The 71288-nt window shown below is 42.1% G+C and overlaps 5 protein-coding genes and 3 pseudogenes across 6 annotated transcripts in view; 4 read left to right on the top strand and 4 right to left on the bottom strand.

Annotated features, from left to right (window-relative positions):
- Window positions 1–1653: 1653 nt before the first annotated feature.
- Window positions 1654–3424, bottom strand: LOC130702724 (uncharacterized). Of its 2 annotated transcripts, none has more exons than XM_057524339.2 (5): window positions 3132–3424; window positions 3009–3071; window positions 2363–2929; window positions 2119–2304; window positions 1654–2038 (listed from the first exon to the last, which is right to left on the bottom strand). In XM_057524339.2, exons 1-5 carry the CDS (start codon window positions 3286–3288, stop codon window positions 1677–1679), a joined length of 1335 nt encoding a protein of 444 aa, XP_057380322.1. In that variant the 5' UTR covers window positions 3289–3424; the 3' UTR covers window positions 1654–1676. The 2 variants fall into 2 exon arrangements, with proteins under 2 accessions (XP_057380322.1, XP_057380320.1); XM_057524337.2 differs by having other exon boundaries at window positions 1654–2059; window positions 2119–2301.
- Window positions 3425–7139: 3715 nt separating this feature from the next.
- LOC130702711 (uncharacterized) lies at window positions 7140–8548 on the bottom strand. Its single transcript, XM_057524325.1, has 3 exons — window positions 7546–8548; window positions 7307–7482; window positions 7140–7265 (listed from the first exon to the last, which is right to left on the bottom strand). Exons 1-3 carry the CDS (start codon window positions 8546–8548, stop codon window positions 7140–7142), a joined length of 1305 nt encoding a protein of 434 aa, XP_057380308.1.
- Window positions 8549–27479: 18931 nt separating this feature from the next.
- LOC130702713 (trichoplein keratin filament-binding protein-like) lies at window positions 27480–28903 on the bottom strand (annotated as a pseudogene).
- Window positions 28904–29065: 162 nt separating this feature from the next.
- Window positions 29066–36001, top strand: LOC130702714 (protein ROP-like; annotated as a pseudogene).
- A 5183-nt stretch (window positions 36002–41184) lies between these two features.
- LOC130702717 (voltage-dependent anion-selective channel-like) lies at window positions 41185–41756 on the top strand (the record flags this gene model as incomplete). Its single annotated transcript, XM_057524329.2, has 2 exons — window positions 41185–41374; window positions 41430–41756. Coding segments are annotated over 2 exons (282 nt in total), but the record flags the coding sequence as incomplete, so codon positions are not given.
- Window positions 41757–54852: 13096 nt separating this feature from the next.
- Window positions 54853–56083, top strand: LOC130702718 (uncharacterized). Its single transcript, XM_057524331.2, has 4 exons — window positions 54853–54967; window positions 55024–55199; window positions 55264–55580; window positions 55644–56083. Exons 1-4 carry the CDS (start codon window positions 54909–54911, stop codon window positions 55728–55730), a joined length of 639 nt encoding a protein of 212 aa, XP_057380314.2. The 5' UTR covers window positions 54853–54908; the 3' UTR covers window positions 55731–56083.
- Window positions 56084–64247: 8164 nt separating this feature from the next.
- Window positions 64248–71288, top strand: part of LOC130702719 (adhesive plaque matrix protein-like) — an 82146-nt pseudogene continuing 75105 nt past the window's right edge.
- Window positions 68685–71288, bottom strand: part of LOC130702735 (uncharacterized) — a 3680-nt gene continuing 1076 nt past the window's right edge. The window contains exons 3-8 of the mRNA XM_057524359.1: window positions 71270–71288; window positions 70796–71193; window positions 70419–70740; window positions 70233–70344; window positions 69704–70159; window positions 68685–69630 (exon numbers count right to left, since the gene is read on the bottom strand). The exon at window positions 71270–71288 is cut by the window's right edge and continues 90 nt beyond it. Of these exons, the coding sequence (XP_057380342.1) occupies window positions 69093–69630; window positions 69704–70159; window positions 70233–70344; window positions 70419–70740; window positions 70796–71193; window positions 71270–71288 (1845 nt within the window). The 3' untranslated portion in view covers window positions 68685–69092. The remainder of the gene's footprint in view (window positions 69631–69703; window positions 70160–70232; window positions 70345–70418; window positions 70741–70795; window positions 71194–71269) is intronic.

Here is a 71288-nt window from a genome sequence, read left to right as displayed (position 1 = left end):
AACTCTCCACAAATTGTGTGTGTCAGGCAATAAGTCCAACGTTTGGTGCCGAGTATCGATACAAATTTCAGAAGCAACCGTTACTTACCGTCATCTGCTTTATGAACGATGCTAAACAGAATACTATTTTGCTATGAAAATCTGTTACATTTATAAATTACAAATCTTATTTTATTAGTATCGTACACGCCTCAGTTAACAGAGAGCGATTATCCTAACTTTTTATAACTGAGATACGTTTAAAATTTAATGTCTAACAGATTGTAAAAAAAAAATACCCCAAAAACAGATTTGAACTCGAGAACTCCGAATCCCAGTCGCAGTACTTATCCACAGCGCTACTCCCTCATGACAACTCTCAGAAAAGCAATACATAATAATAATGTTAACGAGTATCGATACAAATTGCAGACGAAAATCTAACATTACTGTCGTCTGCAACGATTTAGAGTGAAGATTTGTTTACTATTGATATCAGGGTTGCCACCGCAAATTAATAGTATTCTTATACAGCAAATTAAGTTTAAAAACGGCACAATATTTATATAGGACTGTAATGCAAGATATTTGTGAATTCCCGTTAAAAACCATCTACAACATATTTTTGCAATAAATAAAAATAGTGAAATACTATGTCTCCTTTGAGGGTTGAACTCCGTACCTAAATGTCGTGAACCACATCTTCTTCCACATAGCCATGACGTATTTATAAAATCTATAACCAGCAAGGTGGTATTAGTGTGGGATAGTATCGATACAAATTGCAGACGAATATCTAATTTTATCGTCGTCTGCTCAATTTTACGAAGCTGCGCAGTGAAATTTTTCAATGTTAGGGGGTGTTGCCATAAATTTATCAGTGCTTTAAGTTTCGTAATATAATATTATAAATATTTTAAAAAAGGACAAATGCTACCGCTGCTAAAAAAACCTTCTTGTAGAAACATATATGCAATTTTTCTCACAAAACCAAAAATTGTGTAAAATTCGCCGATTGGGCTTGAACCTAAGGACTTTGTGTCATGAACCTCGCCTTATAGCTCTACGCCAGCACACTTCATAAAATTCGAATCATAATCCAAATGCATTGTTGTCGAATAGTATCGATACAAATCGACAACGGAATTCTAATATTTCATTCGTCTGCTTGCTTTTCAAAGCATAAAACACATTATTTGCAACCAAAAAAATCGATAAAAACATACATCCGTACCTAGCGTTGAACTCGGAACCATTGGGCCACATGCGCTGACTATAACCACAGCGCTGTGACATTTGTTATTGCAGACGATGGTTGTAGCATAAAGTTATTGTTTAGAATTATCGATACAAACCTGATAAACTAACCCCTATCATTTCTGCAGTGCTATTTTTGGCCGGTAGATGGGGGTTATTAGATATTTTATCGATAATCGTATCGTTATCTAAAAGGGGCGTAGATAATTTTTATCTAGCAGAACTTAGATAATCGCCAACACTAATACGGGGTATGCTGGGACTCGTGGTTGAATTCTGTCCTTTAAAATGCGCCCCTAGCGGCTTTTGTGGAGCACTACATGGAAACAACCAATGAGATAATTTCTGTAAAAATTTCGACAGCCAATCATAGGAGACCCACAAAACGAGGGAAATTTGAGATAGAACAGCTGTTCGTCACGTACCTATTCTTTGTTTATTTAATGAAACCGGGTTTTTACGACAAGTACATTTAAAATAATTTTAGAAAGCTCTTCTATTGATGAAAAAGTCTCCACAAGATCGTTGAGCGAGATATTCTTGCCATTGAAGTAGTACAATACTTTTTGGCCGTTCAGAACTTGCACGGTTCTCACTAACATATTCCCATGTGGTAACATATCCGGATTGGTGCAAAAAATTGTTTGATTGTGGCTATTATACGACCACATCCATCCATGCCCATCATCTGGTAATTTCACCATAAGTGAAAGCGATTGATAAGTAGCAAAGTTTGTTTGAAACTCAGCATTTGTAGATTTTTCGGTAATAGGAATGGTTGCTTCATTAACTTCCATCACACCTTGATTGATATAACGTACAACTGAAAGTAGCATGAAATATTAATGATAATTGGAATTTTGTTAACACTAAAAGATTTACCATTGGCTGCTGTTGAGTTGTAATGTAATTTTTCTTCTACACTTGGATGACTCTCTTGTTCATTGCAAGGTTCTTGTAAAATAGCAACGATGTTTTCTACTGGTTTCTGGCTATGTTGGGCTGATATTCCATCATTGGTTTGAGAGCCTTCATAGACTTCCATGCCATATCTGTTCAATGTATCTACTAAACGAAAAAATATAATTTAAAAAGACAATTTATTGATTAGGCCTAATCAAATTACCAGTGGTCAATTCTGATTGTTCTTCGGTGGCAGTGACATTTTCTAGTTGTTCCATCTGTGGTAGACTCAACATTTCAACTTCGCCATTACCAGTGGTCAATTCTGATTGTTCTTCGGTGGCAGTGACATTTTCTAGTTGTTCCATCTGTGGTAGACTCAACATTTCAACTTCGCTATTACCAGTGGTCAGTTCTGATTGTTCTTCAGTGGCAGTGACATTTTCTAGTTGTTCCATCTGTGGTAGACTCAACATTTCAACTTCGCTATTACCAGTGATCAGTTCTGATTGTTCTTCAGTGGCAGTGACATTTTCTAGTTGTTCCATCTGTGGTAGACTCAACATTTCAACTTCGCTATTACCAGTGGTCAGTTCTGATTGTTCTTCAGTGGCAGTCACATTTTCTAATTGATCTATCTGTGGTAAATTCAACGTTTCCATTTCGCTATCAGCTGTACTTGCTCTCTGGTTATGCTGTAGTTTACTGGTTTTTGTTTTCTTCTTGTTTGTTCCACCTATTTGTGCACCTTTACGTTTCAACGTACCCCCATTTGGTTCACAATGTAGCCCTGGAAATATAAATTGTGGTTTATCATAATATTAGTATACAATCTTCAAATTCGATAACACCATAAAATGAACATATACCTTTCCTCAGATTATTACACGTTTCTTGTAGGATATTTTGTAGTGGTGGTCTACTCGTCACATCTAATACAACAAAATAAGTTAGAAAATCTTTTAACATTACGAAATGTAGAGCTAGATTACCTAGAATTAAGAAATGTTTTGGAACTGCACCATCTCTAAGTCTCCAATATTTATAGGGATGGAATACATTTAATATAGTGACTCCTTTTACTACGTCGTTGGCATCAAAATGACGACTACATATTCGAGACGTTTCTGTCAATAGACTTGTTGGCATTATGCCTTGCCACTTGGTCAACGACAACTTTGGAATTTTGAAGAAAGTTACTCCATTTTCCTTCGTATTTCCTTTTGAATTAATTTCACGACAACCACTTACGTTACAACGATTCCCCGTTGCAGCCAGTATCACGTTTCTAAATGGTGGACGACATCATTGTCGAGATATCTCTAAATCTACTCAACAGATGGCTCTTTAGAAAGGACAGCTCCGCCCACAAAATCGCTAAAATTTCAACCACGAGTCCCAGCAAACCCGTATAGCATTTACCCTTAAGCGTGAAGGAACCAGGTTTCTATGACTCTGGTTTAATGGTACGGGCAAATCTAAAATAATGACGACGTTTTCCAAAATCCTCCCCCGTCGAGTCTGCTAGATGCGATGGAGAATCGATTCCTGATATTCCGTCGCCAGTCATTGGTTGTTACGATTCGTTAACTGCAAGCTCCGACCCGATATCCCTAGTTGACGGTTGGGGCGCTTATATTAAATCAGCTTCCAGCGTTCGAATTCCTAGGTCTGATGTTTAGTTCCGTCGGGTATAAGCGTTGAACCGGGCGCTTGATGACATGTTTTGCTTTTTTCAGCCTAATGATACGGACGTGTCCATCTCTACCAGGTACTGTTTCCAATACAATGCCCGACTTCCACATTTGTTGATGAGTATTGTCATCGTGTACGAGAACCAAGCCCCCTGCCTTCACTTTATTTTTCGATTTTCAGTTGTTATGGCGGACGAGCTCATACAGATACTCCACGTGCCACCGACTTCACCAGTTTTTACTAGCGCTAATCGATGTATTTCGCGCCGCAAAAGGGCTTTACGGTTAGACGAGCGATCAAAATCTTGCTGTGTGACGAAAGGAAGCTCAGTAAGCCTTCTACCAATCGGGAGTTGAATTGGGGTTAACGGGCCTTCCAACCCCACATCCTCTGAGGTGTAGGTCAGCGGCTGGGATTTGTTGACGGCTTGAACGGACCAGCAACGAAACGGCGCAATGCTCGTAAAAATGAAGGTGTTAAAAAGTTGTGCACTAATTCCAAATGCGGGGCTCTGATAACAGCACACGTAAAGATGGCAAAGTAAGCCTTTGTGGTAGATTTTGATTTAGCACTCTTCTTCACGTAGATTGTTTCTGCGAAGTCTACACCAGTTGTCTCAAACGATGGCTCTTGCGGATCCGGTCAAGTGGCAGAGGCGCAATAACTTCCATAATGCTCTTGATTGTTGTTTGCGGTAATGACGCAAGATCTTAGAATTTGTTTATAATTGTTCCCGTCCGTGGATGATCCAAAATTTTTCTCTTAGCTGCATCATAGTCGTCTTAACTCCTGAATGAAATAGACGTAGATGCGTTTGCATAATTAGCTTGTTCGCAAACCTTCTGTTGACTGGGAGAAGGCTCGGAGGACTCTTTACTTTAAATCGATATAGTTCCTCGATCCTGCCGACTGTTTTTATGATTTTCAATCCTTGATCCATACTTGGCTTTATCGGAAACAGGGAGCTCTGCTGTGTTACTATACCGTATCGTTCCTTTCATGAGCTAAACAGAGCTATAAGACAATTCTAAAATTTGATTTGCAATTTCTGGCAATTTGATATAAAAGTTAATGTTTCTTATCCAACAAGCGACCCATGTACGAAACTGTTTTTGGTTTTCTTTCCAAGCTAGTAACAGTAGTCAGGACAGATATTGGAGCGTAACCCATCCAAACGAATTCCAATCACACGCAACCTTTATTAAAATTTCTGACTAGGCCTACAGCTCTTAGACCTTCTTTTTCGAGACCAGCCAATGATTCTACTACAGGACTACTCAACTGAGGCTGATTTGTAATTTTTGGGGATATCGTAGTCGTTCTCAGGCTGATTGTCGCCTATTTCAACGTCAGTACTTGGAATAAGCTCAACCACCAGTTTGCTATTGTTGACGGGTAATTTACCATAGGTCAAACAATTGCCCTAGGTCGAAAAATCCGAAAAGGCCTATCATCCCAGGTCCTCCTCAGCGTCAGAGAAACCAATAGGTATCAACTGTAACTTTGGGTCAGTTGATAGGGAGCCTCAGCTTAAATCCCGACAAGTCGCTAAGCTAAGAACGAATACGAATGAATTAACACCGAGAATTCCATTTACAAATTTTCAGATCCCGTTACAAGCAGTATTCGATTCAGGCGCGTCTAAGATTATTTAAAAGGTTGCACCCTAAGGGGCCAAGTGATTTGCAGTCAGCTTGATTTCGATTTGTATGATGTAGGGGAGAAGAAGTTACATACGCTGGGAAGGGTTACTTTATCCGTGAGATTCGGAAATCAGTTTTCGCGGAAATTGGTAAAATAGTAAACTATACGATATAGAAGATTTATAAAAATTATTTATTCAATTGCCGTTAACTTATCACCCGTTAACTCAATTAACACATAAGGATCTTAGCAGAAAACCTAGTGTAGGGGGTACTGAGGAACAAGCAGGTTAGAGCAACAAGAGGAAAACTTACGCTTCAGCTGGAGAGGATGAGGTAGCGGCTCGGAAGGGTGCTGAAGGTCTACACGAGATAGTTCTTCAAGGGGTCGACTAACTACTGTGAGTTGTCGATGGCTTCTTATATGTTAGCCTTCGACCGTGAGTGCCTTGCGGGACAGTGTTAAAGGATAGGCGGCAATATCAGGCGGTATCGAGCGATTTTGGGCGCAATGGAGAGGTATAGGCGGGCAAATTCGGGCGGTATCGAACGAATTTGGACGATAGCTAGAAATCGGTCGGGCGGTTTTAGGCCATTTCGGGTAATCTCGGACCAACCGAAATAAATCTTTTTTTAGCCAGCGTGCCCAGACATGTCTTCATTATTTTTATATTCTTAAGGGAGTTTTACAACTAGGTTAGTAAATGAAGGCTCTGAGTAACAAGGGGCTACAGGTATGAGGTTCTAGTCTATTTGAGAAAGAAGGTAAGAAGGGGCTTCGCTAGACGATTCGTTACAATAGGAGTGGCATTTTCGCAAATAAAAAATGGCCATGAACATCCGATCGCATACTTTATATTCTATATATTATTATTATATTATATTATTATATTCTAGTAGACAATTAAAAAAAGCTGAGACAAAATACGGTACCAAAGAAAACGAAGCTTTAGCAGTAGGGGGAGACCGGGGCTAATTGGGACGCGTTTCTTTTTCGTCAAAAAACTCTTGACTAATGATAGATTTTAAAAAAATCTCTTTTCCATAAAAACCACACTTTCTTAATTTATATACTGAATTTTTTTCTGGAAAATATTTTAAATTTTAGTGGCAAGAAAAAAATAAGAAATTGGCTTAAAATTGTTTGACTTACTCGATCACCGGGGTAACTTGGGACGGACCTGGGGTAACTTAGGACAGAGCCAATATCGTGTTACTGGTTGGTCCTAAAATTTTTGAAACAATGTTTTCAATTACGTTGTCTTATTACAAACCAGCCAGTATATAGTTTGGCATGGTTTGCTAAACCGATCGGCGAGAATATTTTTAAGTTGCTGTAGACTAGAAAATTGCCCAGAGGAAACGACAAAAAGGGAGGTCAGTGTTAAAAAACATTTAAATACCAAAATAGGAATGATGAAAACTCATAATATAAAATCACAGCTGAGTTGTAATATGTTTTGTACAAAATTAACATAGTAACAATAATTAAATTTGTATATCCGGTCGCGGATTAGCTTTAGTCTGGCGACTGGAACGTGTTCTTGTTGGCGCGGGTGCGATATAGACTGGGCGATATAGGGGATCAGAGTCAATGTTCAATGTTCCTCTTCTTCTTTACGCAAGTTGTTTTCATCATTGACTATTGGCTGCCTAAGTTTTTTACCCAATTGACGAGCGGGAGGCTTGCGTGTTTTTCTGTTGGTAGCCTCTTCGATCTTCGCATTTTTCTCCGGTGTGGTCGTAAGTATCCTCGTCCGGCCCTGTGTCCTCTGCCTTCCACTCACACTAGAGATTGAGCTAACCCTAGGAAACGGTATCACATTTACCGGGAGCACAATCGGACTAGAAACACCATTAGATCCGGTCCGAGCGGGCGTTGACAGAACTTGAAAGACGATCAGATCGTTTGGTAGCGCTTCTTCAGGAGAATGCGGAACCGATAAATCTGTCTCAGGCGCCGCTGGAGGAAACAACGGTTCCGACGGATCGGTCGACAGCGACTCTATAATAAATAAATTGATTTTCAGAATAATATAAATCAAAATAACTTAAGATTTAATCTTACCAATCGGGCGATCAGTGGCAAACGACGGCGTATAGAGCGAAGCAGGGAAAATGCCTCTATTGAAAGGGGAAATGCCGCTGTTCTTAAAACCCGATATGATGTTCTCTGGAGTAAATGACAACAAATAAGGATCCCGAGTCAACTCCGCAACATCGTGAATGCTGATTCTTTTGCCGGGATTAAGATTCAGCCAATCTTGAAACCTGTTTCTTAAAGCAGATTTAAATGGACCGAAGACGGCGATGTCCAACGGCTGCAGCCGATGAGAGCAGTGTGGCGGAAACGTCAACATATGAATTCCGCTTTCCTTTGCGAAACATATAACTTTGTAGTCCATGTGGCTGCTGTGGTTGTCAAGTAGAAGGAGAATAGGATTGTCGACGGAACAATCAACAAACTTCTTGAAGTGCTGAAGTGCCATCAAAAAAGTGTCGGCGTTGATCCAACCACTAGGATGGGCAATACCAAGACAACCAGGTGATCCATGAGAAGACATTGACGAAAGGAAGTTTTTACGGGGGAATACGTAGACGGGTGGACAATGAGTTCCAGCATCACAGATGAAGCCAACTATTGTAGTGGTTACTCCACGCTCAGCCGAAACCGTTTGTTGGACTTGCTTTAATTCCTTTGTAGCGACAACATTCGGTGGTGACAAGACAGTTGGAATGCCCGTCTCATCCGTGTTCCAGATCCGGCCGGGTCGGATGCGATATTTGGTCATGACTTCAATTAAATTATCGAAAAACTTGTCTACAACGAGTGCGTTAAATGCACTGGCACGTACCTGACTTGTCGCCTCGGGTGCGCGGATAGACAAAGACGGGTTGCGTTTTAAAAAATACGCAAACCAATCTTCGGATGCCTTTTCTTTCTCTATCCAATTTGTTGGCACGGTTAAACCGTTAGCGATGTCAAATTTAAAGGCTAAGCACCAGGATTCTCTTGGAGTTAGGCCGTGGCTCATCAAACAGCAAGTCTTCAAATAATTGGCCAATTCCATCTCGAACCCAATCGGAATAATTTGACGAGCATGTTCCAGTCGCATACCACGTTGTGTTGAAAGCGGAGGACCACTTTCGCGAAATGTCTTCAAATACCTGCCCAAAGTGGAATTCTTAACATTGAAAAATGAACTGGCATGCCGTATCGAATGTCCTCCCGCTAACACAGAAGTTACAGCGCGATGCATTATCTCTTCTTTTGGCGGAGAATGTGACCGTTTTCGCTTATAATTACGAACCATCTAGATTAAAGGAACCAAATAGAGCTGCGGTCATAAATAATACAACACAACCACAATAATAACAGACGAAAACTATTAATTGTCAGTGATTGCACGACTGATAGCTTACCGTTTTCCAGATACGAATCAGAATAGAGGTGATGTCAAGTGGACCGATGACAGATGACTTATGATGACCACGGTGTAAGAATTTCTTTGTATACCAAGCCATCTGTTCTTCAGATTCTTTTTTCTTTGAAATTACGTAGCCATTTTGCTTGTTTACGGTTAACGAGAGAGAATTGATGCAACACCGAGCTCCACTTTCCACTGTTTGGTACTACGACAGTAGTACCTCTCCACCATTGCCAATCAGTGGGAAAAGTAAAAGAAATTGGAATGGGTGGGATGAAGCTGTAGAAAGTGGACTTCGATTTGGGGTATTAGGCCCCTCTGGCAATTCAGTTTTAGGCGCAGGGGGTATTGCGCGCTTGCTGGCCGTTATTATAGTAGGCCATGACCAGTGCCAAGCGTGGGTTGTTCCTCGCTTATCGTTGTGGTCATTGTTGTTACAATGATAAGTGTTCAGTCGTTCTAACTTAAATCTTGTGATATTGCAGAGATTTCATGTAAATCTAGCCAGTGCTTGAAAATGGTGGGTGCTAGTATGCTAGTACGTGTAACTCACATTGATGATTCCCCCCGAGGTCGTCAAGGACCATGTGTCTATTTCTGGGGGATGACCCACGACCGAAGCCTGTATTTGTTAATGGAAAAATATCTCGAATCTGTCCGACATTTTCTGGAAATAATGCCTCCCCCGTTGAATCTAAATATGTTGGATCAAGTTTGTTGTTTGCTGATGAATCACCAGTGGCACAGGGCAAGAGTGCGCGAACTCAAACTCAGTCATTCAGGCACAATTGAAGTTTTTTGCATTGATTCTGGAGATACTCACTCTGTTCCTTTAGCCTTTGTTCGAACATTAGATATTCCTGGGCATGAGGCTAAACACATTATAGAGTGGCCTCCTTTGGCAAGTAAATTCATCCTTGTTGATATGGTAGCCCCACGTGGACCTGGAGATCATTCTCAGTGGAGTGAGCCTGCCATGATGTTCTTAAAAATTAATGTGGAAAACAGAACATGGAAAGCTGCACCAATGGGGATGTATGGTGAACACCAAGGTGTGCGGCTCTTTGACTCTAACAATCAACTTTTGGCATCCTTGATGATTCAACAAGGATTGGGTGTAGCCGCACAGACATACCATGAAGCATTAAACATGTGTGATGTGCTCGAAAGACAACCTGCCTTCATGACGGCTGCTGCCAACATTGGCCAAATAGGAGGCAACAGTTCGGCCGCCAACAACACACTACCACCTGCGCTCGCCATCCCATCTACTTATCGTGACCAACACCCTGCTTTTACGGTGACGACAAGCTACTCCTCGAAACAATCGCCAATCCCTCCCAGAGCGTTCGTAACAAACGATATACCTCACTGCGGAAGGCACGATGTCATCGTAACACACATTCCCAACGGACCTCTAAAATTCTATGTCCAACTGAAAAGTGAAGTCAAAGATCTTATGAGCTTACGCAAAAAACTCAACACTGTAGTTAGCCGTCCGATGCATGGAAAACCGAAGCTGGGTACCCTATGTATTGCAGTTTCTCCTACCGATAAGCTTTTCCATCGCGGATTGATCGCAGGCGTCAACGAGTGTGGTAACCTATGCAGTTGTACTGTTTATTTCGTCGATATTGGAACGCAAGAGCCGGTTAGCCTTTCTTTGATTTGCCACATCCCGGATGAATTGCTGATGCCCCGCTTGTTTGCTTATCGAGTGTCTTTATTTGGTGTGGAAGAAGTTTTGAAACTCACTGGCCTGAAAGAAATATTCACTGCATTAGTGAACTCAGCCGACTATCTGCAAGTCGAAGTTGTGGAAGATGATGAGGGGAAACAGAAAGTAAATCTCTACGGCCCCAACGGCCATAGTTTACAGGAAGTTCTTGTTTCGATTCAGTCGAACCTTCTCGCAACAAAATTTCAAACCGTCGCCTCAAGCCCATCAACACCACCGAAGAGCAATGTGGTCCCTACGTGCGTTACGGATGTAAGTATAATCAGAATTTGCATGCTTTCAAACAGTTGTGTAACTTTCGAATTTGTTTACATCCATCAACAGATTTCTCCAGTTCAATTAGATTTGGAAGAAAGCCTTTGCGTGATCCATCCAGAGAACCCCGGCTGTTTTTTTGGACAGTTTGAGAACATCCCCGTCGACAGTCTGAATGATATGGTTTCGGAGCTCACGGCAGTGTATGCTTCTAATCCCAATTCCCCACTTCTGTATGCAGATGTTAGAAGCCATCTTGGCCATTACGGCGTAGTTTTGTGGGAAGAAGACAACAATTTCTATCGCATTCAGATAACCAAGGAGATGGTGAATGACGCAGAAATTCACTTCATCGATTACGGAAATCTTCTTGAGGTGCCCCGATGCCAAATCCTTGCTCCCCTTGAAGGTTTGACGCGCTTCCGCCATCCTCCTTTCGGCATACATTGCAGGCTAGAGGGTGATGTGGCCTTGTCCGTCTCGGAATGGAAAGAGGCCATCTTGGATAAGTCGGTTGTGGTTACTATGGGAAAGTGTGAAAATGGAATTTATTCCGTCACATTGACAAATGATCCCTGCAATTATGAAATTGCCAAAATGGTTTCAAAAAAGGTTATCCCGACATGGAAGGTGTCAAACAATAGTGAGTTCTTCGTTTTTTTTATTGATTCACCGACTGTTGTTTATTTCATTATGTCCTTTTCAGCACCAGCGGTCAGTGTACGCAGCGATTCGTCGCCAGCTGCTCCTCAAGTAGTGCCCCCAGCGGAGCCGAGCGAAGATCGACGAAGGAGAAACAAAGATACTAAGGCCTCGGGAATCGGAGATAGGCTGATATCGTAGGGGAAAGCTACGGGCTCTTCCACGGCAATCAAATCGAGAACGTTGGTGTCCCCGATGAAAAGCGATTCCACAAATTCCACGCCGTTATTATCCGTTCCCAATGATGCCCAGAGCATTTGCTCCAACTGGGAACAAATGTCGTTGAATTTTTCTGCAGTCGCTTCCGAACATTCCACAGACAAATCTCCCTGGATAGCCATGACCGGAATGTTTAAGAATTTCTCAGGTAAATTGAGTATATCTTCCTGTGAGACGCGGAGAGTATCACCGTAATCGATGAACCGAACTTCTGTAAAGTCTTTGAAAATGCTGATGATCTCGGCGCGGTACCATGCGCCGTACATGTAGTGATGCACTCCATAAATCTGATGGATAAAACGTTGCCCTATATACCACATGTAATTCTTCGATGGATGGTCGATGCAAGTACGAGTTACACAACTGTTCAATCAAGTCGACGCCATCGGTGGAGAAGAGGCGAACGTTCAGGGTTCCATCGATCACGTTCGCGCAGTGTACGGTGAAGGCTTCCGATTCGACAATGACAGTTTCAAAAGCCAGTGAAACTTCTTCTGTGAAAGCTTCTGCTCCAACTACACTGCATTTATAAGCAGCGGCAGGTTGGTGAGACACATCCACTGGTAGCCGTCGCAAATCGCTGATGTTTACTGCGCAACTGTTGCCGTAATCCACGTAATGAACAGTGGCAGTGTCCCCGTCAACAGATTCGACAGTAGCGCGATACCAGCAACCATCGTCGGCGAAGAACGCCAGGCAAGGCTTACCGACGGAGGCCGTATAATCTTTGCAGTTGGTGAACTCGGGATCAAGAACCAAAACGTCAATACGTTCCGAGATGCCAAAGATCGATTTCGGTTCTAATTGAACCCAGAACTCAGCTTCTCTGCTTATAAATGCAGTGTAGTTGGAGCAGAAGCTTTCACAGAAGAAGTTTCACTGGCTTTTGAAACTGTCATTGTCGAATCGGAAGCCTTCACCGTACACTGCGCGAACGTGATCGATGGAACCCTGAACGTTCGCCTCTTCTCCACCGATGGCGTCGACTTGATTGAACAGCTATGTAACTCGTACTTGCATCGACCATCCATCGAAGAATTACATGTGGTATATAGGGCAACGTTACGTTACGTAACGAAAATGCTGATGATCTCGGCGCGGTACCATGCGCCGTACATGTAGTGATGCACTCCATAAATCTGATGGATAAAACGTTGCCCTTTGATTCGGAATGATTCTTTATCCGCCTCGTAAGTATCGGCTATTTCGTCCAACATTCCAATGAGCACGTCATTGTTATGTTGCAGTTGAAGCCAGAACTCATTTGGAGATACGGAATAAGTGACGTACACTTTCACACAATAAACGCGCGGCTGACCCTCCGTAACCGACTCCGACGTCGATGGCTCTGGCATCACAGGTGTAAGTTTCTACGTTCGTCTCATTGAAACCAGTTTGCTGCTGGCCGACATGGTTCGCATGCTGAACACGTTGTACTCCGGTAAATTGCGATGTAGCGTTACCTTATGTCACTTGTTTAATCTGTGGTTCTTTTTATTTGTTCAAAGACGAAACTCAAGGATTCATCCTGAATGCCAAAGTAGGTTCTGCTTGTGCAGTGCAGTATGAAACAGACAACCAATGGTACCGCGGAAAGATAACTGAAATGAAGGAATCTTCTTTAACACCTCAGTTCACCGTGCTATTTGTTGATTGCGGCAATACCCAGCTGGGTTCCCCGAAACAAGTAACGTATATTGACGAGTCCTTTGTTCAACTACCACCGTTAGCTTACCATTGCAAGCTGGAAGGAATAGAAGGCTCCCGGACTTGGACGATTGAAGGAGAGAACAAATTCAAAGAATACAGTATGGACAAAACTTTTACCGCCACTTTCGCTGCCTGCGATTCTGAAGGCAAATAGCCTACCCCATACAACTGGTCGATGAAAATGGAGGTGTTAAAATCATCATCAATGACTTGTTTATGACAAAATCAACATGCCTTTCACCACCCAGTGAAGGGTATACCTATCTTCCGGTACCAGAAACGCCAATCGATGTGGACATTGCATGGTATCATAACCCAGGTAGGATCTTCACTAGCCCAGTGGATCTCTCAGCGTATCAGGTAAAGCATATCTTTTGTTCAAAGAACTTCAGGCTATTTTGATTCATGGTTAACATGTTTTCCTTCAAATGCTAGAGTGAATTGGATGAACTTGAAAAGTTTTATTCACCCTTATCTCATGATGAACTGGTAGAGGACCAACCCAGAGTTGGATTGCCTTGCGTGGCTCGCTTTGCCGGAGACGAACGTTACTACCGATCACGAATTCTAGCTATTCAAGATAGCGTAGCCAAAGTGCTTTTTGTTGACTACCGAAATGACCAGGACACTCCATTGTCGCAGTTGAAACGGATTGTTCCGCGCTTCATGAAATTTCCACAGCTGGTAACTTTGAATATTACGTTTTTACCACGTAATGTAACAACCAATCAAGTCTCGAATTCGTGTTTTAGACATGGCATTCGAAATTGAAGGGAGTGAAGAAAATGGTTACCGGCCCACTCAATCCCAATCCACAAAAACACATAGTCGCCTGCTTTTTAACTGAACAGACGATCTCCGCATCGTTCCATCCCGTTGGTCCAGGTAAACGTTACTTTACTAATCATAAAGTGATCATATCAAACGAATATCATCAATTGTTAGATAACAACGGAATATTCGAAGTGGATCCGGTAGTTCCCGGGATTGGCGATGTGGCGCAATACTTGATTCAACAAAAAATCTTGGACAGCATCCCAATGGAAACTGAAACAAAATTTGCGGCCCAGAATTTAAATTTCGATCCAGGGGAAATCATTTCCACTCATGCCGTAGCTCCTTACGTCAAATCAGCCACTGAGTTCTGGGTTTAATTAGAACCGAAATCGATCTTTGGCATCTCGGAACGTATTGACGTTTTGGTTCTTGATCCCGAGTTCACCAACTGCAAAGATTATACGGCCTCCGTCGGTAAGCCTTGCCTGGCGTTCTTCGCCGACGATGGTTGCTGGTATCGCGCTACTGTCGAATCTGTTGACGGGGACACTGCCACTGTTCATTACGTGGATTACGGCAACAGTTGCGCAGTAAACATCAGCGATTTGCGACGGCTACCAGTGGATGTGTCTCACCAACCTGCCGCTGCTTATAAATGCAGTGTAGTTGGAGCAGAAGCTTTCACAGAAGAAGTTTCACTGGCTTTTGAAACTGTCATTGTCGAATCGGAAGCCTTCACCGTACACTGCGCGAACGTGATCGATGGAACCCTGAACGTTCGCCTCTTCTCCACCGATGGCGTCGACTTCATTGAACAGCTGTGTAACTCGTACTTGCATCGACCATCCATCGAAGAATTACATGTAGTATATAGGGCAACGTTTTATCCATCAGATTTATGGAGTGCATCACTACATGTACGGCGCATGGTACCGCGCCGAGATCATCATCAGACTATAGTTCTTTTTCCATTCATATTGTTGCAGGATAAAGGCCCACAAGCCTTTTTTTATTCAGACACACGATGGAGCCTAGCACGGCACCCGTATTACAAAAAATATCTCAGCAACAAGAGCGATGTTCCCAGTTTCACAGTCTTAACCAGAGTGTCCGCTCGAGAGATGGTGAGGGTAAGAGAAAAAGGGTGTCATCAGACGTGACATCTAGAGAGGGGGAGAAAAGGGACTTGTCGTAATGTCAGCGGGGTATCTGGGGTACCCCGCTACATTCGGCCTTTCCTGGCCTGTGACTTTTTCACGATTCACATACATAATAAACAATACATAACACCACAATAATTTCACCCGTGCTAAAAGGCACTGAACAATCATAACAAATTCCACACAAAATAAAGGTTCCTGCCACAATCTTACTCGCTCAAACGAAAAAAAAAAAAAAAATCTGATAAACTAAACTAAACTTATACCTAAGCTATACCCAACCCGTTCAACACATAAACCTTACCATTCCCTTCTCATGCATTCGATTCCTACATCTGGGTGTGAGTTCAAAATCAAGATCAACACAACTAAACAAAATAGCTCACGGATGGGGGAAACTATGGGTGGTTGGAGCAAAGCGCTATTTAAATTAGCGGAAAACAAAACAAAACAAAAAAAAAAAAAAAAAAAAAAAAAAAACAACAAAAAAAAAAATAAATAAATAAATGAAAAAACAAAACAATCGAATAGTGAATTCCGAAAACAGATGACGCAAAATCAATATCAACCATCAAAACTATTAATTCAGATCAAAACCTTCGAGGATAATGGGGAGACGGGAAATTCGTCCGCTTCTTGTCTTCACTGGCGGCCGATTTGGGAATTCAGGGACAGGTACATGCTGGGCCGGAATTTCTTCTATGACTGGATCAACGGCAACTTGAGTCATTTCAGTTTCACCTCTATTTTCATTGTCGTTTTCACTTTCGGTTGGTTCGTCGAGTTCGCTCACATGCCACTCGTCACTTCTCGCTCGAAATGGCTTTAATTGCACAACATGAGCGTTAAACCTTCGTACCACTTTCCTCCTCCTTCTAGATGGCAACTCTTCCACTAGATATGTGGTTTCTGCAACTTTCTTTACGATCTGGAATGGCCCAATATATTTTGGCAAGAACTTCTTTGTCAAACCTTTTTTTTTTAACATCCGACGCACTAGCACAAGGTCACCTTGATAATACGGCTTCGATGCCTTTCTGCGGGCGTCGCAAAGCAATTTTGTCCTGTCCTGACGACGGATAATGTTAAATCTGGCCGCCTTCCTCAATTGTTCCACACGTTTGATGAACTTTCTCCTTGACACTGGTCTATCTTCTGGCCACTCAAACAGATTGTTATCCGGTCTATTGGGGAGTCGTCCATAGACAAGCTGAAACGGCGAATGCTTCGTCGTTGACTGTTTAGCAGAGTTAATGGCGAATACAGCATCCGACAGCCGCTCGTCCCAATCTCGATGGGTAGGAGAAATAAACCCAGAAATGGCTCTGGAGGCTGTGCGGTTCAGCCTCTCCACCAATCCATTCGTCTGGGGATGCTCTGCAGTAGCGATGACGTGGCGAATCTTCCATTTGTCCAGCTCCGTGGCTAGCTCACTGCTAGTAAACGCTGATCCAGGGTCAGAAATAATTCTGCTCGGCACCCCATGTCGATTTATGATCTGCTCCCTAAGTAGCTTTATCACGTGACACGTTGCTGTACTTGGCACAGCAACCGCCTCCACCCATTTGGTGAGATAGTCAATCGCGAATAGAATATGACGATTCCCAGATGGAGTCTCCAGCAGCGGGCCTTGATGATCGATGCCGATGAGGTCGAATGGTCTAGCCGGCGGGGGGATGGGATTCAAAAAGCCGACAGGGACACCGGGGGGAACATTATGAAATTGACAATGCATACACGACAATACATACGCTCGCACACTAGATTCCATCCGCGGCCACCAATAATTCTCTACTACACGACCTAATGTTTTTTCTATTCCAAGATGACCGGCACTAGGCTCGTCATGACATTTACTTATTAGATCTCTACGCAAAATGGAGGGAACCATCAAAAGCAACTTTCTTCCTACTTTACTTTTACTTTTCTTATAAACTACCCCTTTTCTTATGGCAAAGTCGGGATCTTTTTTGTTAGCAAGGATTCTGTTAGTAAGGGGGCGTAACTCTCTGTCCACTTGCTGTAAAAATGCAAGCTCTTTAGCTGTGTATCCATCAGATTTTAACACACAGCTTATGCGATGTTCTGTCGAGGATGTCCCTTGGCATTCTTCCGGCCCACCAAGATTCCTCGAGAGAACATCAGCAACCACATTATTTTTACCTTTTACGTGCTCAATTTTAAAGTCATATTCTTGTAAACTTAATATCCATCTAGAAAATTTTCCCGACAATTCCTTCTTGTCCCACAACCATTTTACGGCGGAATTGTCTGTGCGGACTGTAAAAGGCCGCCCATACAAATAACACCTGAATTTCTTTAAAGCCCACACTAGAGCCAAACACTCAAGCTCATTCGAATGATACTTGGCTTCCGCGTCAGAAAGCGCTCTACTGAGAAAAGCAACAGGTTTTACCTCACCGTCCGCTTTTTGAGCAAGGACGGCCCCTAATCCGAAATTACTTGCGTCCGTATGGATCTCAGTTGGAAGGTTTTCGTCGAAATGCACCAACACCGGTTCTGCCGACAATAGTCGGACAAGGGTACGAACGGCCTTTTTCTGCCTCTCCTCCCAATTCCACTTGGCGTTCTTTTTGAGCAGAGTCACAAGCGGAGCAGTCAGATGTGAAAATTCTGGGATAAATTTTCGATAGTATGATGCAAGGCCCAGGAATGCCCTTAGTGACTTCACCGAATTCACTTCCATCCTCTCCAAGGCACTTACTTTCTCCGGATCTGGCCTTATTCCATCCGCTTTGACGATGTGACCTAAATGATTTACCTCATCTGCTGCAAAAAGACACTTTTTCATATTAAGGACCAAGTTGGCCTCGCCCAGGGCTGTCAAAACCAAATTTAACCTAATCTGATGCTCTTCAAAATTTTTACCAAAAACAAGAATGTCATCTAGATAGACGAGGCATGCCGTCCATTTGAGCCTGTTTAACACCTGATCCATTAATCTCTGAAATGTGGCTGGCGCATTTGCCAAGCCAAACGGCATTCTCTTAAACTCAAATAGGCCATCGGGCGTTACGAAAGCTGTTTTTGGACGATCTCTTTCCGCGACTGGTACCTGCCAGTATCCGTTAGCTAGGTCTAAAGTGGAGAAATACTTGGCTCCGGCGAGCCTGTCGAATACATCATCCATCCGTGGCAGCGGATAAACGTCCCTTTTTGTGACAGAATTTAAACGTCTATAGTCTATACAAAATCTATGGTCGCCGGATTTCTTTTTTACAAGTACTACAGGGGACGACCACGGGCTATTAGACGGCTGGATCACACCGTCCTTTAGCATTTCGTTCACCTTTTCGGAGATTACCTTTCTTTCAAACTGTGAAATCCTATACGGACGGCTAGTGATTGGACGAGAGTTACCGGTATCGATGTTGTGCTGAATCTTCATCGCTCTGCCTAGCTGGGTCTTTTCAGTAGGGAGACAGCGACGATGCTGGTCCAGCAATGCGAAGACTTTTTCCTTCTCGGCTCCCGATAGATTAGGTCCCGTGTTGACGTCCTCACGAATGGCCGCTCGTAAATATCCGCTAACCGCAGCGCAACTCATTCGCACTGGCCTTGCTACTCCGTCATTTGAATCCTTTTCCTCTTTCTGTTCCGTTGGAACGACGGCAATTTGAGCGTCTAAATCGAGATCAATGGACATTACACAATTTCTCCGCTTTATTATTACCGGCTTTGATTCCAAATTCATCAACGGGACTCTGGCCCTCCTATTCTTGAACGAAACTAAGGCGGAAGGCACCACCCAGGTTTTCGAGGGCTCTGCTGAAAATCCGAACCGCACCATGCCCGTTCCGGTGAAATTAATTGGGACTGATCCTTTTAACATCTGGAGCGATTCACCCGGAACTTCAACGGCTTTATTGATCCTAAATCTAACGGATCCTTTCCGTCGCACCACCGGCAAATCTCTAGCCAAATCCTGAAAAAATTCTTCTGATGGCAATGATCTTTTTACTTCATCCGGAATCGATGTGTTGGTCTTGTCAGTATCAGCTTCCTCTTCTAGATCTTTTATAAACACTGGAACAATTTGGTTATCCTTACAGACTAAATTTATATTGGCTTTCACCAGCCAATCTACGCCCAAAATCAAAGGAAAGGGGGCCATTTCGACAACTGCGACATTTTCAAGCAACACTGTAGTGTCTTTAAAACGAATTTGTAAAGGGATCTCATCTACAACTCTTACAACCTTATTATCTATTCTCCTTATCCCTGGAAGAATACGAATACCTTTATTCTTGACAATTCGTCTAACTACCGCTAATCTTACTGTTGTTATGCTGGAGCCAGTGTCCAGCAAGGCTTCTGTCTCACCAACTCCTTGAATGTAAACGCGGATGACAGGCAGTTGAGTTGGTCTGGACGACTCATCAATGTGTTTCCCCGTCAACGCTGGCCTTGGCCAGCCGACGGGGCCTGGCCGTTTCCCGCCTCGCGAGGACAATTTCTCTTGATGTGTCCGAACGCTCCACACTGAAAGCAGCTGCGATTATCCGGCTGGCGTTGCATTTGGCGCTGGCCTCCTCCCAGCGTCAATCCATTCAGTCGTTCCGTCAATCCAGCGATCTGGTTTCCCATTGACAGCAGTGCCGATCCGACATCAACTTGTGGTGCTGCAGGAGGAAGGGGTGTCGGAACCGGTGGTGGATGCATCGGCACTGGTGGCAACGTATACGTCTGAAAAAACGGATTATTTGGGGGAATGGGGGACACATTTGGCCGCAATGTAGAGAACAATGTCTCGAGGTCTCTCAACCTAGTCATAAAATCGTCAACATCGGCAGGTATGTCATTCATCATTGCGGCTACGTGTTGCCAATTGGCAAGTCCGCCGATCAGATACGATACCTTTTGAGCATTCGTCAATACGTGAGGGGAGAGGTCAAGCAAACGAGATTTTTCTACAGCATACACAACCCCGGGTTCTCCCGGTTTCTGAACCCTTTCCTCGATCAGCTTATACCACTCCGATGGTGATAGACGTTGTGTAAAGTTAGTCCCCAGCGCATTGGACCAGTTTTGCCAATTCGGATTATTGGCGCCCGATTGCAAATGCCACTGAAGGGCAATTCCTCCTAGACGCCTGACGGCGACTTGTCTCTTCTGAGCATTTGTCCACCCTTCCACATCGCCGGCCTGATTTATGATACGGACCCAATGTCTACCGGACTCTCCCAATTTACCCTCAAACATGGGGATTGACTCTACAACTGCATTATTTACATGTGCAAGCGCTGCACCTGCTTGTTGCTGCTGAGCAGTTACCAGTGCTCGCAAAGCTGCACTTTCTTGCTGCTGGGCCACTAGAAGATTCATTAATGCATCGTGACGCCCCTGATACTGTGCTCGATCCTGAGCAGCGCCATTCGCAAAATTTGCGAGAGCTTGGGCTAGGTCAGGATCCATGTTTAACTGTTCCGGTTCTTCTCTAACAGGCGAGATATCAAAATTCAATCGACGTGAAGGCCTCTCTTCACTTTCTGAATCGCTATCGGGGATCAATGCAACGACTCGAGGGGTGTCGACCACTGGGATCAAATTTCTTGAGGCACTTCGCGTCCTAATATGATAATCTACTGGGGCAACTACAGCAACCCGTTTCGGCGGCATAAAATAAAATTTAAAAAAAAAAATTGCTTAAGTGTCTGGGCGACCACGCTATACCCACCGGCAACGAGAGAAGTTACGTAAGACCACGTTAATCCAAGGCGATGGTTCTGCTAGCAGTTCACGAGTGTGAATCTTTTCTGAGGCCTGTATCCCTCTTCTGACACCAATTGTTGCAGGATAAAGGCCCACAAGCCTCTTTTATTCAGACTATAGTTCTTTTTCACACGATGGAGCCTAGCACGGCACCCGTATTACAAAAAATATCTCAGCAACAAGAGCGATGTTCCCAGTTTCACAGTCTTAACCAGAGTGTCCGCTCGAGAGATGGTGAGGGTAGGAGAAAAGGGGTGTCACCAGACGTGACATCTAGCAGGGGGAAAAGGGACTTGTCGTAATGTCAGCGGGGTATCTGGGGTATCCCCGCCACAATACAGAAGTGGGGAATTGGGATTAGAAGCATACACTGCCGTGAGCTCCGAAACCATATCATTCAGACTGTCGACGGGGATGTTCTCAAACTGTCCAAAAAAACAGCCGGGGTTCTCTGGATGGATCACGCAAAGGCTTTCTTCCAAATCTAATTGAACTGGAGAAATCTGTTGATGGATGTAAACAAATTCGAAAGGTGTTGATGGGCTTGAGGCGACGGTTTGAAATTTTGTTGCGAGAAGGTTCGACTGAATCGAAACAAGAACTTCCTGTAAACTATGGCCGTTGGGGCCGTAGAGATTTACTTTCTGTTTCCCCTCATCATCTTCCACAACTTCGACTTGCAGATAGTCGGCTGAGTTCACTAATGCAGTGAATATTTCTTTCAGGCCAGTGAGTTTCAAAACTTCTTCCACACCAAATAAAGACACTCGATAAGCAAACAAGCGGGGCATCAGCAATTCATCCGGGATGTGGCAAATCAAAGAAAGGCTAACCGGCTCTTGCGTTCCAATATCGACGAAATAAACAGTACAACTGCATAGGTTACCACACTCGTTGACGCCTGCGATCAATCCGCGATGGAAAAGCTTATCGGTAGGAGAAACTGCAATACATAGGGTACCCAGCTTCGGTTTTCCATGCATCGGACGGCTAACTACAGTGTTGAGTTTTTTGCGTAAGCTCATAAGATCTTTGACTTCACTTTTCAGTTGGACATAGAATTTTAGAGGTCCGTTGGGAATGTGTGTTACGATGACATCGTGCCTTCCGCAGTGAGGTATATCGTTTGTTACGAACGCTCTGGGAGGGATTGGCGATTGTTTCGAGGAGTAGCTTGTCGTCACCGTAAAAGCAGGGTGTTGGTCACGATAAGTAGATGGGATGGCGAGCGCAGGTGGTAGTGTGTTGTTGGCGGCCGAACTGTTGCCTCCTATTTGGCCAATGTTGGCAGCAGCCGTCATGAAGGCAGGTTGTCTTTCGAGCACATCACACATGTTTAATGCTTCATGGTATGTCTGTGCGGCTACACCCAATCCTTGTTGAATCATCAAGGATGCCAAAAGTTGATTGTTAGAGTCAAAGAGCCGCACACCTTGGTGTTCACCATACATCCCCATTGGTGCAGCTTTCCATGTTCTGTTTTCCACATTAATTTTTAAGAACATCATGGCAGGCTCACTCCACTGAGAATGAGATCCAGGTCCACGGGGGGCTACCATATCAACAAGGATGAATTTACTTGCCAAAGGAGGCCACTCTATTATGTGTTTAGCCTCATGCCCAGGAATATCTAATGTTCGAACAAAGGCTAAAGGAACAGAGTGAGTATCTCCAGAATCAATGCAAAAAACTTCAATTGTGCCTGAATGACTGAGTTTGAGTTCGCGCACTCTTGCCCTGTGCCACTGGTGATTTATCAGCACACAACAAACTTGATCCAACATATTTAGATTCAACGGGGGAGGCATTATTTCCAGAAAATGTCGGACAGATTCGAGATATTTTTCCATTAACAAATACAGGCTTCGGTCGTGGGTCATCCCCCAGAAATAGACACATGGTCCTTGACGACCTCGGAGGAATCATCAATGTGAGTTACATGTACTAGCATACTAGCACCCACCATTTTCAAGCACTGGCTAGATTTACATGAAATCTCTGCAATATCACAAGATTTAAGTTAGAACGACTGAACACTTATCATTGTAACAACAATGACCACAACGATGAGCGAGGAACAACCCACGCTTGGCACTGGTCATGGCCTACTATAATAACGGCCAGCAAGCGCGCAATACCCCCTGCGCCTAAAACTGAATTGCCAGAGGGGCCTAATACCCCAAATCGAAGTCCACTTTCTACAGCTTCATCCCACCCATTCCAATTTCTTTTACTTTTCCCACTGATTGGCAATGGTGGAGAGGTACTACTGTCGTAGTACCAAACAGTGGAAAGTGGAGCTCGGTTTGGGGTATTAGGCCCCTCTGGCAATTTAGTTTTAGGCGCAGTTGGCATTGCGCGCTTGCTGGCCGTCAAGACGGCCAACTTTTCCCTCTTTATATCTTTGAGGTCTCCTTCTTTTCATCAGATCTATGGATCTCTTGGTATCGTGCGCTTTGAAAAAAAAAGAAGTAGATCGAAGACAGGCAAAGATGACTTTGAGCTGAATTAAGAGAACGACAGCAAAAAAGAGAGAAAAAGAGACAAAGAAAGAAGAGCTATGTATGGGGAGCAGCTGTAGCATAAGGATAATGCACGTTCAGAATAACAATGGGCATAGATGACTCCATTGCGACTTAATCAATCCTCCAAGTCGGGAGTAGGGGGAAAAGCTTAAATCAAACCACTCCTGCCTCTCTCTACACGAATAACCAGCCAAGCGGCACGGTCTCGAATTCTCAAATTCGGTAGTCACTCGATAAAAGGAAGTCAGCGCCTTGAGGCTATATCAACCATTTCCCTTGGATCAATCACGGCCAAACGTGATCAAACGTAAGTGTACTTTGGCCGTAAATATGCAAGAGCGACTTCTTCTATCGGTGACAAACACGCACGGCGAACGGTAGACAGATGGGGCCCACAGTCACGACCGCCATATTTTCTAATTGATTGTGTTTGCACACGGTGAAATAGTGCGCGCATTTCGCCCTTGAATTGCTTTTGCTCAACGTCTCCTACGTCTTTTCCTTCCGGTACACGAACGAGAGGCGGGTACCGGTATCTTACTATGTACAATCGTAAGAGCGAACGGCACTAGACGAGGTCCTTATAGTTTTTGAATTAAACAAAAACCAAAATATCGGGCTTATTTTGTCGGGCTTAAAATTATTTTCCTATAAAAATAGTATCATTAAATCTAGATAACGATATATGAATAAGATTCAAAATTTGTCAACGAACACGAAAATGAACTTTGTTTTTACGTAGAGGCTATGGTTTGGTAAAAAACTTTGATATACGCTAGCGCTGTAGCGTACTGGCGCGCTATAAGTTCTTCAATTCAGTGTATTGTTACATGCCAAAACATCACATTTTTTAAGTTTATTTTGAAAATGGCTGGTTCAACGAGAAAACCACTAACATAATCGAACTCAGCGTTGAATTTTGGCTATTCCAACATTATTAGTAGCTACTATACCGAAGCTAAAATTATTATAAGAATCCATAAGAGTATGTAATTGTCGTCTTGAAAATGCAATTAGAAATTCATGCTCAGGTGCCGCGATCGAAGGAACCAACGAAAATGTTTACATAGACGTGTTGCTTTGCGCAACTATGTTCGCGTGAACGAATTAGCCGTCCTCTGCGAAGAAACATATGGAACCTCTCTCGCTGCCGTTGTTACCACCGAATTTGACGAAAAAGACTTGGGAAATGCGCTTACGTCCATACGTACGATTTAAAGTTCCCATTGCATTTGAAGTAAGATTGAATTGTTCGAACAGAGTAATTTTATACAGTGAACGATAGGCGCGACATTGCAAAATACTTTGCCTCCCGGTTCCATGCGTCTATTGCTGGAGCTGGAAAGGCAAACCGAGACCTGATGCGATTTATCATCACTCGTTGCGAAATCGATCTCAGTAACATCAAAACTGCCTATCAAAAAATCTATGCAGTTTTACGTAGCACTGATATGTCGGTAAGCTGAGTTGGCTATACCAACCATTTTTACCAGATAAACTGCATACGTTTCCCAAAACGAGTTAGGAGAAAATCGATTTTGTTTTCCTGTACAGGATGAGACTTCTGGATCCTACCGCTCAGCATTATTTGCATTGGTTGATTAAAAGAAATCGTCAGCGGACGTCAGATAAAGCACATTACCTCTTTAAAAACAGACACAGTATGCAATGTGCGATAAGGTTTGTGTAATAGTGTAACCTCTGGATCCATTAAAAATTCCTCTTTCTAAACGAAAACAAAGCACTGCATTAGAAATTCTATTTTGATTGTTCGCCAGTCGAGGCTACTATATTGGTTTTCGGAAACTAGAGCTACATTTTCCTGCTTTTACACCAACAAAATGTAATATTCTTCCCCAAATCTGCCAACACCGTAGCAAAGTACTGCATTTATTAGAGCCGTTTGTTGAAAAAACTAATATACCATTTTCTCTGGGGCATATAGAAGAAAAAAATATTGCTCCATTGCTACTTTAATAATTTCAGCAGAAGGAGTGGATTTCTAACCGGGAATAGAAATTCCAGGTGAAAACTTCGTTTTCCATTCGGTTTAGACCCTGTTAACCTAACCTACGATCCTTTTCAATCCCTTAAACAAAAACGAATATTTTCATCAACTATGCTTCTTGAGTTACAGTTCATGATACACAAAGACAGAGAATTCAAATAACACACACTTTCTGCTCAATACGTTGATTTTTTTTAATGGTAGCTTCATTGAATGGCCCACTTCTCTTTCTCCGCAGATAGTCTTTCTGTACGGTATTGCATAAAGATTTCCTTCTGTTAGGCTACGCAATTGGCATTTCCAGTGAAAATCATGTTCCAACTGTGAAATAAAAAAAATATACAGTATATATATTCATATAGAAAAAATACAATAGTACGTATCACCAAGAAGCATTTTCATTATGTAAGCCAGCATCGGATTGTATGGCGATAGAAAAAAGAAACACAAAGAAAGCATTATTACTAATTGTGAAAAATCTCCCGCATAACTAAACTGCTATTCCTCATATTACTTAGAAGTGTGTTTGAATTTAAAAAAATAAATTATGCAGAATAACGAAAAACAATTTTAAGGTCATTAAGTTAAAAAAAAAACCAATCAATAAAAAAATTTTCATAGAAACATACTACTCGAGTGCCACCTAGTGGCAGACGAAGGGTAGCTTCTAGGTCTTATGGCGGGATTGGTATACCTGTTTCACTCACGCTCCGTGATTGCACCCGTTTCAATTTCTATTGTAGCATTTTTTGCGTGCTAAAATTTTTCTAACATAAATGAGATTTGGTACAATAATAACACAGCAAGTCGCGAATAGAATTCATTTTTTATAATCGTCAAATAGCTCACCGTGTTGGCGAAATTTAACATTTAAGCTCAATAGACGCCATAATGAGCAGCAGCCGTTTGTCAGCGATGGTTGAACAGTATAAGGGACTGGATGAAACAACTTATATTTGTAGATGTAAGTTAGATGTAAGTTAGGTGTAAGTACGTAAATGTAAGTAAAAAAAAAAGTCGGGTTGGTGCAGTGGGTCGAGTGATAGGCACCGCCCTACACTTGTGACTCCAAATCACGAACCAAGCACACGGTCATTCCTCCAATATTGTGACCGTACTTAGTGCTCATTGCATTCGAATCCGTTCGAATGCAATGTCCTGACTTTTTTCTTCAGCTTTGGGATTGGCCTTCGGTCAAAAAAGGAGTACGGGCATGCCCTATTTCAGCCGACATTTAACCGTGGTTTGTCTATTAATTTTTTAAACTGATTATGTTTTGAACTTGTTGTTATCTTCTAAAAACCTGAACCAGTCGGGACCATTCTACTCATCAGGGGATGCATTTCGGGATTCGGGGCGTCAAATTTTCCCTCCCAAACCCGATTTTGATAGGGGCCTGTAATCGGGGATACAACACCGATTACGACGGATCAGTTTAGACAGGTTATAATGATTCTTGAGTTAATGTAAGTTAGTGACCTTGCGTTGTGAAAAGAATACGAAAACTACCGGATCATACTTTGGTCTGGCATTCAAAATTTAATTCTGCCGAACAACATCACCTGCCGTTTAATTGAAAAAAAAAATCTTCCTTGGAGGATGTAGCACTTACTGGAAAATCATTTTAAAAAGCATCGAGAAACGGAGCGTACTCCTAATGCTTCCGTTGGTACTTTGTCTATCCATGGAGCACGATGAGTTCCGATAAGAGATACAGTAAATTTTTTAAGATACCATTTTTGCGGACTAGTACATTTTAAAAACTACACCAAGAGTATTATCGATAGAAGAGAAAAACATGAAAAATGCTTCGAATTTAGAAAAGAATGAAGTATTTGTAATATTAAAGTTCAAGTTTATCCATTGCAATATTCCAATGTTTTTGGTTGTGGGCTACTTCCATTGGTTTCTTGGTGTTTGCGTTTTTGCTCTTCTAGCCTAAATAATTCTTCTTCACTACGCTGTTTTTGATCAATTTGGGCCAACAGCTGCACTTTCGTTTGAATTTGTGTATTTTTGGTTTCCATCTCCCTCATCTTCATTTGATTATGGTAGCTCTCGAGCGAGCGAATAAGTTCTTCCCGATCAAGTAAAAGTCGCTCTCTTTCTTGCCATGCTACAAGCAGTCTTTCGTCAATCTAAAGAAATTTGAACTATGTAGAACGGGCGGTTGAAATTGTTCATACAAAGATAGGTGCCTTGCCTGTTTTTTCTGGATCGTTATCACTTCTTCCATTAACTTCTTGCGAGCTAATCTTTCCGCTTCCCCACTCTGATTCTCGTTTTTCCCACAGTTTTTTTGCCTTTTCCCTATCGAAAGAGATACGTTAAAATAAATTTATTCACTTAACAACTAAACAAAAAGGAAGCGTAAATTACTGGAATAAAAACTCGCTTTGCTGCAAGCGTTCTTTCTCAATTTGACGATGGTTTTCAAGGAGTTCTAAAAATCGCATTATGTCTTGAAGTGTTTTTTCCCTTTTTTCGGAACGATCACTTTCGTTAGCTTTTCCACAAAATTCATTTCTCTTTCTAGATCAGCGGTCACTTCTTTCGAACGTTGTCTCAGTTTTGCCAAATGTTGTTTGGTCAAAAATTCTCTAAAAATACACAGTATATGATCCAAAACAATTGTTTAGAAAAAAAAATTTATATATTATACCCGTTTTGTTTTTTTCTTGCTCTTTCTTCTTCTTTCTTTTTTATCTCTTCTTTAATAGCCTCCAACCCTGCAGCTTCTGCTATCAATCTCTCCTGTTCTCGTCGTTTTTCATTTGCCTCAAAGTCCATTACCCTGTGAGGGAAACATCCTAAGACGAAAATAATGGAGTACACAAATATTCTACATACCTCAATCGTTCAACTTGAGCATCAAAGTCTTTTTTCCATTGCTGTTTTTTATCCAATTCCATTTGTCGTTTAAGTTCATCTCTTCTCTTTTCTTCTTGGACCTAGCGTTCCATTTGTGCAGCCTCCCTTTGCTTTTCTTCCATTAACCTAGCTTTCTTCTCTTCTCTTTGCTGTAGCTGTATAAAGTTTAGTTTATTTGTTTAGTTTAAATTTCGCAATTAGTTTTAATGGTCACAATGCTGAACTTGCCCAACTGGTTCAACATAAACTCGATGCCTATAAAGCTGACGAACCAACCATGGCGAAGGTGGGTCTCACCATGTTCTTAAACGAGATATTCAATTTTAATCGTATGAATCTCTTTAGGTCCTGAAAAAGCGCGTTCCCAGCTTATTATCCTTGATCGAGGATTCGATTGTGTTTCTTCGCTGCTTCACGAGTTGACTTTGCAAGCTATGGCGTACGATTTACTTCCAATTGAAAATGACGTATAAGTTCGTAGCACGATGAATTTTTGGACCAAAAAAACATACTTTAATTTCTATTATGACTCAGATACGAAAGCACAGCCGGTGGATCGGAGAGGGAAGTATTACTTGACGAAAATGACGATTTGTGGGTTGAATTGCGTCATCAGCATGTAGCGGTCGTCTTGACGTAAAACATTTCTATTTTTTTTTTATGTCGGCAATAATAAGTGTTAAAAAAAAACATTTTTCATAGAAATGTTACGAAGAACATGAAAAAGTTCACGGAATCCAAGCGAATGCCAGCAGGCGACAAGTCTTCTATGAAAGATCTATCACAAATGATTAAAAAAAATGCCGCAATACCAGAAAGAGTTGTCCACATATGGAACCCATCTTCATCTTGCGGAGGACTGCATGAAGTGCTATGAAGGAAATGTTGATAAGTCACGCAAAGTGGAACAGGTACTTGCAATTTAATTAATTTCTTTTTCGAATATTCGAAATGTTTAGAAAAATTATTCCCTGTTTGAACCTATCATAAATTGTGCTGCGAAATGCCATTTCGTTAGACCCTAAGGGTGTAGACCCATTTATTTAGCTCTTTAAAGAAAAAAACAAAGGAACACCTATTCTTTTCCTAATGCCTGGATACGCCCCCTCTCTTCAGACTTATTTTAGCTCTTACAGAGTAAGGATGTCGGCACCTGGAAATTACAGAGATAGGCATAGAAACGATTGGTTTGATCCACGTGCCGTAAATTTTTCAAATAGGGAGCAGGAAAGAGAATTTTTAGAACGCTCTCGTTATCGTGATCGCCGAAGTTACTACGATTCACGTTATCAAGAAAGGAAAAGGTCCCCCCCACGTCCAACGCCGAGTGGGTTTTATCGCGACCGTCCCTACCTCGCGCCATCTACGATCGTAACGACCAAGATTATGGCAGAGTCAGACCAACCTATGGGTATGACGTGCGGGATTTTTACACACGTGAGACCAGTCGAGGGTTTTGGAGTGATACGGCGAATTATAATTCCCGCCGTGACAGTTTTTGTGCGGAATATAATCGTGTGGAGGATGGGCAATATACGGATGAGGACAGCGAGCGTGAGCCAAGTCGTGAGAGTTTTGACCGTGGCAATAGAAACAGAACCGACGAGCAGGAAGAAGACTACCACGAAGAAGACGACCACGAAGATAAGGATCGTCTGCAAGGATTCTTTAAGCGGCCATGGCGCCCAGCAAATCGAAGGCCAGAGAGTTTGGCAGGGCAGCAAGCGGCCAGGTCGCCAGCCGTACCCAGCTCACCGAGGCCGGGTTCATCAAAGGAGCGTACCCCAGAGCCCCGTAGTCTAAGGTCGAATGGTAGTAAAGAGCCTGTACCGTTGGTAGTGCCACAAGAGGTCACCGAAGCTCTTTCCAGCTGGTTGACGAAAGGAGTACCAACTAACGAATCTAAAGCAATTTCAAAGAGGATTCCGCTTGATTTTGTGGACAAAGAATTTTCGTTAAGACCACCCAAACTCGACGGCTACATGTATAGACGGGCAAAGGATAAAGGGAAGTTAAAAGCAGTCAATGCGGCGGAGGAGTCGCTGGTCACGACGCATCTCAAGATCATGGATATTGGCCCGCCACTTATAGACCTTTATACCCGCATTCTTTCCCTCAGTGATGGAGAATCAGAAAGAAAAGCCCAGGATTTGGTAAAGGACGCACTACAGCAGTGGTCTCGCGCCTATCACCACGTTACCCGGCAGAGAAGGCGATCGGTGGTTGCCTTAGTGGAACCCGGTTTTGACTTTCTTGCAGCTGACCCGCAAGCGTTTGCACCCGGAAAGGAGGCTCGAGAGCTCCTTTTTACGGGAAAGTTCCTGGAGTCGATGCTTAAAGAAGCATCGCAGGACGCAACATTGGCTAAAACCTCAAAGACCAAGACAAGTTCATGGTCCAAGTCAATGGACCATTCTCAATCAGCATCGGAGCACCCTTTCGTTTTGCGCCCGAGGAAGACGAGGGAGCAGCCACCGCAACGAGTTGGAGGGGAAAGAGGACGACCGACTGGGGCTAGTTCCTGGTTACGGGGAGGCCAGAGGTACGTTTTTAATCCCCAATCTATTATTTGTTCTAAACGCCGGGCGGAAGAGCAAGTGGGTGCTAGGTTGATAGCTTTTGCTGATCGTTGGACGGTGGTAACGGACGATCAATGGATCCTCGATAGTTTATCGCATGGCGTTAAACTCGATTTCAGCATTTCACCTACTCAACGCACAATTTCTGTCCCTGTTGTCATGTCCAAAGAGATGGAGGCAGTGTGTGACAGAGAAGTGAGGGATCTTGTCAGAAAGCGGGCTATTAGAGAAATCACCGACGGGTCTGAAGGGTTCTTTTGTTCTTTATTTGTGATTCCCAAAAAATCGGGTGGGTTTAGGCCTATCATTAATCTGAAGCCCTTGAATCAATTTATTCGGTACGATTCTTCAAGATGGAAAATCTAGAATCGGCTCGTTTTCTTTTACGAAAAGGGGATTGGATGGTTCAACTAGATTTAAAAGACGCCTACCTGACGGTGCCGGTTTGTGCTGCCCACCAAAAGTTTTTGCGGTTCCAGTGGAAGGGGCGTTTATTCCAATTTGCCTGTCTGGCCTTTGGTCTGGCTTCCGCGCCAAGGATTTTTACAAAAATTCTCAAGGTTGTCATGGGTTTTTTGAGAAAAAAGGGCGTAAGACTGATAATCTATTTGGATGACATCTTAATTTTGAATGTGTCTGAAGAAAGCACATTAGGGGATCTTAACGTAACCATCCAGTTGCTAAAACATCTGGGTTTTTTAATAAATTGGGAAAAATCCGTGTTGGTCCCTACGCAAGTCGGAGAATCTGGGGCTAGTAATCGACTCGGTTCGATTGTCCTTCGCCTTGCCAAACATCAAAGTAAAAGCAGTTAAGAAGATGTGTGAGGCGGCGCATGCGGCGGAGTCAATTTCTTTGCGAAAGATTGCGTCTATCATGGGCAACTTTACCTGGGCGATCCCAGCGATTCCATACGCTCAGGCGCATTACCGTAGATTGCAACGGTTCTACATCAAACAAGCGCAATCGGCCAATTTCAATTTAAAGACTAGATGCTCATTTTCAGCGGAAGCTCGTGAGGCTCGTGAGGACCTGGAATGGTGGGTGTTTAATCTAAACAAAACCCAAGATAAAATTTTCTTTCCCCACACACCAGATCTCGAGATTTATACAGATGCGTCGCTATCAGGTTGGGGCGCATGCTGTGATGAAATCAGAACGAGAGGATCTTGGACGCCAGCGGATATAAAAAAGCACATTAACGAGCTCGAACTATTAGGAGCGTTCTTTGCGGTACAGGCGTTCGCTGCTCAGTCTAAGAATATCTCAATTAGGGTATTCTTGGACAATTCGACAGCTGTAGCCTATATTAATCATTGCGGGGATTCTCGATCTCAGGCCCTGACTAACGTATCTGCCCAGCTTACAACTTGGTGCGAGAACCGCGGCATATCGTTGGAGGCGGTTCACGTAGCGGGTAAATTAAATATCGTTGCGGATGAAGAGTCACGGGTCGGGCCTGACGCCGGGGATTGGAAGTTGGATCCGCGCGTTTTCAAGTGCATTCAGGAACTATGGCCGTCAGTCGTTGACGCTTTCGCAACACCTTGGAACGCACAGCTTCCATCATTAATTTCGTGGCATCCGCAACCTGGCGCAATGGCAACAAACGCCTTTTCAGTCAATTGGAAAGGGTTATTGGCTTACTGTTTCCCACCATTCGCCTTAATTTTCAAATGCTTAGGAAAGATCAGGTGGGAAAAATCTGTAGTGGTTTTTGTTTGCCCAGTTTGGATAGGCCAGCCGTGGTTCCCGTTATTGCTGGAGCTCTCCTGCGACGTCCCACGTCTTCTTGCGCCGTCTCAGACCCTTTTGAAATCAGCACTGGACGAAACTCACCCGCTTACCTGGAACAATGCGCTACGCTTGGCCGTCTGGAAGCTGTCAGGAGACAGTACCTTGAGCGAGGATTTTCGACAACGGTGGTCGACTTACTCATGGCCGGAATTAGGCCCAACACCCAAACCGCTTATGAGTCAGCATGGAGAAATTGGGTGCATTGGTGTATGGGGAGGCGTTCGAATCCCTTCTCCATTGTTATAGCGGACATCTTGGAATTTTTAACAAATTTGCATGCGACGGGTAAATCGTATAGTTCTATTAATCTTCATAGGTCGATGTTGTCGAGCACTCTTAAGCCAGCGGAGGGCGTGAGCATAAGCGAGCGGCCGGAAGTAGTAAGATTGCTCAAAGGTTGTTACAATCGAAATCCGCCTCGTCCGAGATACAATGCAACATGGGATCCTAATCAAGTCCTCACCTTTGTTTCTTCGTTAGGAGAAAACGATTCGTTACCTCTGTACCTGTTAGCGTACAAAATGGTAACGTTGATTGCGCTAGCGACGCTCATGCGAGTCTCAGAAATTGCGGCAATTGAATACAGTTCGTTAGTATTCGGTTCAAATAGCGTAAAAATCGCGTTGGGGGCGCCGAGGAAAGCTCAGAGAAGCGGTCCATTGCAAACATTCTCTTTAACAGCTTGTCCAGATCAAAAGGTATGTCCGGTTAGGACGTTGGAGTCATACAAGGAGCGCACTAGTAGTTTTCGAGCGGAACACAACAGTGATAGGCTGGTTATAGCAGTCATTGCTCCGCACAAACCAGTGTCACCCAACACGGTGAGTCGATGGATAAGATCCGTCCTAAAGGAAGCCGGGATCAATACGAAGGTATTTGGGGCACATTCACCTAGAAGCGCGGCCGCTTCTAAAGCGTCAAACAACGGATTGTCAATGGATGCAATTTTAAAAGCGGGAAGCTGGTCTCACGAATCGACGTTTAGAAGATTTTACAACCGATCGGCGGAGGCAACGGTTGAATCATCAGTCTTCGGACAAACTCACATTTAAGCAAATCTACAAAGTCACCCTTAGGGTCTAACGAAATGGCATTTCGCAGCACAATTGTTAATTACCAGAGGGATCGTGTAACGATCCCGAAAGGTAATTGTAATTGTGCTAGAAATAAATGAAGAGACGACTCTAAGGGTCTGTCTCCCACCCAAACCCACCCTGGCTTCATTTATGGAGAATTATTGTGTGGTTTGATATCCGTCAGCCTTTTGTATTTTTATTATATTTTGGTTTCTGATAGAGTAAACCAAGCCAGAAAGCCCAGAGGTTTCAGCGGAGGCAGTGGTCATAACTGGAATCAGTCCATCGAACGTCCGGCAAATCAGCTTCATGGCTAAGAAAACCCCTGGCGAGATGGCAGCTATAGAAGAACTGCAATTTTTTGTTGTGTCTTCTCTTAACGAGTTGATCTTTGAATGGCACTACTGTTGTTACCCTTTTTCATGACCGTTACGGACAGAGTTTTTTCCCCTGTCAGAATTACGTCAGGTTTTTTCTCTGGTCCATCTCTGATTTCATAATCATTGTTTCGTTTAGTTGTTTATGTTGTTAAAGTTGTTACAAGCCCTGGTGAAATAAGTCTGAAGAGAGGGGGCGTATCCAGGCATTAGGAAAGGAATAGGTGTTCCTTTGTTTTTTTCTTTAAAGAGCTAAATAAATGGGTCTACACCCTTAGGGTCGTCTCTTCATTTATTTCTAGCACAATTACAATTACCTTTCGGGATCGTTACACGATCCCTCTGGTAATTAACAATTATGCTTTGGATTTAGGATCTAGCCATGGGGACAGATGCCGAAGGGGAGAAAATCAAAGATCATACGAGGAACATTGTGCCAATTCTTCTGGACACGAAAGTCAGCTATTTTGATAAAATCCGAATCATTTTGCTTTACGTTCTTTCCAAGAATGGCATTTCGGAAGAAAATCTTACCAAGCTGATTCAGCACGCCCAAGTTCCACCTAACGAGCGTAGCATTATTATTAACATGGCTTTGTTGGGTCTCAATGTTGCAGTCGACGTAAAAAAAAGAATTCCTACTGAATAGAAGTATCAGTTTTAATTTTGACTGTCGAATTTTGATTTCTATGGCACTCGAAAGAAAATCCATCAAATCACTCGAAAGGAACGCATTATAGAACAAACTTACCAAATGTCCCGTTGGACTCCCATATTAAAAGATATCGCCGAAGATGCTATCGAAGACAAGTTGGATCAAAGACATTTTCCATTTCTGGCTGGACGCCCCGCTGCTCCTGTCTCCCGAAATGCCCCGGCCAGGTAACCACTTCGTGTATTCAGTTGTCGCAAAAAAATTATGTGTATCTTGTTTGTTTTTGTTCTTACCAGTGCGCGGTACTGGCATAAAGGCAAATCTCAGCAGCATGTGAGGAACGTTCCTCGCATAATCGTTTTTGTAATGGGTGGAGTCTCGTATTCGCAAATGAGGTCGGCATATGAAGTGACGAATGCCGTCAAGAACTGGGAAGTCATTGTCGGTCAGTACCTTTTGCTGCTACGTTTATTTTTGTTTTGTTTTAAATGAGCACATCACTGATTGTGTTTGGAATTTGCTCGTAGGCTCTTCTCACCTTTTGACTCCGGAGAGCTTCCTTAATGACCTTACGGAACTGAGTAACGGCAACTGAAACGTTTCACGCTTTTTGGACGAATAGAAAAAGAAAATCGCGTAATACATCGGTTGTCTCGTGGAAACAAATGTCGTCAAACGTTGTTCAAAAATTTTTTGTGTTTGTAGCCTTCTTTTGATGCCCGATTGTTGTCCTTAAATTCGTTATCGACGGAATTCGTGGTCCTGCCTCGGCGCGCTACGTCTACTCCCAGTTTTTCTATTGGATCCTTTACGTACTTTCTAATCCTTATTATCGTTACTATTAAAGCTACTATTTGATTATTGTATCACGCATCATCTGAGCTTTCCTAGCTTTAGAGTAGTTGAGTATTTGGTATTTGGAACTGTTTTATTGATCAGTCTTTAGATGTGATTGCACACCCGTTTACTGATTCTCGCAAAATGTGCAGTCATACAGTACGTTAGAGTCCTAGTCTATGACGGCAAAGTGCGGATGTTTTTTTCCCCCATCATAACTAGTCAAATTTACCCCTATCTAAAGTCGCCTCCTATTATCTCACATTTCGGCGTACGTCTTTGAGCATTATTATTCACATACATTCCATAAATCAGTGTTCGTTGAACCTTAGTACTTGTCGAAAGGCGTAATTAGGTGGGTAGTACGTAGACGGAACCTTGGCTCCGAGTTGCTTTAGATTGGATCACCTGTTTTATTAGCAATAGTTCATCAACTGTTGTTTAAATGAGTCAAACAAAAAACAAAAAAAAAATCAAATAAAAATACAACGTGCTTTCGAAAGTCTAGATACGTATCTCTCAATATGCTAAGGCAAGGTAACGAATTCTAAAAGTAAAATTTAACAAAAAAAATCTAGGGAAATGTGCTTGCACTGCTATTGTTTCCTCTTCTATTTAGTTTACCCTCCGCATTGCATCGATGACCGTCGGCGTTATGATAAACGCAGGATATTATCCACATCGCTTACGACGGAGATGGGACCTACGTTACCGAACGGCCAAGATACGTAAGGAAATGTTGCGCTGTTCTGTGAAAAGCTACTGTGCGAACAAATACGGTGCACAGAAGGCTGACTAATAGAACGAAAACTGCAGAAACAAACTTCAATGTGTTCGATCTACGTCGTTGTGTAATACGCTGATCTTTGAGAATAAAAATTGATTATAATACGCGAAAGCGGCAACATTTATCAAACAACTAACCTAGTGCCAGATTCCATCGGAAGTGATATTAGTCATGAATAAATAAATCGGGAACGAACATAAACAGTAGATAGATCTCTCCGGGTGTTTTGTGTAGTGTTTCACGCCTTCTCAGTCACGCTCACACAACGAAAGCCTCATATAAGCACCGGGTTTTGCCTTCGCACGGGTGTATAGTCTAGTCGCATAAGATAGATTAGGAAAAAATGACGATGAAGGCACAATCATCGTAACATGGGACTGTGGACACGTCACTGTGGACACGTCACTGTAGACCGCAGGACACCGAGGAACGGCGACACCAAAAACAGGTATCAGGGATAAGTTAAAGTGTACTAACTGTGATTTTTTGTATTTTATGTATCTAGATTGGCCGGCCAAAGGACCGAAAAGGGCCAACGAGGATCGTCGTGGGATCGTCGTCGCCAGTAAGGTATCAGTGATAAACTAAAGCGTACTAACTGTGTTTTTTTGTATTTTATGTATCTAGATTGGCCGGCCAAAGGACTGAAAAGGCCCAACGAGGATCGTCGTGGCAGCATATCAGTGCGTGCGCGCAAAATAGCGCGTAACTTTATCAGCGAGATAATCGTGAAAACGCCTCGGCTGCAATCCTTTGAAGATAAATTCCGAATTATCATTTAAATGTCTGTTTTGCAATTAAAGATGGTTGATGTTGATAATCGAATGTCACTAGCTTTAAATATTTTACCCTTTCCTTTGGTGATTTGTTGCAAACAGCGTGATATCAGCAAGCTGGAAATAAGAATAGATCATCCGCAAACCTACAAGACAAACTGTCTACCTTAATACAATGTGTTTCCAAGTTTGAAACACTTGAAATTGATTAAACATTTACAGATTAAAATTAATTTAAAGAAATTTCAATGTCAAACGATACGATGTGAAATTTCATTGGGTGAACGAGTTGTTTTAACGGAAAATATAATTAATTAGACAACTTGTCTAGTACCACTTTCCACTGAAAAATAACACAAACACAAGATAGTGGTTTGAAATAACGTTTACCGTGTAACTATAAAATAAAAACGAAGCAATGATTTTTCAATTCACCTATTAAAATCTTAGGGGCCCTTAATAGTACTCCGGAGCTTCAGTTTTGGTAGCTAGAAGCGGAATAATATTTTTGAGGTGCGGTGTAGTAGCCAGGAGAGGCAGACGTAGTGGTGTAATACTCGGGCGCCTTGGCGCTGAAGCTTGGAGCGGAATAATACTTAGAAGCCTCGGTGTAGTAACTGGGAGTGGCTTGTGATGTGGTGTAGTACTCGGGGGCCGAGTAAGTCGTAGTGAAGTAAACGGGGGCTTCAGTGTAGTAGCTTGGAGTCGAATAGTATTTTGGAGCTTCCGGATAATAAGCTGGGGTGGCATAGGTTGTTGTGTAGTATCTTGGCTCGATGTAGGAAGAAGGAGCAGCAGTGGTATAGTAAGACGGAGCAGAATAATAGCGTGGATCCTCAATGTAGTATGTCGGCTCACTGTAGTAAGACCGACAGCTTCAGGGTAGTAAGTCGGAGCTACGTAGTACTTGGCTGCTTCTGTTGTGCAGTAGTAGACAGCGGTAGTGGTAGTGTAGCTGGCGACGGCATAGTACTTGGTTGCTTCGGTGTAGTAGCTCGTTGCAGCGTATGTCGTTGTGTAATACTCCGGTGCCTTCGTTGTGTAGTATTCGGGGGCTCAGTGTAGTAGCTAGGAATAGCGTACGTTGTGGTATAATGTTCGGCCTTCTTGGTGGTGTACTACTCGGGAGCCTTGGTGGTGTAGTAGGATGCTGGAGCGGTGTAGTACCCGGATGAAGCAGAACCCATCGCCCCAGCCATGGCCTGTCCAGCCATCAAAGAAACAGCCAACAGAAGCATTGTGCATAGTTAGCTACAAATTAAAACAGAATGCACTTTAAAGATAAATTCAAACATAAAACATTATCAAAATAATGCAATTAGTTTGAGAAAACGTCAAAACTTATTGAACTCATCTACTACAAATTCATTAACAAAATACGTTATTAATCTTGAAAACGTGATACTTACCCATGATCGTAAGATAATGTTGTCTTGATAGAGAACGGATGTGCGACGCTCGATTTACTACCATTGCTGTTCGACGAGCCGACTCGAATAATTTCAAATGTGTTTTGCCTTCTTTTTATATGAGCTTTTTGTTCCCCCCTAATGCACGCCACTAGCCTGTGGCGTATAAACAAATGAGATATAACATTCTTACCCCACCTTTAATGACGTTGTCGCGTACCTGGTGACATTCTCTTCCCTTTTGGCCGTTGGCGGTTGCGATTTAAATCCACGCAGTCGGTGAAAACAAGAGTATTTTCAACTGATCCCACAACCGCTCTTTTGTCTTCATTTTCATTAGTTGGTAGGGGAAAATTGATGTCCTGGGATGACAACGCGATGTCAACATTGGAATTGCAGGATTAACAACAAATGCCAAAAATAAGTAATTACGATCTTACAACGGCTTTACGAATTTAACTTCTATTTTCACCTCACAACTACAATAATACCCAGCCAATGCGTGAACACATTAGCTTCAATGTTGGCCGCCAGGTGATACGGAGTATTCTTGCATACCATTAACGGTGCGTGATGCCGCACCCTAATTCGTGAGCGAGAAATAATAATTGAAAATTTTAAAACTTTTCTTAAGTTTTTTGTTTTATAATTACATTGGATGTTATTTATCACCATTTTCTTGATACAGCTCATTTATTACATTGTACAATAGTTTCGCCGAATTTAAATGGGAGTTGTTTTATGACGGAAAATACACGATAACGTCAGCAACATGTTTTGTGATGATGAACATAATGATGATGAACAACATGATTCAGTCCATCCTGGCAGGTCTGGAGGTTACGAATAGTATGTCAATCAAGTGCTTAGCGCAACCTTTTTGGCTATTTTCCCAATAATTAATAACCATTCCTTAACACAGAAATCTCAGGGTGAAATTAGGAAAGAGCCATTAGCTGTGCAGGTGCAAACTAAAGAAAACTTTACATTTCATTCTGCTATTTAATTAAAAAGCGAAACATAATGGGTTTTAACCACAACAACTTAACAATGCCAATGGACTAACGCAATGAATAAATGAGATTTGTGCTATGCGACTGTATAAATAAACTCATTGCTATTTTGTGAATAACCATGATATATCCCCCACAAATATCCTAATGCATAATTGTGTTCAGCAATTACGATGTTGTACAAACACTAAATGAAATCGTCTTCATCCATCTTCATATGTAATAAAGAATAGAAACAAGCACGGATTGAATAACGACATAATAGCTGTATTCAACATTTCATTTATATACCACATTCGTATGGAACGACTAGTTAATGCATATATACATGGCAGGAAAATACTCATTTTGGAACGAGGACAGCAAATAATAAAACAAGATCTAATTATTTTTAACTATTGAGCTTGGCGGACAACGCAATTATTACGATTAATAATACTTTGGTCGTTCAGTGTAATAGTTCTAAAAACGTTACTCGCTTAATTTCGGGAAATATTTATTTTGATAAAATTTTACTAAACCCTTCGTGCAGCATGCGTTGTGGTGTAGTACTCGGGCGCCTTTGTAGTGTAGTATTGCGGAGCCTCAGTGTAGTAAGCTGAAGCTGCGTAAGTTGTGGTGTAGCATTCAGCCTTCTGTGTGTAATACTCCGAGGCTTAAGTCGTGTAGTATTCAGTAGCCTTTGTGGTGTAGTACGGCGGAGCTTCGGTGTAGGAAACTGGGGAGGCATATGTTGTGGTGTAGAACATGGGAGGCTCGGTATAGTAGCTTGGCGCAGCATATGTTGTGTACTCGGGAGCCTTTGTTGTGTAGTAGCCTACTGCGGAGCCTCAGCGTAATAAGCTGGAGCGGCCTAAGTCGTTGTGTAGTATTCAGCAGCCTTCGTGATGTAGTAAGACGGAGCAGCATAAATTGTGGTGTAGTAGGTAGTTTCCACGTAGTACGAAGGGGCAGCCGTAGTGTAGTTACTAGGGGCAGCGTAAGATTTCGGGGCTTCAGCGTAGTATGCAGGCTCAGCGTAGTAAGACGGGGCAGCTGCGGGGTAGTATGTTGGAGCCACGTAGTACTTGGGCGCCTCTGTCGTGGTGTAGTACGACACAGTTGTTGTGTAGCTCGGAGCTGAGTAATATTTTGAGGCCTCAGTGTAGTAAGACGGAAAAGCGTAGGTTGTGGTGTAATACCCAGGGGCCTTTGTGGTATAGTAGGCGGGAGCTTCGGTGTAGTAGCTTTGAGTGGCGTACGTTGTTGTGTAATAATACACTGGCGCCTCTGTGTAATAGCTCGGTGCAGGGTAGTACTCGGGCTAATCTAGAAACAGGTGTCCAACTTGCCTGGACTGCCGGTTCAAATGCCACCCGATTCGGTATTGGTTGCAAGTACCAGTTAGATAACGACAGTGCAGTCCGCGCCAAGATCAATAACGCTTCCCAGCTTGGCCTTGGCTATCAGCAAAAACTCCGCCAGGGTACGTTGTAACTGAAAGTTAAATCATATTGAGGCTTATTCTTTTTCGTATTCAGGTGTTACCATTACCCTATCGTCAATGGTTGATCTGAAAAACTTCAACCAAGGAGGTCACAAAATTGGTATGGCGCTGGAATTGGAAGCCTAATTCAAGAAACGTGTTTTAGCTTCTCTTGCGCTTTGTGCAAGTTTCTCATGTAACTTTAATCATTGGCAATTATGGCAGAACATTAGGAAATAAAGATCCGTTCCAGTAGTATTCAGTAGGTGATTAATTTGTCTGTCGGCAATGCGAGCTCTTTACAATTGCGCCTAATTTTACTTCTTTGGCGCTGGAGCTGGCTAAGTTGTTGAACAAAGTAAACTGACCTACTTCAATTGTATTTCTTTGGTGAGATTAGTTGGGCATTAGCATTTGAAGAACTAGAAGTGCATCTTTAAATGCCAGTGCCTGATCGAGAATACACAAGTAATGTCGGTTGGAACCCATTTAAGTAGCATTCAACTTAATGACCGAACGGTTCGAAAGATACTTGCTTTATATGCACATATTTTATTAAACTTTTCATCGAGTTAATATTACACAACAGCAACAGTCAATATTGAATACACTAGTAAAATAAATTCAGATGTTCAAAGATTTTCTTTTACATATTTCATAGTTCCTAAACTTTTCTAGGATGGAATTGTATGAACAATATTGTGAACCAATTTTAGTTGAAAGCTTACTTTGTTTCACCTTTATTATCTCTGACTTGCTACTGCTTGATTGTAGCATTTTTTGTTCATGTTTTGGTATGGCCCAGTGGAGAACCTGTGTTAATTTTAATATTTCAATCTATTTTACTTTAAACCTACATAGAAAGTCATCCTGATGTTGCACATATAATACTTACTGCAGTAGATCGTTTATTTACGACAATCCATTGCTTGTATGAAATTGTTATTCCACTTGTTTTCCATCTGTCATAATCATTTCGCTTTTCTGGGTCACAGAGCACCTCCTTAGCTTCCTGTTGGAATGACCAGAAATTAACTGTATCTATCACATTACTTGGTTAATGTGCAGAATCTATTTACCTGAAGTTTTTGAAACTGAGTAGTGGACTTGTCATATGGATTCTTATCAGGATGACAAAGTAATACTCTGTGTTTGTATTCGGTTAATATTTGGTCAACCTATTTATGTATTGCTTGTAGGTTTAAAGTAAAATAGATTGAAATATTTAAATTAACACAGGTTCTCCACTGGGCCATACCAAAACATGAACAAAAAATGCTACAATCAAGCAGTAGCAAGTGTAAAGCATCTTCCTTGTGGGAAGACTGACTTTACGGTATTTAAGACAAAAGGAAATAATAACGAGCTCGGAGGCGTATTTCCCACAATGATGGATTTATTGTTCTACGTTAAGCATACTACAAGAAGCAAGACATAAGAGGAATTCAGATACAGTAGGGAAAATAAAGAGAGGGAAAGAGAGGGACAATTGTAACCAAGTCTTACCGTGATAACACGAGTAGGTAGCGGAAAGGAATCGACACGGAAGCGAACGAGATAACCTCACGCTCACGAAGTCAACTCACAATCAAAATGGATTGAACAAGTGTTTAAAGAAAGGACAAAGGCACTGTCCCAGAGTAATTAAGTTGAACAGATGCAAATTAAGGCAAGTTAAGCAAATAAGATTTCCACTAGAGTACAATTTACTGCGCAATACTACTAATCAAGATAGGAGCAACACGAATGAATTCAGGCGACTACTTTGCTCAGACGCGGGTCCTTGTCTGATCTTTCCCATATTTTGTGTTCACGATTACACTTCGCATATTGGCAAATTGGTGAGTTGCTGTGCGAGTATTTGCGACCAATCAAAGATGTTTAAAATGGCGTGATAATGATGCGATGATGGGCGCCAATGAAAGATGTTTTATAAGTGGCGTGATGCTGATGACACATGGATGCGTCAGCTAGCTAGCAGGTGTTCATCTAGGTCACCCGTGTTGCGTATATATGGTGTTGCAATTGACATGTTTATACTAATTACTTATTAAAGATGTTGCAGAAGAGAATATAGGTATAAGATATAAGTGGAAGCATGAGAATATAAGAAGGCGTATATTGGCTTCGTTACATCGCTCCCGGCGGCGTGAGATTACGTCCCGTAATCAAACTGCATGCATGGGGATGGATTCGGAAGCTGGTTGCCGTGATTTGTAGGTGGGACGGCAGCATACGACCCAAATGACGGTGAAAAGGCCGCAACTATAGCAAATGCGTAAGAAAAGAAGCACTAAAAGGCATAATATGCCGATGAAGAAATATGTCTTGATGGTCTCCCACCAAGATGTATAGCTTCCGATACTAGAAGCTGTTACAAAAATGTTCGTCGCACTAGGTCTTTGACGTAAGGTATATTCCGCTGGCGGGTGTTCGTTGATCGCGGCAGCTATATCAGCCATGATATTCATGTGATTAAGCATGTTGTCGGTATATGCCGGATTACTTTGATGCACGTAATCGAAAAACTCGACGTTTTCGTAGCGAAAAGAGTGTGCGAGCGTCTGCTCAGGCAGCACAATTGTGGCTTCAATCAGCTGCCAGGTGTTGTTGCGGAAAGCATAAGGCTTATCGTTAAAGTTTACAAATCCATTTGTCCAATAGCAAGGGGAATATTTTACAAGTTCCCAGCCATCGAGGTTAATTGTATAATTTTGAAATTTTGGTTGCGGTCCGCAAGAAGTCAAAACAGTATCGAATGTGACATTTAAGGCTTTACACTGGATCAGTACAGCCGTTTTACCGAAAGCTTGTAATTTTGTGCACTTGGGTAATTGTAGTTGTGAGGCTGCTAACCATCCATTATATTGAGCGGTTGTAACGGCTCTTTCATGTTTGGCTTTGCGACCATCGCACTGTAATAATTGAATTTGGCTTTCCAATTCGTTTTCATGATCGGTCAGTTGATCTCGAATATATTGAATATTCGCCGGGATGTTTAAATCTTCAGCGCTAGATGGCGCCGGAGGCTCCGATGTTGTTGAATTTTTCATGATGGCCGCCGTTGTGACAAAGAGTTGTGATTGGCCAAGGATTTCAAAGGAAGAAGTCTTATTGGAGCAATTTTTCTGCACTGAAAAACAACGCGATGACGGCAACAAATGAAAGTCTAGTTGATTTCGGTCGTCTTGAAGTCGGAAAATTTGTTTTTCCCCAGGTAATTGTATCAACTTGCCGATACCTTCTTCGACAAGCCGGGTAATTGCTTTAGTTTTCTGTGTGTAGGTTTTGTCCCAAATCAGAGTTAAATGATTATGTGACAAATTTCCTGATGCAGCAGAAGCAGTTCCGATAGGTGTTGAAAAATCCGCATTCTCCTTTTGCTGGAAAAGTTGAATTTTATCGAGAACACAGTTTAATATTTCGGAATCGATTGTTTGCAACCAATATCCAGAAATATCGGGTTCATCATCGAACACAAATTTTCCATCCGAAAAAGTCATTCGTTGATTGTCGCACCTTTTATTGTTAATCATTTCGTTGCACTCGGTAGGTGTTGTATCGATGGAAATTTTATCTGGCACGATCACTGTTTGTCCGAAAAAATTCATTGTAATACGTCTTATATTTTTCCAGCGCGCACAAATATATCCAGGAAACTTGGTCACAGCTCGTTCTTCACTATATACGGCATATTTTACACTGATGGCACGATTTTTGGTAGATTTCGGCTGACAATTCGCGTCGGAGAATTGAATAATTCCCATTTTCGACGGCTCCGAACAATCGCACACGGTTGTTTCAAATGCTCGCGAGTGTAATCCGTGAAGGCACAATAGCAGCAGAAATGGAAATAGAGACATTTCTAAATACGGAAGAATATATAGAAAAAACATACAAGAATAAAAGGGAACAATGTAACTGACAAACATATATAACTTTATCATGTGGGTGTTATAAAATGGAAGCAAACACGAGAAGAAAAGTAGTAAGAAAACGAAAATGAAAAATAGTCTACGGCTTTTGAAAGGTTAACTTATTTTTCCGTCGGCTTTTCCTAGTTAGCTACGGCAAAAGGGAAGAAAAATATAGGGCACTGGAATATAACTGTGTTTTCGGGGGGAAGAAAATTTTATCCATCATAATAACTAGTATCGTTGGAAAGAGGAGAAGATATGCTTAATTATCGAAAAGAGAAAACAATAAAATATAATATAGGTTAGCGGGGAGGACGAGAAGAAAACGTTTAAAAGTTTACGGCGGAAAAAGTTTTTGCCGTGAAAGGTCACGCGCAGTGTTCGAATTTTTTCCTAAGTTCTAACAATGCGGTCGGGATAGCGCATAAATGAAAAAAGTATACTACGGCACACAAAGAAAAATGCAGTTAACGGGAACAATCGGTATGTTACCCAATCTTTTACGCCAGGTGTAAAATATTAGCTAATAGCTCAATGGTAGCGCTCTCAGCTGTGACGCCAAAGGTTCTGAGGTTCGAATCCCCAGTTTGACTATATAACTCATCAATTGCGAAGTAGTTGATATATTAAGCTACATGAAGGCGTTCATATAAATTTAGCAAATATATATGATGAAACAGAAAAATGCGAAAGTTAAGTTTTTTTCTAAGTCCAACTTAGTGAGAAAGAAAGAAAGAAAGAGAATGGAAGGGAGAGACAGAGATAAAGAATGTGATATATGAGAAGAAATGGAAATTATCCCTCAGGGCTTGAAACAAGGCCATATGCTCCAGACATATTGTGTTGAGAACGAGACATGTTACTTGTCCTGTGGCAAAACGTAGGCAATAGTAACGCGTATAAGGAAGAAAAGGGGAGTATATTGTCTACGAAAAAAGAAGGAAGGGATAGAAGGTAAAACTCTACCTGGCGCGAGAGAGAGAAAGAATAGGAATAAGGGAAATGGAAAATGCGAGAATGCATTTTCGGCAACTTGTGTCATTTGCCGTAAGGAAGTCTGACGTGGATAACGTGTGGCGAGTGACAGAAAAATTTTAGTTTTTTATATATATGGTGTGGATTGGTTTATTTGGATACCTTGACAGACGGTCAAGTTATGCATGTAGTATAGACTTATTCGTTTTTCTGTCTATACGCAACCCTAGGTAAGGTAGTGGGTTTCCCTTTACGGTTTATGATTTCTTTTGGCATATAACCTTATTTTATTTATATGGAACAAACATATTGACTACGGTATTAGGGAAAAACAGAAGTTTTCTTCCGCTTCTTTTTTTTTTCTTTCTTCCGCCTTACAATTGGTCGTACCAATCGCGCCTTGGCCTTTTGTTAGCTGTGTTCCACAGCTCTGATGGCCAGTTGTATAGTGGTGGGTGGCGTTTAGCTGGATCTAAGTCCAGAATTCTTTTCAAGGTGTAAACTGCGCTGGCCCAATCTTCAGCGAAGAGGTCGGCGTTAAGTCTTGTGGTGAGTATGTTGGTTTTCTCGTCGAGACGTCGCTCGTAATTGCGATGGGCCTGATCCCAAGAGTCTTGGCTAGTCTGGTCTGGGGAATGAGGTGTTGGGTTGACCCCCTCGACCGTGTTTTCTGCCACTGGCTCCCAGGACAAGTCAGTAGTGGGCTCCGTTGTTGTCACCACTTCGTTAGCTTGCACGTCGTCACCAGTCCCTTCGACGGTGTCTTGTTCGTGTTGAACGCTAGTTTGGTTTTCCATCTTACTTTGATGATGCTTTGCGGTGTGGAGATAAATCTTGTTAGAGTTGTGACTATAACGAGTTGTCGGAAAGATGTGGCTCTTTTCGATCTACTCACTGTTATATACTTTCGAGTTTGTTTTTTTTTCTCTGAGACGCGATCAGCAGACTTGCATGCGGATGAGTTATCAGATTTAATATCTGAAACGCATTGGCAATTGTCTATTCCTTTGCGGGCGTCCGGTTGCGTTTTGTGGTGTCGTTGTTGCTGACGGAACGACATCCGGCGCTGTTTGCTGCGTTTCATGATTATCATTGGAATAATCTTCGGCAATTGGTGTGAGATTGAGGTGATGGTCAATTCCCAGCCTCGTTGTCGCTAACTCCACGGTGTCCGACACCATGTTTTGAATTTCCACTGTTTCGGATTCCATATTCTCCACATCTACGCTATCTGGATGTCCTTTTTCCGGTTCCACATTTTCTACTTCACTTGTTTCTTGTTCTAGTTGTTCCTCACTTCCCATTGTTTGGGTCGAGATCGATTTACGGAATCGATTCTCGAATATTGAAGGCGACTCGATAGGGGGACAATGTTCATCCTTCCATAACATCGTTTCATATAGGGGCTTTAAACGGTTAACGTGCGTACGTATACATATATATGAATTGTCGGCTATGTCGACAGTATTATTGGAATATACTTTTACAATTCTATAAGGGCCTTTATATTTGGAAGTAAATTTCCTACTATCGCCCTCTTTTACAACTCTAATATCTAATAAGACTCTATCTCCTACCAAATATTGTTTTACATTCGCCCTTTTATTATATTGCTCCCTTTGACGTTTTCTGGCTTTTTCGCTCTCCTCACGGACGCGTTGGAAACTATAGCGCAAGCGTTCGGCTAAGTTACCTACGTAATCCGATGCGGATATAAATGTTTTTGGGGACGCGTCAAGAAATTCATTGATGGGTAAATTGGGGTCTCTACCGTGTAATAAGTAATAAGGGGTGTCCAGTGTAGAAGAATGGACAGAACTACGATAAGCAAACAACACATCATCCAGTAAATCTTCCCAATTTGCGTGCTCGCCGTCTTTCAATTCTTTCCTCAACATTGTTGTTAATGTTCTATTGAACCTTTCAGTTTTGCCGATACTAGCTGGATTATAAGAAGTTGTTAAGCGTTGTTCAATGTTGAACTTTTTACAAAAGGATCTGAACAATTTCGATGTGAAATTAGTACCTCTATCAGAAACAATAGCTTTAGGCATACCGTGTCTAACTATTATTGTTTTGTACACACATTCTGCTGTTGTCTGCGCAGTCTGATCCTTTAAAGCAACAGCTTCCACCCATCGGCTAAAATAATCTGTGATAACTAAAATGTAACTGTTTCCATTGGGCGAAACTGGTGTGATAGGGCCTAGAAAATCCATGCCTATAACTTGAAAAGGGGCCTTTGCAATTTCATGAGGATGCAATAACGCTCTGTAATTTGATGAATGAGGAGGGTGTTTATCCTCATCGTCTCTAAAAGTCTCACTATTCCACGTTTAGAGCTACAAGCTGAAAAAAAAGAAAAAAAAAAAAAAAAAAACTGTGAATATAGTGTTATAGAATCAGTTTCATGACTCGACGTCTTTCTAATAAAAGGAAAAAATAAACAAAAAATAAAATTAATGTTTTATTTTTTTTTAAATAATATTATTATGCACACCTCACAAGCCTGACAATATTTTTTTATGTCTTTCCTCATATTTGGCCAATAATAATGATTCTTTACTTTCAAATAGGTTTTATAAAAGGCTAAATGTCCACTCATCGGTGCATCATGTAGTTCTTTGAGCACTAGATGACGTAACGATGTAGGTAAGACCAACTGATGGTGAGTTTCGTTTCCTTTGTTATCAGAAGATGGCAGCACGTGCCGGTAAAGCGTACCGTCAATAACTTCAAAATACTCGATTTCTTTTACCCAATCTGGTTTCGATTGGAGAAATTCTTCTTCAAGTTCACCGTTATCTAAATAATTTCGAATGACTATGCAAAGGTCGTCTTCTAATTGTCTTTCACAAATTAATTTAATATTACGTTCGGTTTGGATACTAGCTATTTTTAAGCGTGACAAGCAATCCGCGTTTTGATGAATACGTCCCGGTCTGTATTTTAATTCATAATTCGTTGCGGCCAACAGGATAGCCCATCTTCCTAATCTCCCATTGTTATCTTTCTGATTTTTAAGCCATTGAAGTGGACGATGATCACTTATGATCTCAAAAGGTTGGTCTAAAAGGTAATGTCGAAAATGCTTAATCGCATCGATAACCGCAAGTGCCTCTTTTTCAGTCGTACTGTATTTAGCTTCTGCCTTCGTTAGCTGTCTACCCACATAGCACAAGTCTGGCCGTGGGATGTCCGCTAGATGTTGAGGTCGGATATAAGGTACATCCTGTTGACATCCGTCGGACAGCCCGAAATCCGATTTGGATGTCCGACGGATGTTTTTTTGTTGGTTTTGACCGCCCAAAACAGCGCCGTCAGACATCCGAAGGATATCTGACCGGACTTCTTACGGCTATAATTTGGACATGTAAGGGATATCTGCATATTCATTCGTTTTATTGATTAATAAAATAAAATCGTGAAATAGAAAAGACTGTTGTTATTTTTTGATCTTTGTATTGAAACATGACCAGATTAATGAACATGAGAAACCTTGTGTTGCACAACCATATGCAGATCAAAAACAAAAAAAGGAAAACAGATTCATAAAGAAATCATTTGTCTGACTACAAAAACAAAAACAAAACATTGCTTCAACATTATTCGGGCTGACTGTATCTGTGTGACTGTGACTGACTGTGAATATAGACGAGAAACATAAAAAAAAAAACAATTTTTTTCTTTGTGAATGGATGATGAATGGAATGATGATGGGACTCATAGGACAGGGACCGTGCGAGGTTTGTCTTTACAGTGTCGCAGCATGTCAATCATGGCTGATTTAACATCTGCCTCTGTAATCAATGGCGTGTTACGTACCGATGCAGCTGAAAGATCAATACGTATTATAAACGAATGAAACGGATAACATGAATATTTAAAATAAATACCAATTATCACTTTTCCGATGTTGGTATCGGCTAGCTTTTTGTTATTACGATGTCCAAACCAGCTGAAAGATTTGCCTAGTTCGTTGGTCATAAGCCGCCGGGCGATCGATCTAACAATTGTTCTTGGGGTGTTTCCCCCTATTGCGATCAGGTGTGTTTTCTAGAAAACATTTAAAAAACAAACAAACAGACAACACCTGAAGTTTAATTTAATTCAAATTTTAATAATTTAAAAAAAATTACCAAACGTTGTGACATTGATTTGCTTTTCAAATCGTCGTTGAATATGTAAAAATCATCCATAGAGTTGAGGGGCAGCATTTGCATGAAATCCTCGTTGGCATCTCCATCTGACTTTCTCATGGCGACAAACGCAGTCTCAATACGATCGAGACGTTCCAGTAAAGCTGCACTGATGGCGTTGTTGTCGCGTGTGCCATGGCCAATGGTTATAATGCCACGCTGAAGAAACTCGTCGCGGGATTCTAAAAGTATATTAAAAATATATAAATGAAATTAATAAAAATCTAAACTTTAAAGCTTACCTCCATTTCTGATCTCGACAAAGCTACTCCTTTTAGTCGTAGTGGAGCTTCTTATTGGAACTACAGAAACAGGTGGAGCTGTACATGTAATGGACTTGGATGTGCCTTTCATTTGAAAAGGAAAACAGTGTATTATTAATAGTTGTTATTAATAAAATTACTATAAATCAAACGAAATATTACCTGCAGGTGAATAATGGTCAATACTATCATCTGATTGCGCATCGGGATTTGAATGGGGAAGCATAAGCTCGGAGCACGTTGGTAGTGCATTCCCACCATTCCCACTTTTATTGGCCGGGCTTCCAGCAACGCTCAATCTATCTAAAAAAAATAATACATTGAATTAACGCAGAATTGATTGAAAGTAAAGATTAATAAACCTACTTAAAATTATTTTACGTGGAGGAACTGGAGGAATAGGACAACTGTCGTCATCCGAAGAAGACACAATTTCCCTATATCTTGACTTCAACTGTTTGCCCTTCGAAGGGGGAGGGGAAACACTGATGTCGAACGGGAGTTTGATCTTCCTAGTTCTCCTGATTCTCCTGTCCATTTCATCTTCTGTTATTGCGATGTCCTCATTTTGTACTACTTTATTTTCATGTCTTCTAGCTTCAGCATATGTTGCTAATTTTTATCAAAATTAACGAAAAGTAGAGATAAAAAATATAAAAAAATACCGTAGGTTTTCCTGACCCTAGCTGGATAAGACTCCCAAGTTTTCTTGTTAGGTTCGTAGCCTAAGTTTATAAAGCGGGACACATCCTTAGACTTGGACTTAGGAGGCCACCAGCAGAATCCATTGTCGTACCATGAAATAGGAACTGATTGCACCCATGGATCGTCGTCCGGCCCTTCCAATAATAAGAAATGGTGCTATTCCACAATAAAAAACAAAACAAAAAAAGACGGTGTAGCTCACCAGCTTATAGCACCACCCCTATTTTTTGCAACATCGTACATTTATTCTACTCCTAGTGGATGTGTATCGTTACACCGGTCTAATTAGAGAGTATTGCGCAATAAAAAGGGAAAAATAAAAAAGTTTAGACTAAATAAAAGAAAAGTAAAATCAGAATAAAGTTCATTACTCCCCCCTTCACCCCAATTGCTTCACTCCCTAAGTGTGTGCCTCCATCAAAAGAGGAAAAACCGAAAACGTACCGTCCATTGCGCAACTGTTTCCCGAAAAAGTTGGCAACATGACCGCCTTGCATTTAATTTCAGCCACTGGCCACGCTTCAAGTAATTCTGATATAGCTCCCACCGTATATATTTCGTACGACGACGACGGTAGAGGATAAGAGAAGAGTGAACGTTTTACTTGAAAACGCCTGCCAATAATGAAATCACCATTCTTGCCGCGAATGATGTTTTCGACCAAAACAATAGAAGAATCAAGATAAACACAATGATCAGGTCCCTTACAACTTAGAAACCAGGGACCCAATTGCATTTCCTTAAATTGCTTGGAAAATACGAGGTGGGGAATTAAAGGACCACTATCATGTTGTTTAAAAAAACGTCCAGTTTTAGATGATTTTGCATTGTAACACGCATTCTGGAATTGTCCTATTTCCAGAATACGTTTAACTACCTGTTGCAATGCCTGATTGGACTTGCGCAAAAGATTCTTTAAAGAAAAAAGATAATTTTCGAAAGCGTAGGCTGAATAGTTTGGCAAAGCACCAAAACGCAAAACATCATCACAAGTGTGAATCAAAGAATGGACATTGAAGGACAAGAAGTATGTGCCATAAATTGATTCACACTCCCTAACAAATAAATCTAATAATTCCCTTGCATAATCATTGTGCGTTATGCAATACGCGAATGATGACAGAATTCGCACTGCAACATGAAAAACGATAAAGTTATTATACAATCGATTGGGCAAAATCCCCAAAAGAACCACAGGACCAACACAGCTATTAAATAATCCAAATTCTGTAGCCTTGAAGCGATCAACAAACTTCAATGATCTCGTACGCCGTGCGAATTCTCTTGGAATAAATTTGCTTAAAGTTTCCAGGCGGGAGCTTATGGAGTCTATTAAACTTTTGTGAAGTCTTCTTGGGAGTGGACCTCTAATCCACGTCAATAAAAGCTTTCTCGTCACCCCTAAATCAATTAAGTGCATTGGATCACCTGGGAAATCCCTCGCCATATCAAGGTAATCTAAGTTCTCAAGAATACTATCACCATGGTGATGCTCCTCATAAATGCGGTTTCTAAAGGAGTAATCAGTTCTTAGAGTCGAATTTCTTTCCAAGAAAACTACCCTACCTTCAAATTCCCCTTGTTGGATACATCTCCCACAACCGAAATAACCTGTGTGGCCTTTAGTATTCAAAATGAACGAACGCGCAGGCGCGTCGCATATGAATGCGGATATTCTGAATGATAAGCGCCGGCCATGAAAAATAAAACCACTTTCACTTAAAGCCTTAGCTTCCAAAATAAAGTCTGTAAGGTATTCTTCTGTGGAATCAGGTTTGGCATCACCATGGTAAAGTCCAATAAGAAATACTTTTCTAGATTTAGCATTGGTGATGATCCCTAAAATTGGCCAAAACTGTCCACCGCTGCTTTTGGAAATGGGGAGACCATCAATATTAACAAAAATGTCGACGTGATCAAGAGCACTACAAGCCGGCATAACGTTTAAAACTGATTCCAGACCTTTTAAAATTCCATGGTGGTAATACTTGCCGGGAGAAAGTGATTTTACGTCGACATTGCGAGGCGTTTTCAGAAGGGTTCGGCAGGTTTTTGGTAAATCTAATCCCCATTGAAATAAACGGAGTATGGCTAGCAATGCATCAATTGCGTTTTGATGAACCCCCCATGTAACTGCCCATAAAGCAAGCAAATGGCGTAAATTATGCGACCCGTTGTGTTCCTCATCGTAATCACTTTCATCAGGTTGTGCACCATCGTCCCTGTCAACTGTCGATTCAGATTCAGATTCAGAAGAAACCGGAAAAACATCGCTATCGATAGAAAATGCGTCTTCAGTAGAAGCTAACACCTCGTCGTCGAAACCACTGAAAAGATTTTCAGCGTGTTCTTCCTCAGTAAAATCTATGCCATTATTGCCGTTTGGAAAACGCTCTTCGTCCGACGACTCCCTTACTACTTCAATATCCTCAACATTAACTAAACTTAAACGAAGTTGTTGTAAATCTTTCTGAATCCGACGCCTCTTTGTTCGAGAGCTCGGTAAAATTTCATTGTTACTCATAACGGTAAGCTCAAAAAGTTAGCGTTAGAAAAAATGTCTATAAGAAAGTATAAACTTGGACAAGGAAAATAAATACCCTGCAAAAAAAAGCTCCAATTGCGAGAAAAAAAATTTTGCGACGACGGAATGGAATAACTGAAAAAGCCGAACTTAAAGAGGCGATTGTAAAAAAAGGAATCGGGAATTCAAATGGAAAAATATATTGAAAAGGTAAATTCCGGTTAATATTAACTTACGTTTTGGGAATCCATTTATCCACAGAATGATGGCAGCAGGGGAGCTGGAAGAGCCAGGCAGCTGGGCAGGACCGGTAAGCCAACTGGGCGGGTACGGCAAGGCAGCTGGGCAGGACCGGTAAGCCAACTGGGCAGGTTCGGTAATCCAACTGGGCGGGTACGGCAAGGCAGCTGGGCAGCGCGATGAACACGTTTCGCAAGTCTTTCATGCACACTTTAAAATCCAAGTTCTGCTAATTTTCAAAAAATTCAAACCACACCATACAAAGCACATGACTCAAAGGCAGCTACCAAACGAATGCCTGAATCGCTAGATCCCCATTCGAAAGAAGTCGGAACTACCATTTTTTTTGCTTTTGGTGTTCATTCCCTAAACACAGGTAAATGGTATCTTCTCAAAAAATTGCTTATCAAATAATTATTATTAATAAAACAGTTATCTTATATAAAAACACTGTTGAAATTTAAGTAGATGTTTTTACGTTACATATTAAATAGTAATTTCAAGTAAATTTAAATTTAATAAACTGCTGGAACATATCACTGCCATTTAAGTTATCTGACAATGCTGATTTAATATATAGGGGAAAAAGGCGGCCATTATTTTTCTAAATACCATGTATTATATGTGTTTTTCACAAACACGACAAGTGGGATTTGCGCCTGTAACTGTCAACATGACGTGAATGAAATTATTTCGTTAACAGGTTTACTGATGTTGGGATCCATTCTGTCTTTTATATCACTTATGCTGTTGGTTATGTCATTTGCCAGGTAATCCCAACCAATTCTGTCAAACATTCATATGCCAATTTACCCTTTGTTTACAGTCCACATTGGCTGGTCTCTTGGCAAGACACATACAGCCCGTTCAAGAACATGGGTCTCTGGGAGTTTTGTTTTAGCAGATTCCGTTACCCAAACTACCAATTTGATGACCTCGTTGATGGTTGCCACTATGTCTTCAGCAAGACATACTTTGTGATTTGGGAATGGTTGCTGCCAGGTAAATTTAGAGTCACACTTTCCTTTGCCGGCTACTTCACAACTCTTTCATTTGCTCTCCAAAGGTTGGCTGATGGCAGTGCAGGCTTTTATGACGCTGGCCTTGATATTTTCCTGCTCTGCCCACATTGCCTCAACAATGCTTCTTGTTCGTTGGCCGCTCAACTTCACATTCCGATACCAGTGGCAGATCCTGTCTGCCTGTGCACTAATGAATGGTTTGAAATCCTTTTGCCTCTTCCTGTCGGTGGCTGTCTTTGGTGGACAATGTTGGAGACGTGACTGGATGCTCTACCCAAATTTCAACTACCTCTCTTGGTCGTACGCGTTTGCCGTAATCGCCATGTTCATCGGAATGGCTGCCACAGCCAGTTTCTACTTCGTAAGTTCTCATCATGCAATTCACCATGAAATAATTCTAAACCAAGCAAACTATTCTAAATAGGACGCCAAGAGGACAGTGGAACGCAAGAAAGCCAACAGCAATCTAGTTGTTCAGATGCAATCACACGGCAGCCAGATTTACATCTGAAAATGTGTGCCTCACTCTCAAATATTTGGGCTACAAACAGTTGCAACTGGGAATCTCTTTATCCATCATTCCGTTCCACAATGTCACCTCCGTCCATTGCTTAAATTTAAATCGTTGAGTGAGCTGTAATGTTTCTCTTTTTTTTTAAATGTAAAGTAGTTTTACCAGAAACTTGTTTGGGGTCTTACCTGGAACTCTGGTAGAGCGGCAGAGGTCAAGGATGTAGTCCATGGTCGTTAATTCGATGTTTCCGTCCATAATGAGCAAACGACAGTTGGCTATGTCCCCCTCGTACTGCCTCACCTTTTTTTTTTATTACAAGTTGACGAAAATAGATTGGATCTTTTAAATAATTCTGTTTGTATGCCGTCACTTTCATTCAGGGTTGTGTGTTCCCTACACACTACAACAAAAAAAGGTATGTACGGTTCTAGAGTTAAAGGCAACTACTTAGTAAAAATTTATTAAAAATATTTTTATTTTCAATATATTCAAAAAAATTTGTTGAAGATCTTCTTGTCTGCTCGAGGGATGTTGTTAGGACATCATTTTTGCACATCCATCGGACATCCAACCAGACTAGCCGAAGGACATCCGTGGGCCAGCCCATAGAAGACACGGACATTCGGCCATGGATCGGACATCCGACGGCTGAGATGTGCTATGTGGGTACTGGAATACGCGATTGGGTGCTCGTGACCATTTTGAATTTGGGACAGTACCGCTCCAATGCCATAATCGCATGCATCGGTGAAAAGGAAAAATTTCTCGTTGAAATTGGGGTAAGCCAGTACTGGTGGAGTCACTAGAGATGTACGCAAGGTTTCGAAAGCAATGTTTTCCTCGTTTCCCCAATTAAAAGGTTTTCTGCTAAGTTCTTTATGGGTTAATCTGGTTAACGGTTTGGCGATTGATCCAAAATTTTTAATAAATCGTCTGTAATACCCAGCTAGACCCAGAAATGATCTGACTTCATCTACCGAAGCGGGTCTTTTATAATTAATTATTTTCTCAATTTTGCTCGGATCAGGTTTAACACCATCAGTCGAGATGACATGGCCTAAATAATTTACTGAACTTTTAATGAACTGGCATTTTTTAAGTTTTAATTTTAAATTGGCATTGTTCAATAATTCAAAGATTTCCCGAATATCATTCAAGTGATCGTCGAAAGTGTCTGAAAAGATGATTACGTCATCCAAGTAAACTAACGCTTTACTTCCCAAAACGTCTTTTAGTACATAATTCATTAGTCTTTGAAATGTCGCAGGTGCATTGCACAATCCAAATGCCATACGTTTAAATTCGTAAAGGTTATTTTCCACTACGAATGTTGTTTTTTCAATAGCCGGCTCATCAACTTGAATTTGCCAATAACCTGAAGCTAAATCAAGAGTGGTGAAAAATTTCTTCCCATACAGTTTGTCCAATGTTTCATCTATCCTCGGCATAGGAAACGAATCCTTTTTTGTAATACTATTTAATTTCCTATAGTCAACGCAAAATCTTACTTCTCCACCCTTTTTTTCCACTAAAACCACAGGTGAAGCCCATGGCGAATGTGAATATTGGATCACATTAGCATCCAACATTTCCTGTACTTTATCTTCCAATATTTTTCTTTGATTATTTGAAACTCGATAAGGGCGTTGTCGAATAGGGACTCTTCCTTGTGTATCAATTGTATGTTTAATGAGACTAGTGTTCCCTAATTCTGAATCTTTTGCTGCGAACAAGTCGTGGAAGTCATTTAATAGTTTTGAGAGCGGAGCTTGAAATTCAGCGTCGACTTCTGAAATTAAAACGGGCTCACTTTTAATAGTAGGCTTTTCCTCTAATTTACTTAAAGCAATTTTCCCAATTACGTTATGAATAATCTCAATTACGCCTAATGTAGTGTTCCTAGGAAGTATGACTTGATTTAACGAATGATTCTCGACCATAATTTGATATTTCCCATCTTTAGATACGTTTCCAATGAATTCCTCAATAAAAATACCGTTCGGCAAATCCTCTGCTGGGGTAAACATAAATGTGGTATTAGGGGGGACATACGGAAATGAACCTTTCATTTGCGTTGCAACTACTAGCGAAGTCTGACGAAATAGCGTCGTCTTTTTGACCGTCGTAACTGCCATGTCTGGTACCCTAGAGATGGCTGATCCCTGCTCATCCCTTGCTAAATAAATGCTCCTGGCTTCTCCGTCAAGCCGAAAACCGTGCTTCTGGATTGCATCCCATCCAAGGATACAGTCTTCAGAAACACCATTTGTAACAATAAACTCTTGTCTTAAAACTGACTCTCCGTATCGTACGGGCAATGTAACTCTTCCCAGCGTATGTAACTTTTTCTCCCCTACATCATACAAATCGAAATCAAGCTGACTGCAGATCGCTTGACCTCTCGGGGGTAACTTATGAAATATTCTCTCGTGAATAATGCTTTTAGACGCGCCTGTATCAAATAAGGCTTGCAACGGTATCTGAAAAATTTTTAATGGAATTCTAGGGGTCGATTCATTTGTTATAGTTGTTAATTTTGCGACTTGTCGGGATTTTAACTGAGGCTCCCTATCAACTGACCCGAAGTTACAGTTGATATCTATTGGTTTCCCTGACGCTGAGGGGGAGCTGGAATATTCGGCCTATCGGAGCTCCTGAACTTAGGACAGTTATTCGATTTGTGTCCGATTTCACGACAAGAATAACAAATTGGAGGCTGTGCTTGTTCTAAATTATGCCGTTGGAATTTACGGCATTCCGATTGTGTATGCCCACGAAAACCGCAGAAATTGCAAGTTATTCCATTTTGAGTAGGCCGATTTCTCGAATCAATAAAAGGTCTGGAAAACGAGGACGTGGACTGTGTAGGTCTATTAGAGAATCCCGGATTTTGGTAAGAATTGGTGTTATTATTGGGTCGATGAGGAGGAGGTCTCCAATTTCTGTCTTGATTGCCGCTATTGGTTTGGAACGAAACTTGTTTCTTATAAGGGTTGCCTGTTGGAGAAGAAGAATAATCTTTCTTGTCCCTTTGGAGCTGTTTGACTGCTTGCGTGAGTTCCTGAAGAACATCCCTAATGTCTTCCCTGTTTTCTTTCGGGCTCTCCGCATTTTTATTCCCTTGACTAATATTAGCAACGACATTATTGACTATTTCCTTCTGGTCGATTAACATTTGCTTGAGTTCCGTCAAATCTGAATGTTTTGTGTCACACGATCCATCGATTGCTCTAACAAACTCATGTTTTTCCCGATCTGTCTCTAAAGCTTCCAAACGAACGGCATAAATACGCGTTGATGCTACAAGCTCGGTAAAATCGCGAAATTCTTTATAACGTACTTTGGCCTGTAATTTGGAATCCAACCCCTCGATAAATTTTTGCATAAGGATTATCGTGAACGATTTCTCTGCATAACCCGCTGGATACGCCTTCTTAAAAATCTCGTGCAAGCGATGCGCATAGTCGACGAATTTTTTCGCCTGGTTTGCGTTTAGCCTTATTGAATTTTTTTATATAGACATCGACGTTTTCATCCCCATGAAAGTGATCAAGTAACGCTTCTTTAATAGACGCATAATCATGCGGATGCTGCCTGATAATGTTTTGAAGTACTGAAAAAGCCTTATCTGTTATTTTAGCTCGCAGCATCTGAATAATCTTTTCTTCTGACCATGCTGCCCCATCAACTATGCTTTCAAAAGATTCTAGCCAAGAGTCAAAACGAGAAATTGGACTTCCCGAAAAGGAAGGAAGCAATTGTAGGCGCGAAAAAGTGTGTTGGTTTGTCTGAAAATCATTTAAGTCGTTGACTGTGGCAGCCCGTGAAGGAGAACAAGATTTGGCCATGTCGGGATCGAATATGAGAGGATTCGACGTCTTTCGCCGTGAATTCTGAGGGTGTCCTGAAATGCTGTTCGTAATCGCCTCAGTTGCGCTATCAGATCTTCCTGCTGATTGGATTGCTGGGCTTGAGGAGGGTGTTGAGTGCGTGACTGGTTGGAAGGCCGGTTTCTTTGGCGTGCTCGCCTTCTCTTCGGAATGCGTTCCGACAGCGGCGATTCCTGCGGACTCGGCGTGGTTTGCTGTTCTTCCTGGGTCCTCGGAATGTATGATAGCAACTGTCTCAATTCGTTGGTAGCCGGAATGAGTGTTTCCCTGATTTCCTTCGTTATTCGCTGCCCGTCCGGTTGCACCGATGTCTGGAAGTTGTTTAATTTGGTCTGAAGCGATGTCAGTTCCGGCAATAATCCCTCCAAACTGCTTATGGGCTGAACTTTTCTTAGGTAAGGGACCAGGTGGAGGATGTCCTTGAGGAACTTCAGCTGGTACTCCCGCAGGGTGTCCTTTAGGTAGGTTGAGAACTGCGCTATCTCGATTGCGAGTAGGGAATATGTCCTGTCCTCGAGGTTGTTGAGCAAGCTTTCCTGGGGGACAAAGTTGAACAGGTCCTTGTCCTTCGCCGGCGTGTATGTCAGTAACTCGACGATGTTGTAAGTCTGTCCTAGTAGGTAAATCGTAAACTCCCTCGCATAGGTTGTGAAGATTGCTGTCAGCGCGGCCACTTGGTTCTCCGCAACCTGTGCCGTTGTCCTGGTTTGTCCAATTGCTATCGTTTCAAGGACTGCTCCCAAGGCTTTCAGGAGTGTCTTCGGGTTTTTCAAATCCGTTGTCACGTTGGCTTGGTATTGGTACCGCAGCCGGATTGTTTGCATCAACGATCGTAGTTGTTCCCAAATTAATGGATTGGTTGACTGGAAATCCAATTCCCTCTCCTTGAGGTACCTGAGCGTCAGTAGTAGGGACGGTAACTGACTCGTTGGTGCCGGGAATATTCTCGATTGGTTGGTCGTGATCTCGTGGTATAGGTGATGGAGACTCACTTTGGGTTGACCGTCCATTCACTGGGCTTTTCTTTTGGAAAAAGCTTAAAAGAGTGCTCGAGAGAAAACTAGTCTTTGATGTGTTTCCCACAGGTGATTTTATGGGGGAAAAACGAGAAGCTAACCTTGCATAAACAGATGGAGCGGTTTGAGTAGGTGTAACGGAAGCTTTGCTACCAGGCCAAATTCTCCTAGCGGTAGGCTTAACTAATGGAGATACGGCCTCATACGCCGTGTTAGACCTCAATTTCTTCAACTGGGTGTTATCTGTCTGCACTTTGGGAGTTAAAATGGGAAAAGCCGACTGCTTAACATCTACTGTTCCTTTTTCTGACGGCTGACAGCCTTGCAATGTATGCGGAACGGTCGTGGAAGAAGCTGACAATTTTTCGAAACTAATGAACTTAGCTATCGTTTCGTCATTGATTTGCACTACGGGTGTTACAGGAATAAGCGGGGTGTTCAAAGGTGTACGAGAAAGTTTATGCCCACCTGACATAACATCGTCCATCATTGTGGTAGAGCTCTGAAAAACGCTGCCACCATTATGTAAAGTATCTTCCTTGTGGGAAGACTGACTTTACGGTATTTAAGACAAAAGGAAATAATAACGAGCTCGGAGGCGTATTTCCCACAATGATGGATAGTCAAGGTATCCAATCCTTCCTCTCCACGTCCCCTTCCACGGGAACGGCCTCGTGCTCGCCCGGTAGAATCCATTTTCTTCTAGTTGAGTTTCAACCTGGACCTTGTTAAACTACTTCCAGCATCAATTTGAAGTTTAACCTTATGAACGCTGATGAGCAATTCTGATTTTCACTTTCGCACGTTTGTTCAGCAATAGCTTACGCCCAGAAGATATTTTCTTGCTGTGTAATTTGTATGAAGGTAAGTGTATCCGCGCCGCCATTCGGAAACCACGCGACAACGGCCGGCAAATTGTGACAGACATGGTGCGGCTGAGGAAGGTGTTGGACACGCGGCAATATCTAGTTATATCCTCGACATCTTAACTCCCCGCTGATTAATCTTCTCATTTCTTGTACGTTTTTTAGGTTGGTCTCGTACCCTGGTTATTGACCGTTCTCCGTTGCGTAAATTTTGAATTCTGCTTTCATTGCGTTTTCCTGGTAAAGTGGTAAAGTTGGTAAAGTCAATATCGTCGATTCGATATGTTTTCTTGTTATAATGCGTCATAACAACCTTCCCAAGAAGTTCAGCTTTACACAAAGCCTGAATATCACCCCCAGATTGACGCATCCTATCCATGACATCTAGGGCAGTGTCTCTCCGCAAAACTTTGTGAATGATTTCGACACCGAGGAGAAATCCATCTTCATGATGTCGGATGGTGGTCAAGTAGCCAGGCCAAACGTTCAAGAAGTGTTGGAGGATTTCAGTAAGAGCTGCTGGATCATAATAGTCCCGTTTCCACATGGTTAAATTGAGCATGCCGAGGCAACGACGTAAAATAATATTCATCACCGTAGTGTAGGTGGCGTCTTCCTTGTGAATTTCTCCAACTAGCCGGAAATTCACTCTGACATCTGATCCATCTGAGACACGCTTGGAAAACAATTCCAATGGCTGAGGAAGACGAGTAACATTGTATAACAAAGTTCCATCGAAAAGATTTTTTCCAAGGACGCTTTCGTGAACTCGGATGAGTGCCTTGCGAACACCGATGTGGTCTACATCCGGAATGAAATCAACACGATACTGCAACAAGTGCATATCAGGACGCTTAATGAGTTCAAAATAGTTAGATGTCACGGGAATAGGGCTACCGATTTTTCCCAGTTTGATAAATTCCGCCGAAGGACGAGTATAAATCTGGACATCCCTTTGCTCACGTCCACGGCTTGCTCCACGACCCATGCTGGCTGCGGTATCTCCACCGGCCATAGCACCTGGAGGAGCACGGGTTGACGAAACAGCATGAGGCCTGGCCGGCCCACCACGAAGGGCCGACGAGGCTCTGCCAGGCGCTGGTCCAGTATATGATGGTTCTTGCGGCGTATCGCGACTGGATGGGCCGCTGGTTGTCCGGCTCCCTGATCCAGTTCCCGAGTGTGAGGATGAAAGTGCAGGTCCTCGTCCTTCTGGTTCTTGATGCATGCCTCCCCTGGATCGTCCACTTGCATGTGGTGGTTGTGTAGTATAGGGGGCAATTCCATGCTGCTGCGCCAAATCGGGTCTTCTTGTCAAGGTATCCAATCCTTCCTCTCCACGTCCCCTTCCACGGGAACGGCCTCGTGCTCGCCCGGTAGAATCCATTTTCTTCTAGTTGAGTTTCAACCTGGACCTTGTTAAACTACTTCCAGCATCAATTTGAAGTTTAACCTTATGAACGCTGATGAGCAAGTCTGATTTTCACTTTCGCACGTTTGTTCAGCAATAGCTTACGCCCAGAAGATATTTTCTTGCTGTGTAATTTGTATGAGGGTAAGTGTATCCGCGCCGCCATTCGGAAACCACGCGACAACGGCCGGCAAATTGTGACAGACATGGTGCGGCTGAGGAAGGTGTTGGACACGCGGCAATATCTAGTTATATCCTCGACATCTTAACTCCCCGCTGATTAATCTTCCCATTTCTTGTACGTTTTTTAGGTTGGTGCTCGTACCCTGGTTATTGGCCGTTCTCCGTTGCGTAAATTTTGAATTCTGCTTTCATTGCGTTTTCCTATTGTTAAGCGTGGAGTCATTTGGTGGGTTAGGTGATGGTATGTTCCGTGGTGGATAATTAGCAGCTAGTAATCATTTAGCTTTGTTTCCTTTTTTTGTTTTTGCTTTGTTTATTTTTTTGTTTGTTTGTGTGTTTGTGCGTGGTTTTTTGTTTTTTTTTTCTCGGGAGTGTCGCATGCCTCCGAAGAAAGAGTTGGTAGAGCGTTTCGACCGTCCTTGCTACCACATTAGGACACGTGGTTCCGGGCCATCTGGGAGCTCACCATCCAAGGAAACGCAGGTGTCTAGGGTCAGGCTTGTAGCACCTAGCGTAGCGTCCCCGAGGGGAAGCATTGTATTTAATCTATCGCCGGTCGAGGAAAAGCCAAAATCAGAAGTAGAGCCACAGAAGCCAACTGCAGCCATGGATCCTGCACTGACTGCCGCTCTGGCCCAGTTTACAGCCGGCATTGCCCAAGAGCGTGCTCAGCAGCCACAGCAACAGCAACACAACGAGTTAATGGCGGCATTGCGCGACCAGGTAGTAGAAAACGCAGCCCTGAGGCAACTGGCAGCAGAGCAAGGTGAACACCATTTACAGGCCCTGGTACACGGAAACAACCGACCCTCTTCGGCCGCTGTAGCTACGATACCGGTATTTGAAGGAAGATCCCACGAAAGTGGAGCAGATTGGGTAGAGCGGGTCAACCAAGTTGCGGAGGTAGAGCAGTGGGATGATGCCTGACGTCGGCAGGTGGCTATCCGTAGAGTGTCCAGTACCGCTAAGAATATTGGCTATTACGTCACTACCTGTCAGGTGCGCGTGTCGTAACCCGCAGGGCTAGTCAATCGAAACAGGGTGACTTTGGACGCAGTAAAGTGAGAGGACAAACATAATTTGATTCAGTGTAGTAAACCATTTCGACTGAGCAAGAGCAGTACTACAATTCCCATCGGTTATTCACATCGTGTTTTCCAACTTTGTAATTATGGGTAATTTAATGTTGAATTTTACTATATAGTCGTAGGAATTAAACCTGTGATCAATTTTAGTTTCAATCAATTGTAATAAATTGGTGTGTGTTTTCGCTGTGCTCAATTGGGGCAAGAGATTTATGTGTGTATATTATCTTAATTTCAGCTAACTACGGCGCGATGCCGCTGTTGGCCGTTGTCTCTGTGATGGCTGGACAGGCCATGGGTGGACCAATGGGTTCGTCTTCTTCTGCATACTGCACCAATTCAGCGCCTTACTACACCACAACCTATGCTGCTCCAGCTTACTACACCACCAAGGCTCCCGAATACTACACAACAAAGAAGACCGAGTATTATACACCAACATATGCTGCCTCCAGCTACTACACCAAGCCTCCGCAATACTATACGACCAAATCGCCGGAATACTACACTACAGCCTCTTATTACACAACTACGTATGCTGCGCCGACGTACTACACAACGACATACGCCACACCGAGCTACTATACTGAAGCTCCCCCTACATATTATGCTGCGCCCAGCTAGACCACCACTGCAGTTGCCTATCACACAACAGAAGCAGCCAAATCTTATGTAGCTCCAACTTACTACACGGCAGCTGCCCCGTCGTACCACGCCGAGCCGACATACTACACTGAAGCCCCGAAGTCTTACGCTGCCCCAAGTTACTACACCACGGCTGCTACTTCGTACTACGTGGAACCTACCTACTACACCACAACTTATGCTGCCCCGTTTTACTACACAGAGGCTCCTCAATACTAGAGGCTGCTGAATACTACACCACAACTTACGCCGCTCCACAGTTCCTGATGAAGTGACGAAAGGGCCGCACTACCATGTTACACTGATAAACCGCGAAGGAAGCGAGCCCCAAAATTTAGCTCAACAATTGATAGAGCAAAATTATGCCATTTCGCTAGAAAACGATGAAGATTTTCGTGCAATCGAACGCAACTCGGCTGCAATCAAGAAGGAGGCTGAAGAAAATGAGTTACGAGGCAAAATGTGCAAATCGCAACACCTGGACGATGCAGAAGATGACCTGAAATTTGATGTTTCGCCTGGTTGGATTGACCTCTTTCCGAAATCTCAAGAAAGTGACGATACTAACTCAAATACCGATTCTCGTCGATCTGACGAGGCATCTGGTGAAAGTGGCCCAGCATCAGAAGAGAAGCTGGTGGTGCAGCAAATTGTACATGGAAATCAAATTTAGCGCTAATCGGTTACACGATGCCTTTGAAGGACAGTTTTGAGTCGCTTCCCTACAACGAAATGGGCACATGTGATCATAAATTGTCAAAACATAGACATTTTCGTATTTCAATAGGATGTTTGTGTAACGTTCGTTGTGGGCCACCTGAGCGATTATACCATTGAACTTTCGGAGAACCATTTGAGCTTCGTGGCCGATGTTAATGGATTGAGGTAGTAATCTTTTGCGATACAATGTTAACGTGTTGAAATGTATTACCTTAACCATTGTGTCGTTTTACAATTCGGCGTAGATATGAACTGAACACGTTCACGTATGGCTACATAGTTCCAGAAAAAAGCTCCCATTGCATCGTTAGTTGCGGAGTAAAAGCGACGCTCCGGAAGCAAGAAATAGGTTCAACATGGATCCGCTTCATGCAATCCGCCTTAAAGCAACCTTGGCTGACTCGTGATTTTGACTATTGGTTGATTAATAATTCGTCAGACGATGAGCAGCAATTGGAGCCAAGAGTAGACCCAAGTAGGAAGCTTTTTTTATTAACAAAAATCAGGTGTATTGCTGAAATATTTTGATTTTGATTTATTCAGAATTCGCATTCGACGAAGAACAACTCGAATCGTCATCAAGTTATTCGGGTGATGAATTTTGCATCGATGAAAAGTTGCTTCGTGACGATGACTAATTGACTAACAGCCAACTAGTCCATGGACTATTTTGAACTATGTTATCAAGCAGGGCAAACTAATATTGAAGACACACCTTATCATTTTATTTCTGTCAAATCCACTTTGTGATCTCTTTACTATTCCTGTTTTATAGTCATGGATGTAAGTATTTTTCATTTTGCCTTTTTTTTCCACCGCTTTCCCACTGTGCGTGGTCTGTTAAAATACTGGACCAACCTTTAGCTAAAAGAACAAAGGGAATGATTTTTTTTTTTTGCGTGAGTTGAAAAAAAAACCCGCAGTAGACCAAGAACGGAAAGAAAAATATAGAGAACAAGAAGAACATAGAAGAAAACGAAAAAAAAAACCCATGCAGAGAAATGTATGTCGTTCTTGTACAAGTGCACCCCAAATCTCTTGTCCTAAAGAATAATACAACTCAGTTTCAATAAAACCTTTTGTTTGTATCTAAATAGACTGATTGCTGTTCTTTAGGATTATTCGGCGACTATTCAGTGAAACCTAGATGTTGCTTTCCGCGTATTTTCAATTGGAAATTTTGAAATTCCCCGCTAGCGGTGGAAACGCAGCCTGAGACGGTTATTCACTACACCATACAGTACAACAGAGGTGGGGTAAGAATACTGGATATTCAAAAAAATTCAACTTCTTGTTGCCCCTGGGCCAAAGCGATGAATCAGGGTGGCAGTAGCTGCTATAAAATGAGGCCATATCGAAGGTTGAAGCCAGTCGAGTGAGCATCTCAGACACAGTAGAGTACTAGCAGTTTCATAAATACTCGCCACAATCTCTTTTTGGCCTCTTCCACAAATACAGATACAGATCTATTCAATTACGATATGAAATTGTGTTCTGCCGAAGACGTAGAAAGGCCGTTGGCCTGACACAGATTCACTAGACATGGCAAAACGAAACACAGAGCTGGAAATTCATTAGCGTTGACAAGTACGCACATTCATAGCAATACTTGGCAGGACAATAAAAGAAATCTTCATACTTCTTGCCTATCCGTCAAATTGGTGATGAGGGATACGAAACATAAACAATCTCGGGCATCGCTGGAAAAGGGGAATGCGCTGACGCATGTACCTAACGACACCAAAAACCACTGATAGTAAAGCGCTACAAGGGTTATTGGGTGCAGGGCGCGAATGGTATTCTTAGACTTATGACAAAAAGGGCAATTCTTTATGTTGGTGGGGTTCAATAAAAGAACATTCCTGCATACGAATTCCGTTTTGCAGGGATCATGCTTAATATAAAAATTGCAACTGAACGCTAAACCAGTATTACAATGGAATGCAATGATTTCCTCTACTTGTGAACAAAACAAATTGGTTTAGGTGTCCCTAATAAAATCACAAAAGATGCAATGAAACTCACTATTGTGCTAACCTTTAAGTAATAAAAGAAACATTGGGTAAGTTCTTCGGGAAACATAAATTAACCACGTTTAGAGGAACCAATTAGTATCTATCAGATATCAGGACTGATGCTGGTGTTAGGCATTTTCGGAAAATGACCATTACATTATTTTTAGGGAAATATGAAGAGCTTACCTTTAAGACACAGAAGTTTGAAGTTTCAATGCAGTCAACTCTACATTCTTTTCCTCAAGGCTAGTCCTCGTCATCCCGACACATATGACGTAAAGAGCGACGTTGGAAGATAAATGTTGCAGTTTAATCGGGGCTTCCCACGGTGATTTAGGACCACGACAAATCATGTCAAGCAAATCATAAACATACACCTTCGCGATAGTGTAATTTCTATGAGGAGTTGACAGATCCTGAAAGAATAAAAATAAAAATAATAGTTTGAGTAGAAAGTGACAAACTGAACATTTTGGCACCTTGAGAAGACTCTTCTAGAAGATTTGAATTTCGCTTTATGCTTTGCATATTTGGAACAAATGTCCCTAAGAGGAAAGCGCTCCAAGGGCATCTTAACCATCAAACAGTGTGTCCCGTAAAAGTACAATCAAAATTTGAGTTGATCCAGAATTGATGACTTACAGAAAAAGCAACAGACGATAACAAGGCTTGAACTACTCCGGCATTGTAGCTCCAAATTCCCTTGCACGAACAATAAAAGAAACTTTTATCACATGAATTTTAAGGTCTCTAATAGTAAACCAACCTTATCTTGAGACATGCAGGCAGTTGGTTTCTCAATACGGTTTCCAACAAACGGTGTAGCTAGAATCGGACTTTCGTGGCCAGTTTAGAGAAGATTGCAAATCACCCTGCTAGCAAACATAAAAAAATAAAGAATTAGGCACAGAAAATGCTGCAGAGAAAGCCAAATGTACGTGCAAGCATATGAAGGTTACATTACCTTTCTTCCTAGTTTCAAACACGTTAATAGAAATAGAATTTTACCGTACGTGAAGCAAGGCTTAGCTGCTGAAAGTAACCATAACATTAACAATAGACAAAAGACATCCTCTAAAGAGGAAGATAGAACGGAAAGGCGATACTCGAGAAATAAGAATACGATAGAATTTGTATATATTACTCCAGTTGACTAAACAGGAAAAATATTGTGATAATAACAACGAAAAATGAATGACGAAATTTTGAATAGGCAATGCGAGTTTGTAAGTTTTAAAAAGAATATTGTAGATAGACTTCAAAATCTAAATCTAAACTCACTGGGAAATCAATTTTGTTTTCTACGTTTCCAAAAAAATGCTCCTGGTCTTGACTTTAAAAGAGAAGCATTACTGTGATCATTTTAAAAAGCGGAGCATTCGCTTACGATGCGACGGTAGCGACATGGAATGGAATAGAATTTTGAAACGTAACATTAAAAAATGTCAAGCAGGTACACATTGCGTGTTTCTGTCTTTAGCGCGAAGACGAAGGATCCAGAAGGAAGGAAAGGTACAAAAGCGCTTCCTTAGTTGTTCTCTGGCGATTCCTTGGACGACGACGAGCCCTCGGACGACGACGATTCCTCGGACGGCGGCGATTCCTCGGACGACGGCGATTCCTCGGACGACGGCGATTCCTCGGACGACGGCGATTCCTCGGACGACGACGATTCCTCGGACGACGACGATTCCTCGGACGACGGCGATTCCTCGGACGACGGCGATTCCTCGGACGACGGCGATTCCTCGGACGAAGACAATTCCAGCATTTCACCTACGAATGTTGAACGCCAACGAACAGACGACGAAGCTGCTGAGATTAGCGGATTGGTTGAAGCAGATGATGGTAGTAATTTGGGAAGCGAAGATGAAGCAGGTAAACTGAGTTTTAAGGTTGTAGATGCTGATCGTTTAACAGAGCTTTTCGTAGGGCCTGATAAATCAGTGTTTGTTTCTTCTGGTACAGGGTAAGCTTCAGGTTTCGATCCGATTTCATTCGGTAGCGGGCAGATTTGTTGAATCCGATTAGTACATGGTTTTTCTACAGTCAGGATTTTCTGAGGTCTGCAATTGTTAATAGAAAAGAAGGTGAGTGCAGGGCTAACTGATTAAATTTTTTGTTGACACTTTTCCTAACCTTTTTGGAATCCATAAGGCATCCGCCAAAGCGATTCTCGAAAAGGACCGCACGATCTCGTCATCTACTCTGGGTTTTTTATTTGGCCCTCCATCTTCGGATTTCATTGCGACTCTCTTACGAGCACCCTCTAATGTGGATGAGGACAAGATTTCCGGTTTCGTAGAACTATTGCTGATCGTTTCCCTGTCAGACGACGAAGCTGCTGAGATTAGCGGATTGGTTGAAGCAGATGATGGTAGTAATTTGGGAAGCGAAGATGAAGCAGGTAAACTGAGTTTTAAGGTTGTAGATGCTGATCGTTTAACAGAGCTTTTCGTAGGGCCTGATAAATCAGTGTTTGTTTCTTCTGTTACAGGGTAAGCTTCAGATTTCGATCCGATTTCATTCGGTAGCGGGCAGATTTGTTGAATCCGATTAGTCCATGGTTTTTCTACAGTCAGGATTTTCTGAGGTCTGCAATTGTTAATAGAAAAGAAGGTGAGTGCAGGGCTAACTGATTAAATTTTTTGTTGACACTTTTCCTAACCTTTTTGGGAGCATATTGGTAGACTTATCATCGACATGATTTGTGTCTAGTTTCCTGTTTGCTAACACAATAACGCCCATCAATAAATCATGGGTCAGGCTTTCTACTAATACTGCAAAACATAAAAATCACATCGCTGAAGGACAAAAATAAACTAACAAATTGTGGAATAAAAATGCTAGTTACTTTTCACGTGAGGTGACAGTGATGCCAATTCCATTGTGGAACAGTCTCCTTTGACTAGAGTAATAAAACAGAAAAGCTTTACTGGACCGGGAACATATGTCGTCCTTAAAACGGTAAATCCCTTCTTTTCATGCATGTAACAGAATACTAAGTAATCGTCCAAAGTAATGCCTGTTGCAGGCAAAAGCTTGGTAAAACAAATTTCGTCTTCTGCCGCCTTTCTTATTTTGAAATAATTCAAAGCTTCTGCCGCACTGATTCTATTCGAAACTAATAATTTCGAGGGTATTTCCAGCTTTGGAAAATCCGCCATATTCTTTTCCTAAAAAATGGAAATTAGGTTTTAACATGATATGCGTATACGGGGAGTAACTCACGTCTAGTAGTTCCATTTTCACTTTCACGCAAACACCTGCAAAGCTAATGTTAAATTCCCAGGCAATCACGTCCAACTCCGTCCTGTGTGATTGCTCATCAGACGTTCTGTTAGTTGTTTCAGTGTCCACCTTAGCTGTTTTGCCGCCTCCACCTGTAACCTGGGGCTGCTGCCTACTGCATGAACCACTAAAAACGCTCCTCCTCTCAGAACTCTTTAGTTTCAATTTTTTCCAAGCTTTCGCTTTTAATGTACAAACGTCACTCTTCGATCCGGAGCTCAACATCGGGTCCAACTGAGAAATGACAAGGTTCCGTAGGTCAAGGGTGCTCCTATCAGCAGTGGTTTCATTATTATGTTTTGCCATCGTTTGATGAATTTTAGGAAGACGAGTTTCAGCTATAATAGGAAATAAAGTGAAAGGTTTGATGACTATAAAAAGAAAAAAAAAGACAGATTATTGTTGCTTTGTTACCTTGAGAAGCAAGATTGTT

The sequence above is a fragment of the Daphnia carinata genome, chromosome 1 (genome assembly GCF_022539665.2).
Source record: "Daphnia carinata strain CSIRO-1 chromosome 1, CSIRO_AGI_Dcar_HiC_V3, whole genome shotgun sequence".
In the NCBI taxonomy this organism is placed as follows: Eukaryota; Metazoa; Arthropoda; class Branchiopoda; order Diplostraca; family Daphniidae; genus Daphnia; species Daphnia carinata.
The sequence above is the reverse complement of the archived record's forward strand: the minus strand, read 5'-3'. Positions and strand labels throughout refer to the sequence as shown.

Coding starts and splice junctions, on each gene's coding strand:
- LOC130702724 (XM_057524337.2), bottom strand. CDS start 3,288: ATGCCAACAAGTCTATTGACAGAAACGTCTCGAATATGTAGTCGTCAT. Junction 3,072..3,131: donor AAAACATTTCTTAATTCTAG/GTAATCTAGCTC, acceptor TTGTTGTATTAG/ATGTGACGAGTAGACCACCA. Junction 2,302..2,362: donor ACAATCAGAATTGACCACTG/GTAATTTGATTA, acceptor TTCGTTTAGTAG/ATACATTGAACAGATATGGC.
- LOC130702711 (XM_057524325.1), bottom strand. CDS start 8,548: ATGGAATTGGCCAATTATTTGAAGACTTGCTGTTTGATGAGCCACGGC. Junction 7,483..7,545: donor TGCCACTGATCGCCCGATTG/GTAAGATTAAAT, acceptor TATTTATTATAG/AGTCGCTGTCGACCGATCCG. Junction 7,266..7,306: donor CTAGTCCGATTGTGCTCCCG/GTAAATGTGATA, acceptor CTCAATCTCTAG/TGTGAGTGGAAGGCAGAGGA.
- LOC130702718 (XM_057524331.2), top strand. CDS start 54,909: ATGTTGGGATCCATTCTGTCTTTTATATCACTTATGCTGTTGGTTATG. Junction 54,968..55,023: donor TTGGTTATGTCATTTGCCAG/GTAATCCCAACC, acceptor CTTTGTTTACAG/TCCACATTGGCTGGTCTCTT. Junction 55,581..55,643: donor CCACAGCCAGTTTCTACTTC/GTAAGTTCTCAT, acceptor TATTCTAAATAG/GACGCCAAGAGGACAGTGGA.